The sequence below is a fragment of the Erpetoichthys calabaricus genome, chromosome 5, assembly GCF_900747795.2.
Source record: "Erpetoichthys calabaricus chromosome 5, fErpCal1.3, whole genome shotgun sequence".
NCBI lineage: Eukaryota > Metazoa > Chordata > Cladistia > Polypteriformes > Polypteridae > Erpetoichthys > Erpetoichthys calabaricus.
The window spans coordinates 196,156,725-196,228,813 of record NC_041398.2 but is presented as its reverse complement, the minus strand read 5'-3'; the positions used below and the strand labels follow the sequence as shown (position 1 = coordinate 196,228,813).

At 39.5% G+C, this 72,089-nt stretch overlaps 2 protein-coding genes across 8 annotated transcripts in view; one reads left to right on the top strand and one right to left on the bottom strand.

The window, feature by feature from the left end:
• LOC114652147 (uncharacterized) overlaps nt 1–1,326 on the top strand; it is a 381,858-nt gene extending 380,532 nt beyond the window's left edge. For all 4 annotated transcript variants that reach the window (XM_051927670.1, XM_051927672.1, XM_051927671.1 and 1 more), the window contains one exon: nt 1–1,326. This exon is cut by the window's left edge and continues 439 nt beyond it. The gene's annotated coding sequence lies outside the window, so the exon portion shown is untranslated.
• An 11,470-nt stretch (nt 1,327–12,796) lies between these two features.
• Nucleotides 12,797–51,378, bottom strand: LOC114652149 (beta-1,3-galactosyl-O-glycosyl-glycoprotein beta-1,6-N-acetylglucosaminyltransferase-like). 4 transcript variants are annotated; one of them, XM_028802376.2, is made up of 3 exons: nt 51,070–51,378; nt 25,479–25,590; nt 12,797–16,294 (listed from the first exon to the last, which is right to left on the bottom strand). In XM_028802376.2, the coding sequence occupies exon 3, from the start codon at nt 16,229–16,231 to the stop codon at nt 14,939–14,941; it is 1,293 nt and encodes a 430-aa protein (XP_028658209.2). In that variant the 5' UTR covers nt 16,232–16,294; nt 25,479–25,590; nt 51,070–51,378; the 3' UTR covers nt 12,797–14,938. The 4 variants fall into 4 exon arrangements, with proteins under 4 accessions (XP_028658209.2, XP_028658211.2, XP_028658214.2 ...); XM_028802378.2 differs by lacking the exon at nt 51,070–51,378 and adding an exon at nt 50,261–50,366; XM_028802381.2 differs by lacking the exon at nt 25,479–25,590.
• Between the last annotated feature and the right edge of the window lie 20,711 nt (nt 51,379–72,089).

The following is a 72,089-nucleotide window of genomic DNA, read 5'->3' as shown; positions in this document are numbered from 1 at the left end:
ACAGTATGTAAAGACGTGTAATTTATTTCGATTTGTTCACATTAGCAAGGGCAGATATTTTTTGTCTAAATCCCTTATTTGTACATTTGCCATTGATTCTAAATATTCTAGTCAGTTTGTGGTCATCTGGTATGCTAGAATTCAGCTAATTCTGAAAGTACAATGGCAGTAATTTTAATAAAGCAACACATTCTTCAACAATTATAAGTAAGCACACATAAAATCTTTTTTCATAAAGTGAACTGAGGAAAGAAAAAAACAAAAATGTCTATCACTCCATGACTATTTGTGTCAGGACATCGGATGTTAAAACCAAAATGCCGTGCTTCAGTTCTCATTAGGATTTTTCTTTGAATTTGAAAGAACATCGGAAATGCAGTCCATTTTTTTGTTTGTCTGTTTTTCTGTTAATAGCTGGATTTTCGATCCTGAATAAAAGGTTATTTCTGACCATATCAGAACTTAGTTAACTAAGCAAGTGTTACTTTCCTCCATTTCTGAACCAGCTTATCCTGGTCATGGATGTGGTCTAATTCAGCAGAATTCCGCTCTTTTTCAATTATATCTCGTTTCTTTGATTGTTGTTATTATTCTTACTTTATCATAGATAGAAAGCTTAAAGTTTTCCACATAAGCTGTAGGTCAGGGGTTTATATTGAAACATGTGGCAATTAATCTGTGGAAAGCAGATCAAAATGTGGATGTTTTTGTCAAAAGAAGCATAATATGTAGCATGAAAATTCCAGTATCCTCAATTATGAACTGGATTGATGCAAAAATCTGCCATGATGATGTAGCTCCAATTTGGCCTCTGCTGTTTAGCTTGCAGACTGTTATGTTGGAAAGCTTTAAAAATAAATCTAGCAATAAAACATTTATTTACAAAATGAAAAATTTGTTTGAAATATAATTTCCACTTTATATTGCAGGACAGTTTTCTCTCTTCATGTTTGATCTTCAGTAATTGTCAAGACAACACATACAGTACGTGTACTTGCTTGATGAGAGTTTATCAATGTATCGAGTTGTTGTACTCGTGTGTTTGTCATCTTCCTCAAATCCCAGCCTGTGTGCTTTCAAGTCCATTTACCAACCTTAGTGTTATGAGAGTGGAGAGGGGCATGTGTAAGTAAGGTTTTGTTCTGTAAACGTCCCTTGTTATGTTACTAAACAAGCAGCATTGACTTGGGCTGGTGGAGTCACACACAAAATTACTGATTTTAGGACAGGATGCTGCATTTGAAGTTCTGAAAATCTCTTTGCAAATGTGTTGTATAATATGCAAAACCCTAATGTTTAATGACACTATTAAAAACTTTTAGCACATGCGCTTGTTATGTGTTGTTTCATGTTTTGAACTTGCCCAGCTAGTTGTATATTGACTTTTCACACCTAGTTTTGAAGCACAGTCTACTTGGTCTCCGAGCAAAGTTCACATGTGCTTTCCCCTCTTCTGTGCTGGGTTAGGCCCTGGCTTCAGTATTTTACATTTTATGCACATATGAGTGCTGATCTTCATATCTTATTTTAAAAACGCAGAACATTAAAACAGCATACTACTTACTACTTTACTACTCATTTAGCTCTGGATTTAACTTCAAAATGAATCCGGATTGAAATACATAGGAAAAAAAGCAAAATTCTGCCCCCACCCAAGCGAAAAAGAAAAAGAAAGATCCAAGCTTCAAAAATCCGAGAAGCACAAATTATTTAAATGTGCCACAGTGCAGTGGTGGAGCTCTGATCGCTTCATCCCAGGAATCTTCTAAAAATGACACCTCAGACTATATTAAATTTCTTGAGAGCATTTTGCCTGAAGAAGGGGCCTGAGTTGCCTCGAAAGCTTGCATATTGTAATCTTTTTAGTTAGCCAATAAAAGGTGTCTTTTTTCTTGGCTTTTCTCTACATTCATAATGGCTAACATGGTACAACACCCTAGTACTTGAGAGCAATTCAAAGAAGTAAAAGACAAAGGAATGAACATGACAGTAGTGACACTTTTTTCAAATAAGGCCTGCAGCTCACAATAAAGACTTTTCATTTTGACAGACAGTTAACATGCTGCCTGACAGTCTTGTTAGCTCAATGAGTATTTTCCAGGTATGGTGAGTTCAGCTATAGTTTCAGCCCATCTTGTTACTTTTTCCATTCTGTCATACAATGACAAAACAAGTGACAGTGGGTGGAAGAGTCTTTCCTCTATCTGCAGCGTACTTCTGGCTGAGTGACCATTGGTGATCAATTCTCACACACACACAGTTGACTGCTACAACATAAGACAAAATCAAACCTGCTTGATTCTGTTGTGGTGAGGAACAGACCTCAATGACTGAGTTGCTCAGGACGTCACAGCACATAACAGCAGTCATGAGCACACACCACAACCCACTAACACCATGTAAATGAAGGCCGCTACTAAACATCACTTGTAAAGTCACATAATGCAGTGCCGGCTTTAGTGGAATACTGACTGAGAAAGACACAGCTTACAGTGTTTTGGAAATGTGTAAATTCAAAATAATTCCAAGATTAATCTGTCAAGTAGTCTGAGCAGTCTTTTGTGAAGTACATGCTTAATGATCCTGTCTGTCCTTTCTATAAATGTAAAGTTTCTTTAAAGCGATACCATCCTGGAAATAAAAAAAGAGAATTAAAGAGATCATGTTCACCTTCAAGATGACAGGTTCAATGATCACAAAGCGCAGTAGTTATAATAAAAGAGTTTTGTTTTTATAATCCAATTTTACTTTTTATCTTCTGTTTTTTCACTGGTGCTTTTTTTGGTATTACTGTGATGTCAAACACAGAATTTTAAAAGTTGTAGCTGACCCTTTCTACAGTCATATCAAGAAGTAAATGCACCCCATTCATTGTTTTTCCTTGTTAACATATGTGGACATAATGATCTTCATTTAAACTGAATCTTTAGATAAAGCTGAGATAACAAACATTATGCCACATTTACATTTCGTAGTCTTATTGTTGAATAATTTAAATAAACATAAATGCCAATTTCACCTGTGGAAGAACTAAGTAAACTCCTACACTTATCACTACCTGAAATACTTAAATTAGAATCCGGTGCACCAGATCAGGAGCAAATGACTAGAACATCATTAGAGAGGAACTTTGTTGAACCTGGCTTACTTACACCTCAGACATTTAGATTGGTTTGCTCTTTGTTGCTGAAGCGTATGTTGTGTTGTGTTGTGTGTGATGAGATCAAAAGAGCTCTCCGAGGCCATCAGAGATGTCTACAAGTCTCCAAACAACAATGGAAACCAACCTTTTACTGTCCAGAAGATCATCTACAATTAGAGAAGATTCCAAATAACTTCCAAATTGTCCAGGCCAGGCTGTCCCAGCAAGTTCGGCCCAAGAGCAGAACACAAGATGTTAATTTCATCACAAGCATTGCAGGTAAATCTTTACTACTGTTGATATCAAAGTGCCTCTTTAAGAAATATGTGACACTTAAAACTGGGTCTGACAAGATACCACCTCTGAAACTTCAATTCTAGGTAATGTATTGATGATCTGACTATAAGCAATTAAAATCATAGACTCCAAATTCTAGCAGGCAGAAGTTTAACCAGATGTTTGCAAGCCATTGTCAAGGTAATCTGTCTAGCACAAAGAACTCCACAGAATGTTGTGATTTCAAACACAAATCCAAGTCCTTCATTTCATTCCTTTAAGCAATATGCTTTGTTTTTGCTGACATTCTGAAATCAAAGGCTTGGATCTTTCACTAGCTGAGGGTTATAATAAACTTAATTTGCTAGTGGTGTTAAGAATTCTCAAATGAGACTTGGATATTTTGCTGATCATTCCTTTTAAATATCATTATATGTCACATTAGCTAAATATTGGGAACAGGCTTATTTTTTACTTCTCTCTTTTCTTTAATAACATCTCCAATCATCTCCAAGAATGAGATTGTACTATTTCAATTTTACCAATGCAGTGTTCAGATTGTACCTGATTAGGTATTTTCTGATCTGTAGCACAGGAATTTATTATAATAAAGGTAATCTGTTACATATAAACATCTTGTTCATGTTTCTGTTTCAGGCTGCACTTTGAACCTTCTTCTGTCTAAGCTTTACAAACTGCTAAATATGTGACAAATTAAGTCTTGTAAACTCTTCACCACCAAATAATCTTGCAAATAAGTCTTGAGTTCTACATTAAACTAATTTCCAGTCCCATCATGTCTCTAGGCTGATGTCGTTTTGAGTATGCAAACATTAGGAGCAGTCAGTTCCCTCAAACTAGTAGGAGAACAAGTAGTCAGTTTAGATGGCTCCCTAATCAGGGCATCTTTAGGGTACCGTGAGTGGTTTACTGAATTCTGGTCCTACTCTTTAATTTATATGTAGCTTTACTATTATAAATAAATCTAAGCACACCAAGAATAGGCTTAAGTACAGAGAGCTACCTAAAACGTAATAGTTCAATAGTTTCTGTAGCTACTATAGAACATCAGAAAATCTTTGACAAGAACTGTACATCAAGCCAAACAAAATTCGTCAATCCAATCTGCCTATCCTCTCCAAAATAACGTCAAGTCGAGTTGTAAAGGTCCTAAAAGTGTTGACTGTCCACCACACTAAGTATCCCATGTGTCTATAGGTCTCTCTAAAGTAACAAGTTTCAATCTGTGTCTTCATGTTTTTGTTGAAGAACTTGCACTGCTGACAGGTCTAAACGTAATGAACTGGTCCAGTCTTTATCCAATAAAAGAGGCCTGTCACCTTTGACCAACAGTAGATACACACTACATAATACACACTTGGTGTAATTCCATGCAAGTCTTTTGTATGCATTGTTGTACACTACTTGAGGTGACTTCAAAGATCAGGCACATTTCAACAGTTTGGCCAAACATGCAGTCTTCCAGGGATCGGCTCTGAGCCCTTTCTTATTTGCAATGGTAATGGACAGGTTGACAGACGAGATTAGACAGGAGCCCCCGTGGACTATGATATTTGCTGATGACATTGTGATCTGTAGTGATAGAAGGGAGAAGGTTGAAGAGACCCTGGAGAGGTGGCGATGTGCACTGGAGAGGAAAAGAATGAAGGTCAGTAGGAACAAGACCAAATACATGTGTGTAAATGAGAGGGAGGTCAGTGGAATGGTGAGGATGCAGGGAGCAGAGTTGGCGAAGGTGGATGAGTTTAAATACTTGGGATCAACAGTACAGAGTAATGGGGATTGTGGAAGAGAGGTGAAAAAGAGAGTGCAGGCAGGGTGGAATGGGTGGAGGAGAGTGTCAGGAGTAATAGAGTGAAAGGGAAGGTCTACAGGACAGTAGTGAGACCAGCTATGTTATATGGGTTGGAGACGGTGGCACTGACCAGAAAGCAGGAGACAGAGCTGGAGGTGGCAGAGTTAAAGATGCTAAGATTTGCATTGAGTGTGACGAGGATGGACAGGATTAGAAATGAGTACATTAGAGGGTCAGCTCAAGTTGGACGGCTGAGAGACAAAGTCGTCAGAGAGGCGAGATTTGCATTGGTTTGGACATGTGCAGAGGAGAGATGCTGGGTATATTGGGAGAAGGATGCTAAGGATAGAGCTGTCAGGGAAGAGGAAAAGAGGAAGCACTTCTTTTCTCTTTCCTTCCTTTCTTCCACCTCAACTCCTCCACTGACGAGCTTCATCCCTCATCCTCCCAACTTTGGGTTGTCTCTGAGAGGCTGCTGGCTCTTTTTTACCAGGTGGCTCATTAGGAATGTCTGAAATTCCTACCAGGTGTGGCTGTAGTACTGGGGTGTTGTACTGCGTTAGCCATTATGGATGTAGTGAGAAGTCAAGCAAAATGACACCTTTTATTGGCTAACTAAAAAAGATTACAATATGCAAGCTTTCCAGGCAACTCAGGCCCCTTCTTCAGGCAAAATATAATACACAAACTGGAGTTCCCTATGTTTATGTACACACCAGGACAGATACAACATTAGAAAACCTTTAAGTGAGAAGTCTTAAATGTAAAAAATTAATAGACTTTTCCAGGCTAAGATTTATTAAGCAAGACAGGAGAACAATGTCTAGTCAAGATCTTTGGATAAGATAACCGTCCACAAAGCCTTTTGAAGTTTCTGATGAGTTTTTCAAAACAATGTAGATCTGTAGACAGGTTGTCTGTCAGTCTGAAAGATGCAAACAATCCTCATATCTGGCCATAAAACTCTTGTCTCTATTCAAATCATGTTGTAATGTATTCAATTTTAGCACGAGTTTAACTTCCCATTCTTTTCTCTCTTGCTGTGTTTTGAAGTTGCCCATAAGCACTGTGACTTTAAAGTCCCTCTCACAGTGTCCATGGCTATTGAAGTGGGCCATTACAGGAACATCTGTGTTGCCGTGTTTAATGTGGAACCTGTGTAAATTCATTCTCTGGCGGAGTGTTTGCCCAGTTTCTCCCACATAGAGTGCGATGTCAGGACATTTCATACAGAGAATGAGGTAGAGCAAATTAGATGATCTGCAAGATCATTTATCTTTATGCGATGTTCTAGTCAGCAGTGTGGTATAAAAGCCCAGAGGAGGGCTCTACAGCTCCCCCTGGCAGCAACTACAGAACCTAACGGGGCAGTGCCAACAAATAGTAATTCCCATACAGCCCTGTGGGAATCTGAGGTACCGTTGCAACTTAGGGGGGCTGCCAAGTAGGAGTTCTAGGGAGATAGCCTGGGAAAGATGCCAACCATCCCTCACAAGTGATAAAGCATGTATTTGGAAAAACGTAAGTGTCAACAGAAAAACATCTTCTGATACTCCATATAGCCGACAAGAAATAAGATCTTGTATGAATACCAGGTCACAAATAGTATACACTAAGAACTACGGGCCTTAACTCGGAAGTTGAAAACATGCAAGGTAAAAAAAAAAACAAGTTTAACCCTTGGGCTACAGCTGAGTTGGTAGAAGTTTTAAGGACATAAGATGTCCCTGGACAGGACTGGTCAAAGGGCAGGAGGCCTGAACATGACACTATGATGTCCCGTGAGTCCAAGAGATGAATTAAGAAAGCACAAAACGGGCAAAATTTCAGAGCCTATAGAGAAGCCAAGGGAAGCCTAGGGTGTCTCACTCATTCCATCCTAGTAGAAACCATGCTGAATTAGAAACCAGTCAGATTATTAAGGAAAAGTGCCACCCAGTTTAGGCATATTGAATGCCTAGCGAGATGAGCTTCTATCCAATCAGGTTGTATTGGTAATTTGTTGCCTTCTTTTTAATCCGTGTCTGCTTCAAAGTTATTCTAAAATGCCTGAATAAAAGTGTAAAGCACCTCTTCTGCTTGTATTGGTGCTCGTATGATGTCACCTAAGGTCACAGATAACCTGTATTTAGTCACAGTACCTGTCAACCCTGATAGTGTGCAGAAGTGGAGCTACAGATTGCAGCAGCACCTTTGTGCCAGGCTGTGTAAAGACGAGGATAAACTCAACACTACGTGATGCGTGAGCTTGAGGACGCCACTGCTAGGCAAGCCGTGTACTGACTATACGTGCGCATGTGCTTGAAGTAAATCTGGAGCATTCCACCAGGTGGCAGTGTGAGAAATTATCATGGTGAGCAAACAACGTCTGGTTTCACTGTGTTGTAAGTTGAAGGAAGAAAGATATTAAAAATAAAAATCTTAGCATTCTGATGCTGTTACGAAGGAGCAAAAAAAAAGATGGCAACTGCGACACAGAAAAGACCTATAAATGAATCACGTTACAGTATTACGATGGGGAATATGCGACACTGGTGTTGCCTGTGCAAGAAATGGATGAAGAAAAACACCATGAAGACATTCACATGTCAGCATTTTAAGTTTGATGATTTGCTTCACCGCATTGAACCATTCATCAAACATCGTAGCACGCAGATTGATCCTGTTGGTGCAGCAAGCCTGCCATCACATGTTGATAATAAACGATGATATTTTTGCTGGTACTGCAACTTTTGTGTTAATTTCTGAAAATGTGCTCAGAGGACGGGTCAAAAAAAGATGCATGCGTGTCAGCTAACCTGTGTATTACCTTTTAGTCAAAATGTCTCTTGTGTTCATTGTAAAAATAAGTAGCACTCCTTAAGTGGCCGCTGATCTCTTATTCCTTCAGACTTTGCTATTGGATTTCATTCGATGCCCACCTCTTTTATCGAAGATGTACCTCTATATCTGTCCATCTATTTTCTTCATGCTCTTCGTTCAATGTAGACTCACAGGAATACAGTGAGGAACATAAGTATTTGAACACCGTGATTTTGCATGTTCTCCCACTCAGAAATCATGGAGGGGTCTGAAATTCACATTGTAGATGCATCCCCACTGTGAGAGACAGAATGGAAAAAAAAATTCAGGAAATCACATTGTATGACTTGTACAGAATTTATTTGTATTGCACTGCTGCACATAAGTATTTGAACACCTGGCAATCAGCAAGAATTCTGGCTCTCAAAGACCTGTTACTCTGTCTTTAAGAAGTCCACCTCTACTCCACTTAGTAATCTTAATTAGTAGCACCTTTCTGAGCTCTTTAAAGACACCTGTCCACCCCACAGTCAGTCAGACTCCAACTACTACCATGGGCAAGACACCAGAGACAAAATTGTGGACCTCCACAAGGCTGGAAAGGGCTACGGAGCAATTGCCAAGAAGCTTGGTGAAAACAGATCAACTGTTGGAGCAATTGTCAGAAAATGGAAGAGGCTAAAGACGACTGTCAGTCTCCCTCGGACTGGGGCTTCATGCAAGATCTCACCTCGTGGGGTATCACAGATGATAAGAAAGGTGAGGAATCAGCCCAGAACTACACAGGAGGAGCTGGTCAATGACATGAAGAAAGCTGGGACCACAGTTTCAAAGGTCACTGTCGGTAGAACACTATGCCGTCATGGTTTCAAATCACACATTGCACGGAAGGTTCCCCTGCTCAAGTCATCACATGTCCAGGCCCATCTGAAGTTTGCCAATGACCATCTGGATGATCCAGAGGAGGCATGGGGGAAAGTCATGTGGTCAGATGAGACCAAACTAGAACTTTTTGGTCTAAACTTCACTCGCCGTGTTTGGAGGAAAAAGAAGGAGGAGTTGCATCCCAAGAACACCATCCCTACTGTGAAGCATGGGGGTGGAAACATCATGCTTTGGGGGTGCTTTTCTGCGAAGGGGACAGGACGACTGCACTATATTAAGGAAAGGATGAATGGGGCCATGTATAGTCAGATTTTGAGCAACAACCTCCTTCCCTCAGTCAGAGCACTGAAAATGGGTCGTGGCTGGGTCTTCCAACATGACAATGACCCGAAGCACACAGCCAGGTTAACCAAGGAGTGGCTCCGTAAGAAGCATATCAAGGTTCTGGAGTGGCCTAGCTAGTCTCCAGACCTAAATCCAATCGAAAATCTTTGGAGGGAGCTGAAACTCAAGGCAAATTTCATGTTTTCCTGTGTAAACATTACTAAATAAAGAAACCTAACCTAACCTAACTCCGTGTTGCTCAGCGCCAGCCCCGGAACCTGACAGATCCAGAGGAGATCTGTGTGAAGGAGTGGGCCAAAATCCCTGTTGCAGTGTGTGCAAGCCTGGTCAAGAACTACGGGAAACGTTTGACCTCTGTATTTGCAAACTAAGGCTTCTGTACCAAATATTAACAGTGATTTTCTCAGGTGTTCAAATACTTATGTGCAGCAGTGCAATACAAATAAGTTCTGTACAAATCATACAATGGGATTTCCTGAATTTTTTTTCTCCCCCCATTCTGTCTCTCACAGTGGGGATGCACCTAAAATGTGAATTTCAGACCCCTCCATGATTTCTAAGTGGGAGAACTTGCAAAATCGCAGGGTGTTCAAATACTTATGTTCCTCATTGTATCACATCAAAAATATTTTGCCTAGCCTGTCATTGCAAATGTGCAAATCACAACGTTTACAAGTAAATGCCTGCTTTGAAAGATCTGAAATTGCTTGTCAAAAGTGGCACCAATCTAAGTGAAGCCATGCATTTCACTTGTCTAGCTTTTTTCTTATGAAATATAAAGCATATATATTTTGAAAGTCATTTCTGCAATCTAATATCGTGGTTAACGTCGATGAAATCCTGTCGTCTTTCTTTTCTTTTCCACTGATCCTGTTATCGTTGCTTCGGGCGATCCACACTGCTGTGCTTTTATTTACACTGCTATTTCCAGACAAGCTTAGCAACCTGATCTTGGGACACCACTACAGTCGCATCATGTAGCTCTATTGACGTTCAACAATAGTAATGAAAACCTTTGTTAACTAATAAAGCATATTGAATATAATAGTTCATCAAGAATTAGGTTTATATTCCTTCTATTTACTACACCCATAAAACTAACTCCATGGCACAAGTCACAATAAAAGATGTTTTGTGTTCTATTCTAAAAGATGAATTCAACTCGAGCAACAACAAGCAGAGGAGGGTCAAGTAAAGGGAACGTCATTCTCCCAAACTGAACTCTCTTTGGTGTAACACCAAAATGTAACTCTCCATGTGCAGAGAGCGACTCTGAAACTACTTCTTCAGAAACTGCCCAAACTCTGCTCCCTTCTGCATGTTGTTTCATTTTGTGCCCATAAGATTGAATTAAGAGGGTCTTTGTGGGAGAAGTGGAACCTCACCTTCTGATTCCTTTTATGCCGTTTCTCCAACATTTCCATTACTGTTCACTGCAACCCTCCCCAGTAATAGAAGATAGGAAGATGAGCTGAGATGATTGCGTTTCCATAGTACTGTTGAAGCGAGCGCCAACTCACCAACAAGTGAATATTGCCTGGAGAGCGTGACCTACAATTGTTTGAAGTGGAGGTGGTTTACCAGGTTATGAACTGACACAGGGCTCTGTCTTTACTTTGTCTGATTTATATTAATGACATTGATTACAGTGTAGTTAGTATATTTGTCAAATTGACAGATGACACTAAAACTGGCTGGATGGCAGACACTGAGGAGATAGCAAAAAGAATTCCAAAAGATCTGGACAACCTTCAGAACTTGGCAAACACCTGGAAAATGCAGTTTAATGTAAAGTGCAAAATGCCACACGTGGGCAACAGGAATGTCAATGAAAAATACAAAATGGTAGACACTATCAGTACAAGGAGCAAACTGAAAACAATTTAGGGGTTTATGTTGATGCAATGTTCTCATCAACTAAGCAATGCACAGCCGCATTTAACAAGACAAATAAAATGTTAGCTTATATCATAAAAACTGTCAAATGTAAGCCAAGGGATGACATCCTCAGACTATATAACGCATTAGTAAGACTGTATCTGGGGTATTATGGGTAATTCTGGTCACCACGGTACAAGAAAGACAGATCAGCACTTGAAGCTGTGCAGAGGTGAGCAGCCAAGTGCATTCCAGACCGTATGGATGTCCTACTCTGACAGACTCGGAGATTAAAACTTTGTCTTGAGTAGAGGAGACTGTGTGGGGAACTAATTTAGGTATTTAAAATCCTCAAAGGCATTGATAAAGTAGATCCAGCCACATTCTGTCAGCTTAGCAGTGAATCACGTACTTGAGGACATCAGTGAAAATGAAGGGGAAGTGCATTTAAAACTGAAGCCTGGAAGCGCTTCTTTACATAAAGAGTTGTGGAACAAACTAAATGAGACATGAACTGTAGTTGAAGCAGAACCCTTGATAGCCATTAAGAAGAATCTCGTTGAGATACTGGGGCAGCTTAGCTGTTAGCTAAACGGGATTGGCGGACTAAATGGTTTCCTGTTGTTCATCACATTTCACAGGTTTGTAGAGGATAAGGAGCCCCAGGAGCGTGGCCCATTAATCAGACAGATTATTGCTTTTTTGTCTAAAAGACTCCGAGATCGCTTAATTTGTTGACAATGAGTGAATAGTAATAATTATTATTAAATACAGCACTTGTCTCACAACTCAAAGCTCTTTTTCATAGCAAGTGGGGAGCCACTTCAACTACCACTAATGTGCAGCATCCATCTGATTGACACGATGGCAGCCATTATGTGCCAGTACACTCACCACACATTAGCTATTAGGTGGTGAAGTGGTCAGAAACGGCCAATTAGAGATGGGGGATGATTAGGGGGCCACAATGATGATGGCCAATTTAGCCAGGACATCGGGGTACACACTACCCTTCATGAAGGATGCCCACAGATCTTTTATAACCATAGAAAGGCAGGACCTCAATTATCTCATGTGAAGGACCACAGGTCAAGCACCCCCTGCTGGCCTCGCCTGTGCTTTTATACACCCTGTAACATGGCCAGGAACAGACTGCCATAGGCAGACTAAACACTGATGTGCGGGCCGGGTTTACACCGTTTACTTGTAACACAAACACCGCTGAGACACAGAAAAACAAAAACATACAAAATGGCCCCTCATAGCTATAATTAAGGCTGTGAGGCTTGGGCTCTCCATCCTCCTTTCTCAACAGTCAACATCTGACAACTGGCTCCCTGCTCTACTGGTCTTTGTAGCAGCAGCAATGGAACTGGAGGAGGTACTGGAGGTGCGGCGGCCCTTCAATGCTACTGGAGGAAAAGAGCCCCCTCTGGTCTTGTGCTGGAAGCCAGGAAGGTGGTCCCCAGGCATACGTGTGATCATGCCTAGGAAACAATCTGACTGGTCAACAGTTGCATTTTTTTTTTTAGCAAACAAAATGCAAGTTAAGGAGAGGAGCAAATTCTGACAGATTCCTCACTCACCGCCTCACATTGTTGGTCTTTAATTTAAATTGTTGCTGAAATGAAAAAAAAGGAAAACACAAAAGGAAGTCTGAACAAATCTTTTATTTTTGCTTAACATAATTGTATTACAGTTGCATGTTCAAAAACAGCTTTGCTTTTGAAGATTAGAAAGACAGAGAAGAAGAAACAAAGTAGTCCCCTGCCCTATTAATCTGATACAGTGCAAAACAAAATGTATACATTCATATAAAAATTGGAAAACTTTTGTATCACAAACTAAATTCACAATTTTTTTTTTTATTATTAAACATACCCCAAGAAATAAGGCATAAACTTGTCTTTGAGACATATGGTTCTTTCTAACACAATACTTTAAAGTTAAATAGAGTTCTAGAAATAAATAATTAAACCCTGAGTTGCCACACATCTCACTAAGTGCACTTGCAGGAGGCCCGGTGGTCCGATTCTTATTGCAGTGAGAGACTCGGCACCTCTGCAGTAGGTCTGGTCATGTAGCCCCCAAATCACACAACTCCTCGTTTACCTTGAAATGAATGTTGACTGCTTGATAAAACCTTAAAAATTCAAGGGAAACAAGAGTCCTACAAATTTTTTTGAATAATTTAAAACACAGGAGTTGGTGCCAAGGGTTACTTGCATAAGGTCATGTGGTTTTACATTTTGTTTGATTAAAGATGTGGAAAGAAAAATAAGAGGCACATTTCATTAATAAAGAGGAAGATAATTCTTGCCGGAGTGTATAACCGCCCTTTTCTCGTTAGTTGCTTACCACATCAGCCCTCGCAGCACACACGAGACCCACAGGCCGAGGGCCGCCTTGTTAAAAACGGGCCCTTTGTGCGAGGCTTCCCAACTTGGATCTCTGCTTCCTGTTTTTCAAATATTTACAAATCAATATTAACTTGTGCAGAACATTTATATCAATATTCACCAATCATGCACTTAAGGCTCTTTTTATTTTAAACCGTGAACACTTAACACGGCCACATTCGATACTTATTCTACAGAGACTACTTTCACAGGCTTTCCATTTTTAAACCATTGACGCACATTTCAATAACTATTCAATAATTGGACTTCACATTCCAAGATTCCTGCGCACCACTAAAAAAATAAAGTTACAACAAATCCTGCCGAACAGTAGTCATTAACTCCTAACGGAGCTCTGCACACTGTCTGCAGATGACGGGCTTAGTTTAGTCTCAAAAGAAGTGCAATTGTGAACATCGTCAGCACCCGTCGGACACAGCGGCTGAATGCACCGTCATGGAGATTTCCATCTGCTCTCCATGTACATACAACTACAACTTACTTGTCCCAACCACAATAAAACAAACTGTAGGTTATTAAATTTTACTGTAACATGTCAGAACAAACCAATTTGTACAAAAAGTAATAATAAACACTGATATGAAACTGTAGATTGCAAATTGAAATTCACATTTTTATAAAAATATAATTTTTCCATATTGCACTGAACTCTGTCCACTTATTTTTAGGGTCGCTAGATGGTCATCTATATCTAATATATAATCTCTCCAATATATTTGAGTTTTTTTCATATAAACTTCCATTACAGCATCTCACTTTACTTTGACATGGCTGCTTGTACTCGCTCTCAATGAAGTTCTTCTTGCACTTGTCAGGAGTGTTTATCTGCAGTCCCCCCTTAAACAGGTGAAGGCCTTGCATTTTCCATAATGGTTTACCTCTTTGGTTCACTTCATTTCCTCAAACTGATTTTATTGGTTATTTTTAAGAGCCCCGAGTTAGACGTATCCTTCAAATGTGGGATTACTCATTTTGCTTAGAAAATATTCAACAGATGAGAAACTGGACAACTGGACATGGGACAGCAGTGTCACACGACGCAACACCCACTTCCCGTTGTAAACTATGGCTCACTGCCAGGTGCTACCCTTGAGACAACGTGAAATGTGGAGATACACTCCAAAAAATGTACATCATTATCAAGTACTACCTCACCATTTCTAGATAAGCAGGAGTTTGGGTGGAATACACCTGGGAAAGGTTTCCCGATTTTCCATCACTTAATCATTTAATATATAAATTTAAAAGAAATAACTAGCATAAAAAATAGATTATTTCAGTTTTAATTCAAATTGATTAATCAAATATGCAACCCAATATCAATAACATTAAGTCAAATTGATGGCCAATAATTGAAGAAGATTTGTCAAATGCCTACAATGAACTTCGCTCTTTCATAAACAGCGCTTGGTGCCTTAAATGTTTATCTAAACAGTGGATAGCAAACGGGTCAACATCTACATCAAACTTATTAGCAAATAAATGCTGCTGCTTAAGTAACCATACCAAGTCCCCCGATCCAAACACACACACAGCACGCACATGCTGGCCTGTACAAGGAGGGTATGGAGCTCCTTTCCTAACGTCCCCCTCTAAGTAGCTCCATTTCACAAATCTGGAGAGCGAGTTCATGTCTGAGATGTCATATTTAGAATTGGATAGTAAAGAACCAGGGACATCGGGCAATCTTTGCAGTGTTGCCCAGAAGAATTCATCTGGACTGTACGTGTCTTTGGACCATTCTGAGAAGTTAAGGACTTTTTTATCTTCTAAAACATACTTAATAAAATCTCGGGAAACCACAATGTATGCCCCCCCAGAGAAGACTGGAGAGTCTATTGGTGGATCCGATTTCTTCGTACTACTCCTCCGGATTGAATTATCCTCAATATCATAATGCATTTTCCAGCGAACCTCTTTATTGGGTGGCATTTTCTCAGTTTCCATACTGTTTTTACCATTAAGTGCTTTCAGTGTTTTTACAATCTCCAGATTGGTTTTTATTGGAAAGTCCTGGCCGCACAGATTAATTAAGTATTTCCAGCTCGTCCTCCTTGCGTATAGATCTTTCATGCAGTTGAGATCAGCTTGGACTCTGTACCAGGTTGCATAAATGACATTTTCCAGTTTGCTGGCAACAAAAACATTGTCAAAGCAGTCCGCGATTGCACTTACGCCTTTCAAAAAAGACTCTGGTGACTTTTTGTCAACATGTATGCAGTAAAGGTTTTGAGGATTATATATAGATCTTAAGAGCCTTTCAAGCACATCAATCTTATGATGCACAACTAGCGAGTATGCAATGGGAAAGTCCTTTTCTTCTTCACTCAGAGGGAACATTACGTACTTGTGACGCTTAATGAATTCTTCACAGTTCTGTGAAACATTAGCATAATCTTCATTAGTAAGCCGGCGTCTCTTTTTATATTCGACAGTGACGGAGAGGATTTTCGCCTTTTCTAATTCTTCAGCATCCCTTCCAATTATTTTATTGCAGTTAATCTCTCTGTCCAGGTACTCGTCCGTAATCTCAAGTTTGTGCTCTTCAGCAGAATTGATCTTGTAGGGCAACACAACGTTGATGGACAATAATGCAGCAGCAACAACTACCACAACTGCGACAGTCAACAAGATTTTAAAACAAAAGAAGGTCTTTTTCAAAGACATTGTACAACTGACTCCTCTTTACAACTTAAGCTGCTCCTCTTCAAACAAGGTAGACTTTTTGTTCTGTGAAGAAAAGAAAGAATACAAAACTAAACAGATGTCCATTATATTGAACAAAGCAGCAAAAATAAAAGGAATCTATCCACATTTTTCTCTTCTCCTGGGTAATCCAAAGATATGCAAGTTAAGCAAACTGAAGACTCAAATAGTCCTGGGGGTGTGTGGGAGTGCAAACCGGATACCATCAGCACATACGCTGGCCTCTTTGACTCGAAACTGAACTTTGCTGGCTAAAAACAACAAAGTATAAATTTTGATTTTTAATTAAACACGCTAGTGGGTGGAGAGGTTGTGGCCTTTTAAAAATGTCAAACCTGCCATAGAATTGCATTTGCCATTACTTAAGGAAATTGAGATTTTAAAATGAGGAGGACTGAAGGGAGTGAAACAAAACCACCGCAGCCCGACTTCAGCTTCAGCTTACCTGCGGCTTTAAGCTCCAATGTGGTTTGACACTTTGGTATCGAGGAAAACTGTGGATCAGTGAAACCTATGTGTGGCCACCTTTAATCAAAACATACTGGCAGGGGACCACTATAGAATGTATATATCTATCAATCACATTTTAAGAAGGTAGCACCAAGACAGTTTCTTGCCATTACCACACTAAGGATGTTCATATTCTTTTTATCATATAAAAGGGAAGAAAAAATTTGGTCCGTTTCAACGTAATGCCCAGCTTTATAACTGAGGAATAAATAAAGGGGTCCCCAGCTTATCCGAGGATGGTTCTCGCTCTTATTTCTGGCTTTCCATTAACCCATAGGTCTGTTTTGTTGCAGCCTGCATACACATTACAGTGTTATGGATCCCAGCATAATTAAGCTCAGCCACATGCTGGGAATCCATATCAATACACAATCCATACCCAGCCACTAATCCTTTATTTATGTCCACTTGTGATGGTCTGGGTGGGCTCCACACTCCACTGTTGAGGCTCTTGAACCCAGAACTGCCGATTACGTACTTGAGGAAGAGCCAGGCAAATAAGGACACATACAGTCAAACAAACAAAGGGTTGGTGCAAAGTGCCTAGTGCTTCTCTTTAGAAACCGTCCGACAGTGCAGTACACATTCTTCAATACAATAAATAAATACTCCATAAAATGGATATGCAAGATGGAAGTTAATATTCAATAAGTAATCCAGGTTAAAATGCAGGCAGAATATTCTTCCTAACACACAAGCCCCATCACCTCTTTCTAAAATCTGGAGTCTCCTCAGCATATCTAATCATTACCTTGCAGCAAGAGGAGATGCCTGCTGACAGGTGCAGTCATACTTTAATCCCGGGTTCGGGGTCTCACTGCCAGTGCATTGGGCTCTGCAGGACACCACTCCAAACTCTGCTCACGTCCTCAGCCAATCCTTTAACACTGCACATTCGGGCCATTCCTACTGCACCGCGTAGCTCAATATGAGTGCCCCTTCCTCTGCCCCGTTCGAGTATAGGCCTCGCCACTCGCTTCTCCGGAGTATACACCCAACCACCCACCTCCTTCCCTTATGGCACAGGCTCTACGGATCCAGATTTTCTTATCCCTTAACCTCCATTCTCTCTTCTTTCTTTTTCATTCTCTGCCATACAGGCTCCCTTTATAGCCCTAACTGGGTGCAGCTGTTCTCCTCCACCCGCTCCAAGGTGTTAATGAAGCACTTGACTGCCCCACTCACATTGCCCTTTGATTACATGATCAGCCAAGCACCTCAATTAACTTCCAAGGGGCGTGTGCACCTGCATCCAACTCCGAGCATGCGTGCTCCTAGACTCCCAATTTAAAAATCGCGCTTCGCCACTGACCTCTTATTCATACTGTCAGAGGACATCCCCCTATTTGTATAATTTTATTGCAATATCCACAATAACACATAAATATGCAGCCTGCTGGAGAACCACATGCTCTATGTTCTGCATTACACGCAACTATTTTATTTCCAATCATATACAGTATATGCAAGCCTATCAACTTTAGTTTGTATGTTAAACTAACCACATTAACTTTCCAAACAAGTTATCGTTTCAAACTCTGGCCCGCCATTCACTTACAGAACACACTCAACCACCCATATTTGCTCATATATGAACATTTGATAATTGTCAAACTATGTCATGGAGTGTATGTGGGGAAAACCCAGACAATGTGGAGAAAGAAGATGCATCACCATCACCACCAACATTGGTACATGTGGCAAAGCACCACAAGCAGCCAGGAATCAGACTTGGGTCTTGGAGCAGTGAAGTGGCACAACTCAGCACTTGGTCAGCTTGTAGCCGTGAGGCTAAGGATCTGTGTTGGTATCCGATTGGGTGCCAGTTTGAATCCTGCTACTGCCAGAAGGGATCCTATTCTGTTGGAGCCTTGAGCAAGTCCTTAACTTGCAATTGCTCCAGGGTCACTGTACAATAGTTGACACTGCGCTCTGACCCCAAAGGGTACAGTATGTGATAACTACATTTCGATGTACCTGTACAATGACAGTAAAGCTGAATCACTGACACACATGCAACTGTATGGGCAACTGGTAATGTGCCATTTAGTTCCCATTTCAATTCTGTCATCCTAATATGAGCACCGTTTTTAGTGAGCTTCAGTACGCCTTACTGACTGAAGTATTAACTCAATTCCAAGTCATTAACATATCTTACAAAGCTGTTAATTTTTAATAGTCTTATTACATTTACTGTACAATGGAGTAAAAACTGATTATATTAGGTTTTCATAAACAATGACTGAGAAAACCTTCCTGTTTATGAATGGCAGCACAGAATTTAATTGACAAAAATAGAAAAATGGCAGCAGAGACCGACTATTAATTTAGAAGGGTTTCTCCAAAACCAACCGTAACTACATTAGCACATTAAATCCTTAGTTACCTACTAACAACAATAATGCATTTTACTTATTTGTAGGCGCCTTTCTAAACACTCAAGGACACCGAAAAATAGATAACACACATTATTAACAAAACAAATACAAAAATTAAAATCAGACAGAGCAATTGTAATCAAAGAGAAAAAGCAGTCTTAAACAAATGAATTTTAAGTATAGATTTGAAAAGTGAAAATGATTCAATATTTCTAAGCTCAGATGGTAGCGAGTTCCAAAGCTGGGGAGCAGAGCAACTGAATGCTGTGCTCCCCATAGTGGTAAGACGGACGAAGGGGACAGTCAAGTGGATGGAGGAAGAGGATCTAAGGGTATGGGAGGGAATGGCAACATGGAGGAGGTCAGACAGATATGGAGGGGCAATCGTGGATAGCCTTAACAGAAGAATTTTGAATTGAATTGAATGCGGAACTTAACTGGAAGCCAGTGAAGCTGCTGCAAAACGGGAGTGATATGGTGAATAGAGGGGGCTCTAGTAATGATGTGGGCAGCTGAATTCTGGACCAGTTAAAGCTTATAAAGAGATTTGCGAAAAAGACCACAGAAAAGGGAATTGCTATAATCCAGACGAGAAGTGACAAGGCTATGAACAAGGATAGCAGTGGTGTGGAGAGTGAGGGAGGGGCGAATACGATTAATGTTACACAAGTGGAAATATGCAGAGCGGGAGATGTTATTGATGTGGGACTGAAAGGATAAAGTACTGTCAAGGATGACACCCAGATTCTTTACCTGTGAGGAAAGGGAAACAGAGGAATTATCAATAACAAATGAAAAAATGATCAGTTTTGGATAATGTTGACTTTGTACCAATGAGGAGAATCTCAGTTTTGTCACTGTTTAATTTAAGAAAATTTGAAGAAAACAAGGAAAGGAAACCGTAGGTTTGCTAGTGAGATAAAGCTGGGTGTCATCAGCATAACAATGGAAGCTAATGTTATATTTATGAAAGATATTTCCAAGGGGAAGGAGGTAAATAATGAAAAGGAGGGTCCCCAGGACAGAGCCTTGGGGCACACCTGAAGTAACAGCGGTGGGTTGGGATGTGAAAGGTTTAAGCTGAACAAACTGAGTGCGGCCTGCGAGGTAGGATCTGAACCAATCTAGTGGAGTGTGGGTAATGCCAATTGAAGATAATCTATTGAGAAGAGTAGTGTGATAAATAGTGTCAAAGGCTGCACTCAGATCAAGGAGGATGAGAATAGTAATTAAACCAGAATCCGCTGCCATAAGGAGGTCGTTAGTAATTTTTATAAGTGCCGTTTCTGTACTGTGGAGGGGACGAAAGCCAGACTGGAACTGTTCATACAGATTATTTTGAGATAAATGAGAATGAGGTTGAATAGCCGCTATTTTTCAAGAATTTTGGAAATGAAGGGTAGATTAAAAATAGGACGAAAATTACTGAAATTAGTCGGATCGGCACCAGGTTTTTTCAGTATTGGGGTTATTGCAGCAGTTTTAAAAGATGAAGGAACAGTACCAGTAGTGAGAGAAGAGTGGATTATAGCAGAAATAAGAGGGACCAGAGAGGGGAGGCAGGCAGGCTTTGACCAGAACTGTAGGGAGGGGGTCCAGTTGACAGGTGGATGGCTTAGACTTACAGACAAGACCTGAGATTTCTGATAAAGTTGGAAGCTGAAAAGAGAAAAATGAGTGAATTGGTGGGTGAAAGTCAAATGAAGTACTGGAGGAATCTGTACTGAGAGAGACTGGTGAATCTTCTGGATTTTTTCATTAAAAAATGACAAAGGAATTACAAAAATCAGTCGAGTAAAGATGAGAAGGTAAACTTAAAGTACAGTCCTACCTATATGAAAAATGTGCCACTGCCATCATAAATCAGGTGGCATCAAAAACAGTTCATCACTATTATGAAAACAGTTAAATCACCCTGGTGAAAAAAAAAAAACAAATAAATCCAGCAAAAACTGAAAGACAAAATTTCAACCGCATTATTAATCTGCGCTTAAAACAAGGTAGACATCTTGATATGGGACAACATTTTTATTATCACTACTAGCAAGAGATACAATTGGGTGTGTTTGTTATTCAATGATCTTTTGGGGGGGGGGGGGGGGGGGGGGAGGAGACAAAAAACACAAAAAGGCTGTTGTGATGTGAAATTTTGCATACAAGTTGATAAATATTTTGTATGTTTTTATTTGTAACTTAGACAAAGCAATATAATATTAGTGTTACATTATTGATAACAGCAATGGGTTGATGGTTTAAGAACCCCTTCCCCCCCTTTTAGGAATAAGTCTCTTTGTAATTTTACGACAGGGTTGGGGGGGGGGGGGGGGGGGGAAGTGCCTCAAACAAGTTTGGCTAATATTTCTCTGCTAAAGTCTCCCAGTCAACCCCCAGAGGAAGGCCAGGCTGCCTAATTGCCAAGCTTTACCTTAACTTCACACCTGCCCTCCAAACCATGTGTTATTTTGTCCCCCCCATTGGCCTTTAAGTACCATGACACCCTATTGGCTGTAGGGGTTGGACAGAAAACTTATAAATTTGCTTGCTTTAGCTCACTCTCTCACCAAACTGATGAAAGACCATCTCACACACCATGAACTGAAAAGGACAACACAATGAAGAACACAGCTCGGCAGCCATATTGAGATAGGCATGCGGCCTGTTCTGAAGAAAGCTGAGCACCAATGATGCCTTAACTAGAGACATTTTAAGTAACTAACAAGTCTGTGTGCCGCCTGAAACTACACATCAGTATTTATCAGGTTGTATGGTTGCAAATATTCAAATGTACTTTTTGCATATTATTATTTATTAATATGATCAATAATACATTGTTTAAAGTGTAACTTAACTCCTGCTTGTCTTTTACTACACCTAATTGCCTGAGGTTATAAATGTAGAAGGGAAGGTGGGGAGATGTTATATGGTACAGTACCTTATATACAGTGGTAAGTCTGAGATTTGAGGCATTCTGACAAGATTGCTACATATTATTAATACAAAAGGGGAAAGTAGAGCAATATATTACTCTACCAAGACAAAGCAAGGCACAACATCAAAAAGACACATCATTCAACTGGACTAAAGTCAGAATGGTCAAATTTTTCTGGTACACGGCCATTCTACTGATGTTAAAGGCAGCCTGCCAAGTTAGTGAGTGCGTTTACATTCTCACACAAAACCGTAACAGGGTTAAAGGAGACACCACGTTTCTTAAAATACTCTGTGTATATGCACTTTTGGAATTCTTCTTTGGCAAAACACATCATTAAACTGCACAAAAGAGTTCAGCGTCATCATCAGCTGCCATGAATCTGAAAACAAGCATGGAGACCAAATTTCACAAGCACTGTAGGGAATGTTACTTGTAAAAGTAATTTAGTTACATTATTTCATCACTTGCACTGTTTGTAATGCATTACATTTTATAATAAGTAGCTATATATTACTTTATTGTGTGTTACTTTGTGCTACTTTTTTCTTCTTTGTGTATTAAGCTGCACAATTCCTAACTTCATACAGGGACGTTCATGAAACGGACCAGAAACAAAGCCAAATATGGTCATTTTCTTGAGGACAAATTTGTTGGTACCCCTCCATGAAAAATAAGGACCTACAATTGTCTCTGAAGTAACCTGAAACTGACAAAAGAAACTGGCACCTATCATTGTGTATTCTGCATTTAATAAAAATCAGACTTTGCTTTAGCGATTTGATTCAACAGGATGTTTCAAATAACACAAATGAAAATAGCATGAACAAAAATGATGAGACACTTAACCTAATATTTTGTTGCACAAGTTTTTAAAGACAATCACTGCAAACAAGTGATTCCTGGAGCTCTCAGTGAGACCTCTGCACCTGCCCACAGGTAGTTTAGCCAAAGCTTCCTGAACACACTGCTCCAGTTGTGTGAGGTTTGAAGGGTGCATTCTCCATGTCTGTACATTTTTTCTTTAATGTGGTACGAAGTAAATAACATCCATTCCTTTTTACTCTTAAGCACCAGAAGATCCGCAGAATGAACACTAGTCACTGCAAACTATCACTCCATTTCAATGTATCTGTAGCTGATAACTGGATGAAAACTAAACAGACACTTTAATAATATGCTTCTGTTACGGGATTGAATACAGCACACTCTTTTCTGCTTGGCTGTGCAATTGAGCCCTGCAAAGGTACGTTTGCCTCCTGTCTTACACCTAGTGCTGCCTGAATGATAACAAAGGTGTTTTCCAATAAAAGTACTGTGTCAGGTTACATATTACTTTTAAAAGGTAATTGCGTTAAAAGTAATGTGCATTATGGCTCTCAAAACTGTGCAGCTGAGCATAACCCTCAGCATAAATTTGGAAATTTCTGAAATACTGAAAACACATTATTTCGACCAGTAGAAGAAATAACGTGATACCTCAGGCATTTGCCTCAGGAAATTTCTTTCTAGATGCTTCCACCGTTTTATGCCCATTGCTGCTGAATGTGCGTGTGTGTGTGTGTGCGCAAAGCAAAGACTGGTGACACATAAAACTGTTTTAAAGAGTGAAGGGAAAGAATCAAGATATCAAGAAGTGCATTTGTAAAAGTAAATAGAAAGTTGATTGATGTGATGAGCTAGGATCCAGTGACCGTGTGTCCACCTCTGCCACTTGCGTAGGCTAACAGAGTGCAAAGGACATGGGCCAACTACAAAATTCTTAACTGCAACCGGGCTAAGGGTTTGCATGAGCACATAACTGGGTTACTTGAGGAAAAATCTGTGTGTTAATCCAATTTCTCTAACCAGAAGAGAGGTATACATGCCATTTTTGAAACTGGGTTTCTGTGAATAACCAAGTTATTAACGTGCATGTAAATGCACTCAAAGACTCAAAATTCATCATCCTTTTTGAATTCAGAACAAAGAATGAGGGTTTTAAAGAACTGCCTAGTCCACCATGCATGTTTAAAGAAATTTGTGACAAGTCTTAAGACAGTATAACCTTACAGATGTGGGTCTTAAAGAAGTTTAACAATTTCTCCATTTTGTAATGGTTAATCAACTCACAGTGGACAACTGAAAGTATCGATTTTTACAGGAATTTTGAACATGGTTTGCTTAAATGAAAATTAAGATGGATTTCTGTAATCTATTTCATTCCATCCACTCCATTTATTTAGAGGACTTTTGTTTCTTTCAGGACATACTATAAAAGTGGGGGAATTATCAGCCTTTGGCCTCACCGCACTATCCTCAAAAAGGTCTTTAGGAGTACCTGATAATACATGGTAACCATTCATTTCAGCTCTCCAGCTGCATGCCTTTTAGTAGTTCTTGATAAGGCTTATGACTCAGGACTAAGTTTCATGTCTTAGTCTTGTAAGCTCAGGGATTTATTTTTATTTGCTCAATAAATATTGGATCAGTAACCAAATGTAAAAAAAAAAAAAAAAAAAAAAACACAACTTTGACCCACATGTGAAGGTGTGGGTTGGCTCAAAGATCTCACTCTTGTTTGGGAGCCTCTTGAACACACCACCAATATTTCAACAAAGATGAGCAAACATACATGGCAAGGGGTCGGTGTGAAAAAGTGAACAGTGCCTTTATTAATACTCCAAAAACAAGAGTGTCTCCAAATTAAAGTGTAGTGCAATCTTCAATCAAAAAAGAAATAATCCCTTAAACGTCCGTGATCATGGAGGTTAAAAAAAAATCCAATAAATAAATTCTTTAAAATCAATGTTAAAAACCCTAGGCAGGAAGCTGTCCTTTAAAATCCATGCCCCAGTGCATCCCTTTTATCCTGGTCTCACCTCCCCATATCCTGTCTGGACATTGCAGGAGGAGGAGACCTTCAACTGACAGTTACAGCCATCCAGCTTCTGCAGGTCCAGGTCCTTGCCGTCCCATGGCTCTCAACAGTGTTCCCCATCCAAACCTCCCCTAATCACGGCTCGGGTCCCTCCAGTCATCCATAACCCTAACAGGGTTCCTCATCGAAGCCTCCACAACTCCCGCTGCCTTCCCGGACTTATTTGCAGAGTCCCAACCAACAGGTTACTCCAGCTCCGTGTTTGCACAGCTGAAATAGCATTCTCCAGCCCATGAGCATCAGCTGCTCACTCCCCTCAAAGGGCTCTCCTCCCAGATGTCTGCTTTTTCTCTCTCTCTCTCTCATACTCCTGCCTTTCTTTTCCATCCTCTCTTTAAACCTAAGCCGCCTTCTCTTTTTCTGAATGCCCTTTCTTGGAGTGGGATTGTTTTATTTAAAAATTTACCTGACACCACAGACCATCTTTCACACCACAACTAAAACATTACCAAAAAAACAATCCCCACTTACCAAAACACAAGATGGACTTGCTTTTGTCAATTATTAGTTAGTGGCAATGGGGTTAACACTACACACACCCTTCACTGCTGGGTCAGGTCTTCAATTTTCTCATACTGGAACACTGTCAAGAAAGTGCAAATAGCCTTTTACAACTTAAAGAACATTTTTTCTGACTTCCTAACCAGAAAAAAAAGCTCAGCGCATAACAACAGACAATAAGATTTATGTTGGAACTGCAGTCCCACACCATTAGCTGATTTCAAATTCAAAACAGTAAAAGTCAAGGGGCTCTGAGGCACTATGTAATATGTGCATAGAAAAAGAGGCAATATAAAGCAAACAAATATAATAAACATGCATACAAATTTCTAAGCACAAACTAATATTTCATTTTTACTTATGCATATGCATGCAACAAAGACTTCACAAGTCTCCCACACCAAGGGCACACTACTAAATTTGACAGTGTTCAGTCAAGAGATAAAAATAAATATACATCACCAACAACAACTTTGATATTTTTGTTAAAATAGCAAAACCATTGCCTGAAGATGTTAGTGTATAGGACAATGACACACCAAAAAAAAAAAAAAAAATACTGAGCACTAATCCTCAACAGGACATTGATAAAAATTCTCATTAAGATCAAATGAGATGAAAGAAACAAATCACCTTTTACTTAATAACAGCAACTGAGGTGACAGCAGCATCTCTGTATACCACCCTATCCTGGAAATGACGATGACAAAAGTCAACAATATCCACACAGCTATATGATGATCAAACCAAAAACACTGCAGGATGGGTTATCCCTTGGATCACTCAAAGCAGAAGGGGAGCAGATGTCAAACAAACACAAATCGCCCAAGTATTACTAAACTTTAATTTGAGGTGGATGCGTAGGTGAGCCATTTTGACTATCAGATCAAGTTCCAGAAGCACAATTTCTTAACACTTCAATCTACAACCACACAGTTTCCCTACACCATATGAGCATTTCTCCAATTCACTTTCAAACTCCAACATATGTTGTGCAGCAGATCCACTTGATATATTACTTCAGAAGCAATCTCTTTTAGATCAAAAATGGTCTTACAAAATGGCTAGGACCATCTTACCAGAGCTTTCTCCTGTCTCCAGAAATTTACCAGACAGCCCTCACAGCATCCTAACTAACTGTTCCCTTAACCACCTGCAGGAACACAGGTTGAAAAACCTTTGCTTTCATTTTTCCAGATTCAGCTCCCTCTTTCTCTCTCACACTCTGCTGCCACTAGTACAAGCACTTTCAGAACACCATTTCTAACAGGTGCCACCAAAGACTGGTAAGGCATACTGTCTATCCATATTAGTAGTTGAAAGGTCTCTTCATTTACCAAAGACAGCTTCTGTTTTTAAAGGAGTCCCATTAGATTGTTCCCTGTAACATTCTGCTTTGATGCGGGGACGTCACATATGGACCCCACTTAACCTATAATATTCTCAATTTAACCTCTACCAATTTACCTGTTAGTCAGATGTCAGGCTGCAATATCTTTCACCGACACTGATCATACTTGCACCAAACTAGCACTGACTGCATGCGTCATTCATTATTAGCTTACTCAGAGTGCACAGCCCTTAAGCAGGGTAGTGAATACAACTTTTTAATCACTCTACATCTTAAATATAACAGTTCTTAAGTCCTAAAGCTGAAGCAGCTCATCGAAGGCTAGACAATTAGTATATCTAGTGCTCAAGTGAGCTGAGCAGTCTTTCCAGCACAGCCTCTGGCTGTAATGTCTGAGGAGGAACCAATATTGTCAATTTGCCCTGGTATTTATGTCTTTTTTGACATTTCTTTCCAACATGTATGGGCCAATGAGGTATTGAAGAGTAGGTTCAATACCCTTCCCATGGTGGTCTCTGACCCCTCCAAAAAAAATCATGTCACGGTCCTGCCTCTCTTCTCACTTCTTCCAATAGTCATGTTTTACCCAGTGCAACAGTTTCACAGGACATACCTTGTGCCTTAACATCTTCAGTCCGTTTCTAACCAGTCATGCAGCAAGAAAAGCAGCTCAGCACTTCTTCTATTTGAATAAATTACTTGACAAAGTACAATTAACCCTAAACTATCTTTTTCTTGCACACACTTTTATTACTATTGGGTCTATTCAATACATGAATAAGAAATAGAAAACACAGCACATAATTATTCATATTCCATCTCCATATCACATGTACTGAAAATTCTGTTTTAACCACAATAACCCACCCCGTACCAGGCTGGCACCTGTCAGAAAGTAATTAAAATGGTGTGGCCAAACCTGCAAATTAAAATCACATGCCAAAAATACAAGCATATGGTAACTTCAGCAACATATGTAGCCAAAGCATATTTTCATAATAATCAGGATGACTGAAGTTTCCAAATGTTAAAAGAAAATGAAAAATAGAAAACAAGGTCAATGGCACCATCATCTGCTACAAATCCACATATCTATACCATTCTGAAAAAATGACGTGCAATCTAAACAGGTTTTAGAGATTTTCTCAGAAGCTGATCACTTTCTTTAGCAATAAAGCTTTCATGCAATCACAAGTTAAAACCTCACAAAAGTTCAACATTTGTATTTATTTGAATTGCAAAGTCAGCTACAGGCTTGCTTTAGCATCGTGACAAGCTCACAAATGAAAATTTACATTTGTCAACTCAAGGACTTGATCCGACCATACAATTGAATTCCTACTTATGAATGCAAAGGAAAAAAAAAAAAAAAAAAAAGTCAGCTGATAATCATTTATGTAATAATATACAACTAATCCAATTTTCCTCAAGTCCATAGATTATGCTTCTGGATTAATAACAGTAATCAGCAAGTCACATTACAGATAAGCACAATTTTGATATTATAGGTGTTTAGGGACACCTTGCACATCCCAGAAGTAAAACTATCCATTAAAATAGGTTCACACACCTGCCTACATCTTGAAAACCAGTCTGTTACCAGAACAAATAATTGCAAAAATATAGAAAAATAGCAGCAAAAAAGGCTCTCCCAACCATAGTGCCTGGTTACAACCACTTCCGCATTTCAAATGCTGGCATGACCTTTACTTGAGGATATAACCGAGTGTGTTTCTGGTAGTTAAGCAGAACTTCGTTTTCAGCTGCAACATTTCAGTGGTCCTGGAAGTCACTTGTAATACGCATTTTCCAGTATCACAGATTTCTAAAATGTTGTATTTTAACAACAATAGACTTGGGTTATGTACAAAATATGTATATAATCATTTCAGAATGCTAGGCAGTTCCATAATTTACACTTAATTTTATGTTGACATATGCAGCAAGCTGCTCAAAATGTTTTAGCTGTCTGTAGTAGCCACTGTATTGTTCTATGCTGTGATCTCCTGGGGAAGCAACTTGTGTTCAAGTCACACAATGCCTGGACGAACTTATCAAACTTATAAAGCCAACTCCATCACAGAGGTGATCTTGGATACGTGGAAAGCTGCTGTGGAAAGAGAATGGTAGTAAAAATTGGATGAGATTGTGAAGAAAAAAAAAAAAAAAAATCCTCTCCAGCTCTTCCAGAAGGGGCTCTATGGGAGCACTTTTAGCCGCAATCTTTTTCCACCATGGGCTGCTAAAAAGCGCCTCTGGGGCGCTTTTCTACCTGCTGCTATCGGGAAAATTGATTCTTCTGTCGTCACAAACTAAATGCCTATACAGTATTCCAAGTTAATTTTGATATTTCTGCACAATATACCTTCATTTATCTAGATACATTTTTCTACCTATCGATTGAATGAATTGATTTATCCTTTGAGAATGTATTGGTTTTTTTATGTTTCTACTGCTGTATACATTTAAATTTTTGCTTTGGATTAATAACATATCTAATCTAAAACTTTAGGCTGTACAATTTATCACCATTAGAATATGGTGACATTTGAAGACATTTGAATTAATAAGCTGGGAAATGAGAAGATGAATGAGGAAAAGAAAAAAGCAAGTCAACCACCTTTTTCTAGTGAACACTGCCCTGGAGTATTTTACAAGAACAGAGAGACATTAGCATTTAAGTAAATATCCCGTCAGCACTTCAACTGTATGAAAGTAGTCCAAATTATTCATTAGGCATCTTTTCTCAAGAAGTTTACTGAAAATTTTGCGGTTTAAGAGCTAATTCATTAGCCACTAATTCACACCGCATTTTCCAAAAAGGCAAAATTCATAAGATTCTTAGATATGACTGATGAAGGTAAAGGCTTAAGCTATGCATGTGTTTTTATTATATAAAAAGAGCTGAAAACAAGTCCACTAGGAGAGACAGAGATGGCTACAGGAATTTCAGAATCATCCAGTCCCCCGTACACATTACAAAGGATTTTTATTTTCCACAAAAAATGACCAAATATCCAAACAAAATCTGGTAGATGCAGGAAAAATATGGCTTTGCAAATCCCTCAAAACTCTGCATCTGAGATGAGGCTCTAAAGAGTGTCAAAGTTTTGCAAAGAAAATGTAGGACAGTTGACAAACATCAAACTAGCAAAACAAATGGTTACAAAAGCAGAAAGAGAAAAAAAAGTTAAGTTATAGCGAGGGGGGAAAAAAAAAAAAAAAAAAACCTTTAAAACAAACAATTGTCTCTGGGGACATTTAACTTACAAATGCGGATTGAATTTTACATTTAAAACACTAAGTCTTAACAGTTTTTCATATCTAAAAATAAGGACTAAAAATAATGTAATTGCAAGATACAGTTCAATGAAGAGAGTTGAGTTGATCAGCCCCCTTATGAAATTAGGTCTCTGCAGATCTGTAGTCACATTTAACAATAAGAACAACTCATACCTTCCTTTTTGTGCCTGTAATTTTCATATTGCAAAATTCCAGTCCATTTACCAGCAGCCTGCTTTGGTAGATTTAGACCTTTGAACATTTTACAGAATTTTCAATTATTACTTTCACTTAAGTACATTATGAAATAAGAATTTTACTCAGTTGCCAAGTACGACAGATTGGCAACATGCAAAAAAGTGAGACAACAATGCATAACGGCCAATTCAAAAAACCAACGGTAAAATTTGCAGGGAGCTGTAAGACACGTCCATATTCTTTAATGGTCCCGAAATGCAAAAATAAAGTGGAGGGTGAGATTTTCATACACAATGCTTGAAGTGGAGCCAGATTACTGGAAGTAGTCTATTTATGGTGATATAATGACATTCGAACAACAATATTTAGATACTCACTGGTACACTAAACAAAGGTGCCCGTATAGTGAAACTTAAATTGCTGTGATATGTTGAAAGTCAACCAAAGAGCAGGGTTCCTTCATGAAAATTAATGAAGAGGTGCCATAGTCTGATGGACAAGAATCATTGGAATAGATGCACTGTTGTATTACTTTAACTTCAAAGCTTCCCAAATCAGAGACATGAAACCGTGGTCAACCCTAAGAATACTTACTCATTTGCTAATATTTTCTATATGTAATTCATAAGATGAGAAATAAAAAGGTTGCTAAATACATACTTTACTGAATATGAACACACCTTTGTGTTAGGTTAATTAGCAACACACAATTGTAGTGTGAATGACCAGGCTCTGTGATGGACTAGCATCTTGTCCACTTTTGCCCCACCTTACACACAGAGCAACAGGAATAAGCTCTGCTCAAAGTAACGATGATCTGTATTATGTTGATTCAATAATAGATGCATTTTTGGGAAAGAGATTGAAATTTTGGGAGACAATGATACATGTGCATGATATAGTATCATCAGCACCCTTTATTTCAAAATGGCCTCCACATTAAACATTTCTTTTCTTTTGAAATAACCAAGTTAGGAATAGTGATGAAGGGCGATTTACTGTTATTTACTGTATATCATGCATCATACCACAGAAGTTCAAAGGAATTCAAATTTATTATACCGAGTATTATACAGAGTATACAAAATTTATCACCATTTACAAAACAGTCTACAATAAACAACGGATTCATTAAATTTAAAAGGATCTTGTTAAAGATATAGGAAATCTAACTACATAGGTTTAACAGACATCTCTTTCAGCAGGAGCTTAGCCAAAAACAAAAAAAAAAAAAAAAAAAAGCATGCATGATGCAAGAGGAAACAAAATGCTGAAAGTTAACAGGGAAATTTAACTATAACTAGACTTGTAGAGTTGTTTAAACATGACCAACCCTAAACCACAAAGGCTTCCAAGTATAGAATTTCTGACATTGCCAGACAACATTCAACTTTCAATCCATCAAGACATTAATTACATGTCCTTGCCACACCCCGCCATACAGAGCTTCCTCTGCAATAGCAGATATGCTGCTTCAATCTTAAGCAGAGTTGCAGCCCCGACACCCTCTAATGACCCCAGTTTCACTCCAAAAGTAACTATTTTTAAAGTCACTTTAACACCATTAACTGATAGATATGGTAGATAAACGCCTCCTTTTTGTTGGAGTAGTGGCTGCTGACCTTACTTAGAACGTGCGTCACATTCAGGCTGGCTGTTTTTATTATCCTCTTTGAAACAGCAAGATCAAATCTCACTACTTGACATCGATTCAACCTTTAACCATTATGGACAGAAGGAATTTTGCAGTTGGGAAACTGTACGAGCTAACCAAAGCAAGTCAGTACAACATTAAAATTTACAATGAAAGTGTTTTCCAAATTTGCATCTACTAACCAAACTGACACAAGTGCATACAAAACAAAGCGCGACACAACATTAGCCAGGTTTCCATCCAAGGAGTTTTTGCGAAAAAATATTTAGCGCTTCAAGTTTTTTTACCGATATAGCTGATGGAAATGCTAATTATCGATAAAATGTTGTACATGTCGACATAATATTTTTCCGTTTAACTTTAGCGCATAAATTCCATATCGATACTTCAGATGTCGCAAAAACTACATTGGAAACAGTTTTTGTCGGAAAAAAGTGCTTTAACGCAAATAAATGTGTCACATTATTTTCATCACGTGCAATGAAAACGAGAATGGCGGAGCGGTTCACATGGTCTGATGAAGAGAGTTTTTTTTTTTTTTGATTAAACGTCGTTATTTTGTATCAATTCAAATTTCAGTTTTAATTAAAAACCTTAAGGGAAGCAGGTTAATTCAGTTGTTATCGCACTGTGAAGGGATGTTGAAAGGTAGGCTCACCTGTACAGATCCGATGCTGCAAACACAGCTGCATCATGGGCACTTCCAGGAGTGCCAACGCAAATGTCTCGTATCATGCACCTGTCATCAACAAGGGCCTGGAGAACAATAGATGGCCACCCTTTGCGATTAATGTAATCGCGGTAGCCTTCAGTCGGGGGAAGAATAGGCACATGCGTGCCATCCAGCGCACCGTAAATCTGTGGCACAAGATGCACCAAGGAATTGCGGTATGCAATTTCATTGGCCTCCGCTACAGTCGGAAGTCTGATATAACGCCGCATTAATTTTTCTTTAATAGCGGTGCACACAGCATATACACAGATGGATGGTAGTTTTACTAACCCCGAAAGTTTCTCCAACTACTCTATACTCGGCGCAGGTTGCCAGCTTGTAAAGGGCGATGGCAATCCGCTTTTGGGTTGGAACCGGTGGTCGGTGGCAACCTGTGATGGGCGCAACATCAGGACTGATGAATCCACATAACATCTCAAACATCGGCCGTGTCATTATAAAATGTTGCAGCCAGAGATTTTCTGTTAAGTGTCTCTCCACCACCTCCTCCCAGAAGGTCTTATTCCGTCGTCTCTCCCATACCCGTGGGTTTCGTCGCACTGGGGTACTTTCTTCGAGCTCTAGGGCTATCAGACAAGCAACTGCTTCATTCTGCTGTCGTCTTCGGATATTATGTACAATTCCAATTATTTGTGAAACTGAAATAACAGTAAGCTGGTCTGAATAATCTCTCCATTTCTTTGTTTCTTTGTTTAGTGGAGCGGTGTAACGTGGAAAACAAAAGGTAGATAATTTGCGACATACACAAAATTATGTATGGAAACGGCTCAAGGGCAGATTTTTTTCGCGATACAACAAAAGTTATGCGACAGTTCGTTTTGGGGGGGGGGATGACGTCATCACGCACACCATTTTATCGATAAAAAGCCAGTTGGATGGAAACAGGCTGGAGACAGCAAATTTCGCACATTTTTTTTACGTATATTCTGTTTGTCGATAACAAAACGTCACAAAAAACTGGATGGAAACTTACTGATTGTCAAACCTGCTTTATCCAGTTGAGAAGACAGGAAAGAATAGTCATCGTTTATGAAGGCAACATTCAGCATAAGGGTTCCAGTCTGTTACAGTACAATCATAAACACAACCAAATTTACCAAACATGACTAACTTTTCCTCTTGACTCAAAAGAGGTGTATGGTGAATGTGCACACTTCCCACAGACCTCAAATGGCTTTGTGATTTAAACCCGGGGTGCTGAATCTATGAGGTAGTAATGCTCACTGTACTACCCTAATAATAGTGTGACACACTGAAGATTCTTCCCCACCCGCCAAAATCTATTACAAAAAGAGATAGGTCCGTAAGTATTTGGACAATGACAATTTTCATAATTTTGGCTCTGTACATCACCACAAAGGATTTGAAATAAAGCATTTAAGATGCGAGTGAAATGTACACGTTCAGCTTTAAGGGATTTACCAAAAATATCGTATGAGCCATGTAGGAATGACAGATATTTTTTTATATGTGGCCCCTCTATTTTCAGGGGCTCAAAAGTATTTGGACAAACTAACAATTATAAATATAATGATCATTTTCAATATTTGGTTGAAAATCCTTTACAGTCAATGACTGCCTGAAGTCTGGATAGTTATTGACAGACTGTATAAAAGCTATGGGGCACCATGGCTGTTCAGGCGCATAACTTTCAGCCTTAGATTATTTTGGGTACTACGATTTTCTACCCAAATCCCAAACATATGCCTGTTACAATAATTAGCAATTAACTGAATAAGTGTGTGTGCGCCCAAAAGGTATCTTGCGTTAGACTGGCACCCACTCCAGAGTCATTTTTTGCCTTACCATTAATACTGGCAAGATCAATTTTGGCTCCCCAAGAACCCCAAATTGGATAAACAAGCTAAAAAAATGGAAGGCTGCACCCTACTATCTCTCATGTTAATACAATAAGACTCAAGCTAGTAGCTTTGATTTTAGAGTTAATCAATAGGTTAAATTTTAACACTTTACATTGGTCAATTTTGTATAGAATATATTCAGTGGCAGCTTTAGCAGGTACCTAATACCATTTAGCATGTTAAACCTGATAGTGAACTGTGTTTACTCCAGTAGGTTTCTTTTGGTGTAGCAAATTAGCTGGTGATTGAGATCTGGAAACTGTGAAAGTCATTGCATTAATTGGGTTTCACTGTCATATTTTGAGAACCACTCCAGACTATTAATGGCATGTTACATTATCGTGATGAAACAAAAAGATTAGCTGATAAGCATGCTGGTGCAAAGAAGGGATGTGCCCAATCAGCAATGATCTTCAGATAATCTGTGGCACTTAATTAAATATTGCTAAAATAAAAACATGAATCACAAACAACTATATAATTGATCAGACCAGGCAACACTGTTCCAATATTCCCGTATTTGTGTTTTTTAAATTACCTGCTATCCCCCAAAAGCCCCCTTTTTTAAACTAAGCCATCCATAATGTAAATCAACTTGTTCATTCCAATATGGTTCTTTTGGTGCTACTGCCAATCTCCTCTCTTAGCAGACTGACTATAGACTTGTAATACATTGTGCCAACCTCTTTCACTGAAGATCCATTCGAAGTTTAAAAGGTCAACTTATTTTTATGACACCCAAGACTTTGGCATTTCAGAAAACCATAGCACGACCACTTTTTCTAATCAACACAACATTATACTTGGTACCCACTGCCATGCAGTAATCCTTTCAGACCTGCTTAATTCAAATCAGGGTAGCAGGAGCCTATCCTGGTACCACTGGGCACAAGACAGGAAGAATGGATGGAAGGGTGCTGGGGCCCACTTATGTATACCGTATACATACAAACATACAGGACTGCCATTTCTAAATCAACAAAATAGTACAACTAGTATCCACTTCTGTGCAGTAACCCTAACATTTCCAAACCTGCTGAATGCAATCCCAGTCAGCAGGAGCCTATCCTGGTAGCACTGGACACAAGGCAGGACATGGCACTAGGGCCCACTTATATTATATATATATATATATATATATATATATACACACACACACATACATATACAAACACACAGGGCCAATTCTCAATTGACAGAGACACATCATTGGGATTTAGGAAGAAAAGACAACAAAGTGTACCATGCAGCAATTTGAGACATTTATATCTTTAGTATTTCTCATTTTTACTTGATGTGAATGGGACAGCTGCACAGTCTGTTGAGAGACATAGTCTACTCCAGGTTTAGAGTACAATTGTTCCACCAAAATCAGTTACAAACAGATAAACCAACTATGGGGCAGCATGGTTGCACAGAGGTTAACTTTCTGCTTCATAAATTGTTAGGCACTGCAGTTTTCCGACCACTTCACAAATATCAATTCAGAGAGTTGCTAATTAAACTGCATTCATTTCATCAGGACATTTTTAATTACATTTCCTTGCTACACCCACCATACAGAACGTTCTGTAAAGTAGCAGATATGCAGCTTAAGCAGTGTTTTAGTTCCAACACTCTCTTCAGTGCCCCCAGTTTCCCTCCAAATGTTACTATTTTTAGAGTCACTTTAACATCATTGATAGATACATACACTAGATCAGGGGTAGGCAACGTCGGTCCTGGAGTGCCACAGTATGTGCAGGTTTTTGTTCCAACCCAGTTCCTTAACGAGAACTCAATTATTGCTGATGAAGCACATATTGCTTAAGTGACATTTTAATGCTTCATTTTAGTGGTCTCGCTTGTTAAGGTTCTCCAACCTTAATTGCTTATTTCAATCTTAAACTGCTGCATTCAGTGTTTTAATTGCTCCTTATTAGCAATAAGATGTAAAAGACAAAGCAGCCAGCAGTTCTCCAGCTAGCTTTTTTCCAATTACATCTGTGTGTGTTCATCATGCACGGTTTGATTTAATAAAACACTTAATAGAAAAATGTGACAGACTGAAAATGATCTGTTTTAGGCTTCAAATCATTTGGATGATATCCTTGGAAAGGAAAAAAATCTACGATATAAAAGCCTTACATTGCACAGACTAACAAGCCATAAAATTAAATAAGGTCTGAGATTGGCAATGATTGGTTTCTAATTAAGCAATTGGGTTGGAATGAAAACCTGTAGCCACTGCGGCTCACCAGGACCGACATTGCCTACCCCTGTTTTACATCTTATTGCTAATAAGGAGCAATTAAAACACTGAATGCAGCAGTTTAAGATTGAAATAAGCAATTAAGGTTGGAGAACCTTAACAAGCGAGACCACTAAAATGAAGCATTAAAATGTCACTTAAGCAATATGTGCTTCATCAGCAATAATTGAGTTCTCGTTAAGGAACTGGGTTGGAACAAAAACCTGCACATACTGTGGCACTCCAGGACCGACGTTGCCTACCCCTGCTTTAGATAAACAGCTTTTTATTGAAGAAGTGGTAGGTGGCCTTGCTGAGACCTCAGATTCAAGCTGGCTGCTTTTGTTACATACTTAAAACCAAGTCACAGAAATTCATTTTGTACAGGTAATCAAATATTACTGTTTTGACGTCAATTCGCCTTTCAGCCATTACTGACAGTAGACATTTTCCAGTATGGCCTTTGGAGGAGATTGCGTGTTAAACAAAGCAAGCCAGAACATCTCTGAATTTACAATGTGGGTCTTTTATTTTCCAAATTTGCATCTACTAGACCATATGGACACAAGTGCATACATAACAAAGTGGCATTTTTAAACCTGCTTAAATCACTTTGGGAGTGGAGGAAAAAGGGTCATTCATAGACTATTAAGGCAGCATTGTCCACAGGGCACACTCGCGAATATACTCAGATTAACCAAAAATAGCCAAATTATCCTCCCTCATCAAAATAGAGATAGGATGAATGTGCGCACTTCACAGGCAGCAACTGGCCATGTGATTTGAACCAAGGATGCTGGATCGAGGAGGTCACAATGCTCATTACCATGCTACTGCGCTGCCCCAAACAACATTTTAGAGTGATATATTGAGGAATCTTCAACACCCATTAAAATAAGTTACACACATACCAACTATGACTGCGCAGCAGCTCCTTTTCTGCCTCATATTCTTTTGAGTACTATAGTTTTCCACCCACATACCAAACGTATGCATGTTGAGTTAATTAGCAGCTCTAAATGAACCCAGAGTGAATGTGCGACTCCCGAGTCCGAGTGTATCCTGTGTTTGACGGACACCACTCCAGGGTTGCCTGCTGCCTTATGATTAACACTGTCAAGATCGGTTCTGCCTCATGTTGGTTTTAAAATGTCACATTTTCAGTTTTGTATAGTATATGCTCAGGGACAGCTTTATAAGGTACATTAACTTAACAGCAAATTGGCCCTCATTTACAGTCTAAAAAGCCTGAACTTTGGCATGGACAAATTGAAAGGAACAGTGAACTGTGTTTACTCCCAACGTGTTCCTTTAGATGTAGCAAATTTGCTGGTGATCAATCTCAATTTTAGATGCAATTTGTTTTACATCATCTCAAAGTCTTGACTAGACCGAGATCTAATAACTGGAAAAGTCACTGCATTAAGGGGATTGAATAATAATAGCATGCAATGTTAACCTGATGGGAGAAGGAAAAAAAAAAAAAAAAAAAAAAAAGCCAAGAAGGGATGTGCTCAATTTGCAACAATCTTCATTGGCATTTAAAAACTTTGCTCAACTGAAAGTGTGACTCACAAACAACACAATTAATCACACCAGACAACATCATTCCAATTTGTGGTTTTCATCTCCTACTTTAAAAAAAAAAATAAAATAAACACACCTGACAGAAGCTGTTTTGCCGGCTGCTTTACCATATACGTCACCCATGACAAGGCACACCAAATTGTGTATTTCGATATGGTTCTTTTGGCAACACTGCCACTCTCAGCAGACCAACTGTAGACTTGTAATGCAGTGTGCCAGCCTCTTTCATTGAAGGTCCATTTCCAAAACAGAAGACCATCACAGGAAGTTTGAGATGTGATGCATTTTTAAACACCCAAGACGGTAGGATTTATGAAAACCATAGCAGGGCTGACATTTCTAATCAACAAAATTGCATATCTAGTATCCTCTTCTGTGCAGTGGACCTAACATTTTCAGACCTGCTGAATTCAATCCCAGGCATCAGGAGCCTATACTGGTAGCACTGGACACAAGGCAGGAACCAGGGAGGACAGGGCACTAAGGACCACTTATGTATATACATACACAAACACAGGGCCAATTCACAATTGCCAATGAACATAAAACGCACATCTTTAGGAGGTGGGAAGAAAGGAGACTAAAACAAGTACCAGGCAGCAATGTGAGCCACTTACATTTTTAGTATTTCTAAGTTGTACTTTCTGTGAATTGGACAGCCATACAGTCTCTTGAGATCAACCTGTCCATTTCAAATACCAATGTCTGCACACTGAATGTGGTTAGTGATAGGACAGTCAGTTATATTGGTGGACTCAAGCAGATAAGTGATGAGAGGACAACTTCTTCTGGGTACCATAGTGCCTTATGATCTTTTATTAGTAAATTCTACTCCGTCTTAACAAATAGATTATAACCATCTCAGGCAGCAAAGCAGTCTAGCATTACTCCCTCATATGCAATCAAGCACGTGAATAAAATGAAAGGCTGTCTAATAGCATAAGCAGAAGCAAATTATTTACAGTGGCTACAATCGGTAATGACCTGCTGCATTGATAGACACCAGCATTTATACATTTTCTTCAGTCAAATTATATCTCCTCTATTTAAAATTCTTTATAGTAAGTGGTGCAATGTAGAGTGGAGAAGACCTAGAGCAAGTACTGCTCTGTTTCTGACGGACACTTATACCATAATGTTAAGGCTGCATATATTTAGGGTCAGTCTAAAAATATCAAACAAGTGCGAGGATAAGTGTTTCACTAAGGAGGGTGACAAGGAAATGAAGCTACTATACCCTATAAGAAATAAGACACTGCAAGAGTGCATCATTAAAACAAGAGCGCCGATATCTGAACTAAGACCATCCCTAACTTGGAATGCAGTATTGCCACTAATGGGCATATGCTGGGAAACATACCAAGAAATAGAATTGGACTTACATTGAAGAAGGAAATAAAAAATAAAGCAATTAAGGAGAACAGTTTATACCAAATATTTAAAAATGTACAAAAACAGAAGATATACAAATCCAGACACTAAACTTAGGTTTCTATTAAGGCAGCTGTCAGTCCTGAGTACCCTTTGATAAAATTACACAAGGTACTAAAAATGGCTTGTTCATCCAATCCTGTACTTGTAGGAATAAATGAGTCACAATCTGATACATCCTGGGCTGACAGTCTCTCACCATGGTACTTGGGGCATGAGGGGAGTTGGGTTTTGACTTTATCTACTTAAAAAACTGTACAACAGGGAGAGATCCTATAGTTCCACATTGCACCCCAGCCAGGCCAAAATCTTAATGGCTTGTACCTCAAGACACCAGAGAAGTTGGCATTGCTGCTTGAACATGCAGAATCTGAGGAAGGGGACATCAAGCAGAACAGGCACTGTAATATCATAATCAGTACTTTTGGGGGAAGGGTGAGCTTATTTTATTCAGTTTTGAAACTTTTTTTTTTTTGAAACCCTATTATTTTAAATTTATTCTTGTAACTTTTTTCATTGATATCCTGTAAAACATTTTAACCTACATCCAATGTATGAAAATGTGGTCTAAAAATAAAATGTTGTTGGATAGAATACTTAATCTTATATGCCATAGGCTTCAATAATAAAACTACCATATCCAAAATACTTTAGAATTTTCAAACATGTCACAATGAGGTTGGATTCCTGGTCAACCACAACCTATACTGTATATTTGCCTGGCCTTAGGTGGGGCCATACCCCATATACAATGGTGTTCTGTAATGTACTGCCTTCAGAAAGGATTAACTTCCTGCAGCCCTGAAATTACAGTAAAGGAATTACTGAAAAACAATGAATGGATGGGTGAATTCATTGCAAGAAAATCTCATTCATTTTTTTGGTTCTCTACCTACCAACCAGTACATGACATGGAGTATTTAACTATGAAGACATTCTCTCAACCAAACCTGCTTTGTTACTATACAGAAAAAATGCAAGGCAGGAAAACACACTGCATTACCACTCAATAGCACCGAAAAATAAACAGTTACTGGCAAAGACTACAAAGAAACACATGAAGACATAAAACCAAAAAGGGAAACTGTTCAACCACTATTTAGGCATTGGTCAAAGTAAAGCTTGCCTGTAAAACTGCATTTTTAATTAAAATACACTTTGTAGAAGATAGCCGCCATATTTTAGAATTTTACGGGGTTATAAGCATGATTGTCATGAACAGAAATTTGACAGGTTTCTCCATCACAGCAGATGTTAATGAATACTATTACTACTACTATACTATTTACTATATTTAAATAAAAATGTGCATCAAGAAGCCAAGAGTGAAAGTACTCGACACTTCAGTGGCATAAAACAAAGTTACTACTGGGTTTTCCCCAACGTTACACTATTTGCAATGAACATTATTAGCTCGGGGCTAAGATCTACAAGAAAAATGTTTCAAGGCTAAAATTCATATTAAAAAACAAAAAAAAAAATCATCCACAGCAGAGGACATAATAGTGCTAGAAAAAGTCCAGAAAATGACTAGGCTAATTCCATGGCTACAGGGAATGAATTATGAGGAAAGATTACAAGAGCCGAGCCTTTTCAGTTTAAGCAAAAGAAGATTAAGAGGCGACATGACTGAAGCATTTAAAATTCTGAAGGGAATTAGTACAGTGGACTGAGACTGTTACTTTAAAAAGTTCAACAAGAACATCGGGACACAGTTGTTAATGGTAGATTTTGCACAAACGTTAGAAAGTTTTTCTTCACACACAGAGTAAGTTATCAAGTAGGGTGGTAGACTGTAGGATATTAGGGATGTTGGTGTGTTTTAATAAAGATAAAACATCCTCTGTCTATGGCATTGGCGTAAGGTCTATAAGAATAACATTCTGAACTTGTTAAAGGATAAATACAAAATGGAATTACAATCAAACATTTTAAATAACTGACAGCCAACAAAGAACATTGTGTGCATAAGAATGACTTTTAACAGTTTCAAAGGACTGTGTCAATGGTGGAAAAAAAGAATAGATGTATACTGGCTGGGCATCACAAATCCCATTCCGATTTCTTTCTTAACCTGGTGTTGGATGGATTGTAAACGTTATTCTTGGGACGGTCGAGTCCAAAGGAACAACAGAGGCTTTATTACGTTAGTGGACAGTGTAGCTCCCTTCAAATAACATGCAATCTGATCCTAATTTGTGTAGACAGTCTCTTTCTGAAATATTGTATAATACCTTGCTGTGATGACACTAATCAGGTTAACATATAGTTCAGCAATAAAAATTCAGGATTTGACAAACTATCCGCAGACCACCACAACTCCATTTGCCTCAGAAAGTGAAAACCCTTTGAGATTTCACAATGATTTGATAACAGGTGGAGTTAGAAGAAGTCAATGCTCAGGAACTGAAAATGACTAATATCTTATGAGTATATTATTGCTGACCTTGAAGAGGTTCTCTGTCTCTCACTTCTAACTTCATAGCTAAAGCCTAAATCCTGAACACACTCAGGACAAGTTTAAATCTGCTTCTCTCCTGGTTGTCATAATTTTCATTATTAGTAAATTTGACCATGATAGGTGTTACCTTATTTTGCTGTACAGTTATGGGGACAAGACAGTATAAAAAGATGCACCCATCTTACCACACATGGGTTGCCTGTAAGGATATCCAGTTTCATAGTAAGTTACACTGACCCAGATCTCAGATGGTTCAAATTTCATCCCGTCAATCTGAAGGGAATCAATTTCTAATGAGAGCAGCGTAGTCAATAATTAACACCCAAAAATGTTTCAATGGCAACACAGAGGGCAAAACATTTTGGACATTCATCATCTCATGAATCCGATACAAAAGCTCAAGTGTGTCAAAGGAATCTGGAATTAAAGAGGGAACGCAAGACATTTAAGGCTTCCCTATGACTTCACTACCCCACAAGTGATTGCGACTGGGCCATAGTCAATGATAGCATCTTGTTTTTACAGGGCAATCGCACTGCAGCTGTCCTCTTAAATCACACGATTATAACAGACTTGAACAACAAGAGGGTTGAAAAGAAGTAATCAGCTAATCTGAGGAGGTTATACTGTAAGCGTGCAGGCGGACACTGGCATTTTCAAAGTTTAGGTGTGTCAATACCCAAGTAATAAATACCAGTTAAACTAAACTCCTAATCTCTTGAAATGTAGTTAAACAGATGCATTCCCACGTGCACTTTTTACAATTTCACAAGGATGGAACGCCAAATACCACGTTAGGTCTTACTGGAAGAGCCTTTTGCTAAATTTGACGTTTTTAAATGTAAACAATTGTCTAAGTTTATTTAAAAAAAAAAAAAAAAGTTTGATAAAAGTGGGTTTTAACTGGTTTAAGTCTAACGGTTGTAATCTCAATCTAAAGAAAATTATGTTCTTTATTGAATAAGAATTATTCTTAATTTGTAATATTAATACACTCAGCAACAATTCACCTAGAACCCTTCCCCCTAGGCCCCAAAGAAAGATTCTTGTGGAGACAATAAGCCATGATCCTTTTTTTTTTTATATATATATATATTATATATAAAAACTTTGGTGACAAATCTTTTTCAGAATCATAAGGGATTTTCCTGAACATTTCATTTAAAACACAAGCAAACTTGCTCGGATCTTAAAGAATGCATCCAGCTATTCTGCCAATTCTTGGATCTCTTTTTTTTTTTTTTTTTTTCCCTCCATTACAGGGCTGCGGGAAGTTGCTTCTTTTCCTAGTAGCACAGCGGTCAAAGAAATGCTAACCCTACAAGAGGAACCCATTGATTATGATTAGCACTCATTGACAGACTCACACAGGTGTGGTCAAGTTAGCTTTGGTATATGGGAAGAAGCTACAGCAGCTTCAGAAAGATCTTTGGCGGAGTGTTGGCTCTGAGGCTAGGGATCTGCACTGGCAATCGGAAGGTTGATGGTTCGAATCCCGTAAATGCCAATAGGGACTCTGCTCTGTTGGGCCCTTGAGCAAGGCCCTTAACCTGTAATTGCTGAGCGCTTTGAGTAGAGAGATAATGCAAAAGAGTTAATTAAAAAGAATTAAATCTTACAGAGGCAGAGAGCAAATAGCAATTGAAAGGTGATTCAAACCCAGCTTCTGAACCTATGCGACAGCACAAACTTCCACCCTGCCATACTTCCCCTGGAAAATGCAATTATTGAAAAGTTTAATTATCAACCTTATCTACTACAAGTACAAACAATCTTACAATGTTAAGAGTAATAATGTCCTTATAACACCCTAAGCTAAATTAAATGGCACTAGACCAAAACGTCAGGGGTTAGAAAGGTGGAAACTCATTATCATGTTGAAGAGATGTGCAATGTGCAGTTACACATGGGATAGTTAGGGTCACTGACCAGGTAGACACAGGAATATAGCCTTTGTTTTGTTTTTCATTGGAAAGTATTTAATAAATGTCTTGACTCTTGCATACTGCATATTATTCATGATTCAAGGCAAATCACTTTCTACCTTTGGAATTGTATGGCAAACAAGAAAAGACTCTGGATAGCCATATGTTACAGGCATGTTCAGATGTGTGGTCCGCAGTGAAGTTATGAGCACAAGAATGGAGGTGTCCATTCCCGTCTACAGGAAAGCAGCTGTTGTGCTTCAAGAGTAGATCCAAACTCTTTAAATACAGCAAGTACAGAGTAATCACCTAGGGACAGGAGATCATGAAACATTCACATTTGTGTCAGTTACAATCGCTAGTTACGGAATGTGCAGTGTTTAGGCAAGAAATTTACGTCCATTCTTGAGACTGTAGAAAAGTTAATCATGCATTCATTTCCCCTCCCAATCCCCCATACAGCACAATACCCTTTAATCTTTCAGTGAATGCAAGTAGAAAATGTGTATTAACAGATGTCTGAACTAACCGTTAACATAAACCTCTGCCCAAATTAGCAATTTAATGCTCTTCTTGCATTCAGCCAAAAAGAGCTCTGCAGCAAAATTAGCAAATGTGTCGCAATTTTGTTCATAACATGCTTATAATTATGCTGTTACTATTTGCAAACCCAAAGTGTACACATTTTACTTGCAAATAAATATAATCTGGAAATACTTTTTGAATAGTATTTATTGCAAGCAAAAAAAAGAAAAAAGGTAGAGATCAGTAAACAAAATAAATATTGTCTCCACTCATCAAATGTGAATATATAATTGTTGATACAAATTATTAGTATTTAGTTTAATATAAACAGACTAAACCATAGTGTATTGATTTGTGCTTCTTGCAGACAACAGACCATACAGCTATGCGTTCAATTCAAGAATGTCTTATCCAGGGTGTAATGCAGTGGTCCCCAACCTTTTTGACAGCAAGGACCACTTTATTAGATGCAAATTTTTCCATGGACCGGTTGGGGCGGGGGGGCAGTTTTATACACAATTTACATAACATTTCTATTATTGAGTAGTTCGCATACGTTTGTAACCCGATATTTTTCTTCTTTTTTTGCATATAACAAAGACATATGCTTTGCATTTGCCATTCTAACAGATTGCACATCACAAATATTAACACTGCTATTTTTTTTTCATGTCTGCCGTTTCTATAGGAGGTTGACAATGAGTTAAATTCCAATGGATGTTTTTCAAATGTTGGCAAGCAATAAGCAAAAGGTATCACTGAAAACCACAGAAAACAAAAACAGCAAAACAGTACGAGGAAAGTTCGAAGATAGAAACATTGTGTAAAAAAAAAAAAAAAAAAAATCTGTTTGGGGATCGTTGTGCAAATGTGCACAACTGAGCTGCGACCACAGATCTAACTGCTCTGTGGATGATTCGTTCAAGCATTTCAAGGTCACTTCGAAGTACATTCAGCAGATGCTTTCATTGCAACGTAGTAACGCGATTTCTATAGACTCGTGGCATATGGGGAAACTGTCGGGACCATAAAAATACTTTGTTATAATACTCACTCACCTTGGTCTCTCTCCGCGTCGCTGCAAAGCCCCGCCTGCCAAGCGTTCTGAAAAGTACTGTACGTTGCCGGCAGTTCTCTCGCGGCCCTGCTGTTGGGGACCCCTGGACTGTAGCGGAACCAAGTGTCAGAGTTTGCTTGTTGCTTTTTGTAATGTTTTAACAGAATTGTGGAAAGAGTAGAAAACTAACCTTTTATTTATAACAGACAAGACTATTGAATTATAATAACCATGTATTTTATCTGAGAACAAACCAGATACACAGCTGACCCCAATTCATATGTCAATTAAGATTATTGGAAGATACTGAACCTTCTCAGTCAACATGCAACAACACAAAAAGTTTGACTGAACAATAAGAGTAGGAATAAGGCTATATCTATATCTGTCTATATATCTATATTGTGGCGGACGGTCGGGGCCCTAATTACAAAAGTACCAGGGGAGAGAGTACTTCCAGGACAATTTCTCCCCTGGACCGAAACTACTTTAAACATCATTTTGATATCTATTCACTGAAAATCTAGAATTTTGCATACCAGTTTCGATTACGATGAACCTAAACACTGGAAAACTGTACTTTATAAACGGTTTATTGAAGAATGGCATGGCAGGGGTTTGAAAATCCTCCACAAATACAAAATTGTTTGAAGCTTCCAGTTTTTACAAATCATACAATTAAAATGCGTATATATTGTCTGGAGGAAAGCTTTGAGGGACAGGGAGGGGTGCAGAGGAACACCCAAGTTTATACTTCTCTGCCCCAGGCATGCGGGGGAGAGATTAGGAGGCAATGTTTAATCTGCAGCCCGATTATCTCCACTAACAGGAGGAGAACTTGAGTCTAGGTCAAAAATCTTACCTTATAAAGCAAAAAACTGAAAAAAAAAAAACTTTACATGGAATATGAAATACAATATGCAAAGCTCTTTTCAATATAAAAAACATAAAAAGCAGCTAGCACTTATGGGACCCTGACACAGCTGCCTTACTTCTAGATGTACTCAGAGAATCAACCACCACTGACCGTTTAAAATCCAGCCTTAGAGTTATACATTTATGACTTGGATGTCCAAAAAACAAACATTTTTCATAAATTATGTAGGAATAAAATATAGAGAAAACATCACATATAATTTTAGACTCCCACCTTTGTCAACACTCAAACAGTTCTCTAATGGCACTACAAAATACCTTACTGGGTTCTATGGTTCATCATAAAGCATGCCTTGACAAAGCATGCAAATGAAGTTGGTTCTTTGTGCTTCAAAAAACTTCCTAATGTAGAGGGAAAAAAAATGAAATTATTGTATTGCAGGCTACTTAGCAGGACACCAACAAGTTAAGAAAACCTGTACTCAGCTTGTGTTACTGTACATATGCAGCATGAGTCTTTTTAAAATTGTTATTTACTGAATGAAGCCTGTTACAGATCTAAATAAAGGTTCTGTCTGTCAGCTTTGTGGGGACGGTTCTATCGAGAACCAAAACCAGTTCCCATATGGCATCACTCTGAAGAACATCTCTGGTAACCTTGCCTTTTAGAACCAGAGCCCTTCCTGGGTGTTAGACAAAGAGCAGCCCTGGATGGAAAATCTGCACCAATGTAGCTTTCTGTGAGAGTTGAACCAAGAACAGCAATAAAATACTGTTCCTCATTTTCTGTATTTTTTGGAAATATAAAGCACATCTTTGGAATAAAAGCAACTTTCATAGAGATGTGGAATTATGTATTTAATAAAAAAATTGGTAATTCAAAGCAATTTTATACAAAAAACAGTTGAACTCAAAAAACAGTCTGCCCCTAGCTGTAATTTTGGATGCTAATTCATTATACTGCTTTTGCCTGACACAAGCATAGGTTCAGTTTAGAGTTTTCAAGAGCCTCCTGGCTAATGTATTTTTGTCCTGTTCTTCAAACTCAAACACATTTAAAATCATCTAATTAAAAAATAATATATAAAAACTATACCCAAAAATCAATCCATTCAACTTAGAACACCTTTATTCCTTTTGCAGGGTCACATACAGGTAATGCATATCCAAGCCGCAATAGCCACAAAGCAGGAAGGCAGGAGTTTTACATTGGGCCAAGAGTTACAAAGTCAATCTAACGTACTACTCTTCGAGATGTCCAAAAAAAAAAAACCCACAGGGAAAACATGAAAACTCAACATTTAAATTGCTGGGGCTGGTGAGGTACCAGTAGCAATAGATCACTGCAAAACCACTTCACCCTCAACCCAATTTCTGTGAAAAATGTAGAATTACAATGCATACAATTAATGACTACAGGAAAACCACACAGAGCTGCTAAACCCACAAGATAGCCAATATCTTGTACTCTGTATTCTCACGGTGCATAAAACTGAACTCAGGCAGCAAATTTACTCTCATTAAACAAATCTAACAGCATGTGTTTAAACGGACACAAAACATGAATCCACCGATGAAAAATAAGTATCTGCAAACTTGACGCAGGAAGCAACACAAAGTTGTAAGGCTATTTGATGCTTCACATGCCACTGAAAATTCACCATTTTCATATACTGGACATGGATAAAAAAAAAAATACATAAGTGGAACAGGAATTAATACATTAAGGATGTGAATTGGTTAAAAATCTTTTCAAGATGTACTCCTTCAGGAAGAACAAGACTGTAGTGCAAATTAACCAAAAGTGCCAGGTTACACTGGAAACAATCCACACTTTTGTATTGTGCAACTGATCCCACATTCTATTAAAATCAGCTATCCTATCAGGTTTACTTTTCCTATTCTTTTTAGCTAGGGGTGTTTTGTTTATAAAAACTGCTCGATTCTGCTATAATGTTCAATTCTGGGTTACAGGAACTGGAAACTACCCAAGCAACTTCGGAGGGGGCGCACGCGCATACATAGGGAACCAAATTAGTCACATAAAAAAAAAAAATCACATACGTAACTCAACACGCCTTTCACTGGAATGTGAAGGGAATAAGAAACCCTGCAAATCCACATAGCGTCGTATATTAATGCTATAATTGCGGGTCAACAACAATAAAGCACGGCAAAACAAGAAAATTACCGAAATTCACATGTGGGTACCTAACAAAGAAATTGCGAGATGTTTTTTGTATTTGGGCTTACAGAATTGGTAAAAAGGTATAAAATCTTAAATGAAACCCGGATAATGAACGTGGGGCAAAAGGTGTACAACAGATGCAGTATCAGGTACCCTCACTTTCACAGACCACCCGTTTCCTCTCCCTAGTTCAATACTATCCGCACAGAATACAAGTTTATACCCATCCACGAATAATCCTCATGTACCCAGACCAGTTCTGTACTACGTTTAATTGTGACGAGCAGATTAGTAAAATTTTAATCTGCGGCGCCGTGTAATATTAAATACGATAGTTTAACGTTGAAATTCAGTCTCGTCCCTGTGCATATTTTACACGTATTATCTGATGCTGTAAAAATGTATGCACAGTATAAGTCGTCTAGAATTTTGGTTCGATGTCAAAACCCTTAATACTGCACGTGAAATAATCCGTCGACCCGTGTGGCTAGAACACGCACTACGACACGTCAATCTATAACGTTTTATTAACACAGAAGACATACAAAAATGGCTATTGAACACTGACAAGAATTTTGCCTGTTTTTTTTTTTTTGCATTCATTTACCTCTTCATAATCATTAAACGCACCGACAATTACCAACTATCTTTTACTCTATTAAAAAATAAAGATGTGAAATATGAATGATAGAAATCGATTGTCAATAAGTGCTATGCACTTTTTAGTGTGCACTTTGCTTAAAAAATGTTTTTTCTGCGCTTTAGAAAAACATTTAAATACATTCACGTTGTTAATAGTATGTTGCTTAAACACACTGGATATTTTGACTTTGGACACAGCGTCAATTATTACACGGAAAGGGAATGCTCGACGTCTCGGAAATGTTATCCCGGGGTGGTGAGGCATAGCAAGAAAGAAACCGAAAATATTCCTCATCCCCGCCGAACTAAAACAAAAATTAATAAAATGTGAATACTTGGGGAAAATGGGTCTACAAACTCTGAACTTAAGGTTCGTGGGGGTAAAGTCAGGTACGCCAGGGTCCCTAATCTTAAAAATTTAGAGTAGGTGCCTAATCTTAAAATAGTGTATGGGCGTCTCATTTTAAAAACAAGTGGCGTCCGCTTTAATTCGGGAAATGGCAAGGCCTTACACTCGACCTTTAAACATCCTATATCAAAAGGAAAAGCACACTTATTGTGTTTCTAAGTCATTATATTAAGGGAAAGGAGCCTAAACGAGAATGTGCGCAACTTTCGTGACTTTTTCCATTTCTTTAATTTAATCTGTAACCAAAATACAAGTCTGATTGCGTTTTAAACAAAAATATTAAAATAACAAACACTCCAAACATATTACAAAACGAGCATCCCCTTTTTTTCTTAACCCACCTTTTGTATTTACGGTTCACGGCGAATTGTAGCCTGCTTCGCTACCCCCGGACGTTAAGTCAAAAACCGGCCCTGATCAGAAAATCAGTTCACCGCAGGCCATACACGAGACTTATTAAGAGTCACCAATCATCAGAGACTACAAACTTGCGAACATGAGGGGTAACCGGAAATGCCAAGGGACCAGCGTTGAGCCCGAGAACTGAAACAAGCTCTCCAGGGCTGATGGATAACAACGGTAAACGTGGTGATAATGGGTGCACTGCTGTGTATACATCCCTATTAACCAAAGTCCACGTTTCCATTTTATTTATTCATATTGGTTAACATTACCAGTTTGATATTGAAGTCATTTGGCCTCAGGCATATCCAGTAAGCTAATTAGAGATGTTAACTGATGAAACTGATTAAGTTTCGTATACCGAGACAATGCAGCGGCAGGTTAAGACGCGAGGAGCGCCACTCATTGAAGACTGCCTTCAGCCTGTGTTCAATTAGCGCAATTGAAGGCATTTAATATCTGTTAACTGTTTTTAAAAAGCAATGTTATAACATAACACTGACATATATTTTAGGATTTTACCTGAACTGCATATTGTATGCCTGTGCTCAAGACCATATTTTTTTTTTATAAAAAGAATCAGCCCTGTCTTGTACCTGTTGCTGCTTGAGTCGTATTGCAGTTAGCTATTGTTAGCAATCAGTGTTAAAATTATATAACATGGAATAATTACCAACATTTGTCATTAAATGAAGGATTTTTAACAAAAGTTTAGTTAACATATATAAAAAAACAACTTAATACTTACACATGTCGTTCGGACACATCTCATGTAACGCTATACAGACGGGTTATAAATATAAGAGATTTCTTCAGTAGCACGCAAAGGGGCTCGCTTAACAGAAAGTAGTCAGTTGGCTTGACACCGAATAACGTAGTCACGGACAGCAGGCTGTTACAGTTAGAGAGCGGCAGTGAAACTTTGACAAATCTACACTGTAAATACAAGAGTAAAGGGCGGCACAATGTCGTTTGTTTATCAGTTGCGCAGCGCCATCACTTGATATACCGTCGAACGCCCCCTTCCGGATCTTCTATTCCAGATTACCATCATTTCGGTCTCGCTGCTGTAGGGATGCGTCTCGGCGCACTGTCCCTGAAGGCGCCGTGTAGGAGTTGATTCCTTCTTAACGGTTACGTGCACGACATGCTGAAGCACAAGATAAACTGAAACGTATACAATGCACTCGAAATGTTTTTTTCTTTCAAACACTTTAAGCTAATATATAACATAACTGTAATGTACTTAAACTTACTTCATTCGCCAGCTATATGCAATAAAGTAACAGTGGGGAAGTTATGGAGGTGGTGAATTTGCGTGTACAGTTCTGTTACGTTTTTAACATCTAACCGTGCGGAGGTGTGCTCAAGTACATCTTATTGGCACGGCCGTGATGTTATCCTGGAGGACTCCGCACATGCGAAGTGTCACACAGAATACGCTCCTCCTCATTTTACAGATAAATTCAGTGAAATATGAGGATTTACAACACAATTAATATTCTGCCATTCCACTCTCAAACCTTTTTACTACAATTCATGTTCGCGTTGTGTTTTGCCTGTATCGCATACTCTTAAAAATAAAGATATCTGAGGTTCTTCAGAGGGAGGCCATATAGGAACCATTTTCGGTTCCCGAAAGACCAATCCACATGAAGGTTCCATAAATAACCTCAGTTTATTAAGACCTATAACAGTCTCTATACGGTAAATAACTGAATAGCTGGTAACAGATTTGTGAAATACCTTTGGGTTGCTGATTTTTAAAAGGACTGGCTGCATACGTACAGCAACACAGGCTAAATTCAGATTTCTTTGTCTGTTATTGTCCTGCAAGATTGCATACCAAACATTAAATATTTCATTTTTTACATATTACGATGTTTTTTAAAGCACAAAGCTTTTGTCAAGCAATATTTCAATGAGGAACCACGCAACCCAGTAAAGAACCACAAAGTGTTATTAAAGAACCAACATTTTTTAAGCATGCAGTATCGGGCTGAAGGCTGGAATTGATCTATTATTTTATCAAAACTGCTTTTTAAATTTTAAATAGACTTCATATGGTGGGTTGGCACCCTGCCCAGGATTGGTTCCCTGCCTTGTGCCCTGTGTTAGCTGGGATTGGCTCCAGCAGACCCCCGTGACCCTGTGTTCGGATTCAGCGGGTTGAAAAATGGATGGATGGATGGTCGATAAACATTTCTATATACAGTCACTGCATTCACGCCATTCATTTTTTTCAGTTTAAAGCGAGGGTCATTTAAAAATTTGTGTAACATCTGCCAATGTATTCATTTCAATTTAAACTGTATGAATCCTTAAAACGTTCTCAACAAGTATAGTTGTTTTCGGTTTCCAGAAGCTCTTGTTTCATTCTATTTCTAAACCTGTTTTTCCAGTCCAAGATTACGGGAAAAGAAAACTAGAGAGTTTATATCAATACGCCCTTAACTTAAGATACACCGAGCCCCGCTCGGTCAGCAGAGGTCAGTTTGTTTGGCCATCCTATGGTCTCAAATCAGCTTGTCACTAAATTGCGGATTAAACTTTCGAAGTCTTAAAAGCTCCACATTAGCGTGAAATCAAGCCAGACTTTAAGCTCTGCGAGTCAACGCTTCACTCTAATGAATACACTTAATACATGCACCACTAGAATACTGTTATTGGAACACTGAACTAAGCAAGTTGTCTGTCTGAAAAATAACATCTGCTCTTTTGAGATAAGTGCGAAGTGTGCTGCGGCAGGACACTAGCTCTGTAGCAAGAGATCCGTGCTCGGGAGGGATACATTTGAAGCGGTTATTTACTTTTCATTTAACGTCGGGGCTATAGCATTAATGCACAGCAACGTGGGGGATGCCGATTTATTTATTTGAAAATTGTTTCAATGGGTCGACATTTCACCAGAATTTCATCTCTCACTTCGCGGGAAAGTGCACAGTCAGTATTAGAAGTGCAGCCTACCGAAGCCACGATTTGTCTGCTTTTTCCACTATTCAAAAACGCCATCTACACGACAAAGTCTATTGCAACTTCCTAACCCGCTTATTCAGGGCAGAGTGCCGGGGCACCTGGAGCCAGTTTTAGCGATCGTTCTGCGCAAGGCCGTAATAACACCTGAATAGGGTGCCAGTCCACATCAAGCCAGTAGTATCTCCTACTCTCAAAACCGGCATGTCTTTGGACTGTAGGAGGATGCCAAACCACAAGGAGGAAACCAATGCAAACACGGGAGGTGTAATGCAAAGCTGGACGAGATTGTTATGAAGATAACGGCGTGCAGTTCAGTCCCCTCTCTATGATTTAGCGCAGACCTACTAAGGCCACATTGTGTTTGAACTGTTAGTGGTTCGTGCACGGTTTTTGTGCACCTGGCGCCGTTTAGTCTTTTCAGGTATATAGATTTTACATACCATGTACGAAACGGCATAGGAGTTGTCAACTATGGAAATGTTTATTATAGAAAAAAATACAGGGTTTCAATTAACAAAACATTGTTTAATATGTTATCATAATTAAAGTCAGAAATTGAAAATCAATCCATCCATCCATCCATTTTCCATTCCGCTGAATCCGAACACAGGGTCACGGGGGTTTGCTGGAGCCAATCCCAGCCACCCAGCCAACACAAGGCGCAAGGCAGGGAACCAATCCCGGGAAGGGCACCAACCAACCTCAGACATTGAAAATGCCTGGAGAATACAAAAACATGAATATACGTCCAAGATAATTGTGTCACAGGCAGAGTGAAACCGGATGAGTGTATTTGTTTAAATGGCTTAACTTCTTAACGTCTTCATGTAGAGTGGCTGCTATTTTATTACGTAAAAGTTTTCTTTGTTGATGAGATAAACATGTTAATTTATTGGTAACGGAATGTAATGTAGTATAAAGTGCGCTTGATGGTTGAAGATAAAACTGAACATATTTTAAAAACTGAAATCTTTTATAACTTTTTTTAATTGTTTACTGTCAGCTTTCATTGAAAGAGCACCGTGCTCAAACGAAAATACAGTACACTTAATCAGGGCCGGATTTTCCTATAGGCTAACTAGGCTTCAGCCTAGGGCCTCAAGATCAAGAGGGGCCTACATTCAAATTGTTAGCAAAATTTTATTATCTCTCATGTAATTTACAAACTTAAAAATGGAAGGTGAAAGGGCCTCATAAGTGGAATAGCCTAGGGCCTCTTTTCATATAAATCCGGCCCTGCACTTAATACACCTGCACACCTACAGCTGTTTAGGGGCAAAAGCAGAACAAGTTAAAATACTAATAAGAACACAATTTATTTATACTAGCCAACCCGCGGCGTAGCATGCGCCGCATAATTATTTATTGATCGGTGAACACTTCCTGAAAGACACAGTTGTCCAAATGGGGTGGGTTTGAGGATACGACTGTGAGTGAATGAAAAGATGGAACTCTCGAGAGAGCAACATACAATTGTCCGTGACTGAAAACTGGTTTTGGCAGATACAGGCATATCTTTTTGAAAGTTTCGCCCTGTGCCTTATTAACTGTCATTGCAAAGGCCAAACTAACAGGAAATTGTCTGCGTGTAAAAGTAAAAGGCAAATTTGAATCTGATGGGGTCAGGGATATCCGGGGAATAAGGACAGTTTGTGAGGTAGCAGCTGCGATATTCTTACACTCCAGCACATTGCGGTGAATGCTGGTAACAGAAAGTCTAGTGCCATTACAGAGACCTTTTGCTGGCAGGAGGTTTCTGAGAAGTGTCAGAGGGGGACACTTTTACATTTTTTTTTGTGCACTGGGTGGTTCCATTAGGAACCCACTGTTGGGACTGGGGGGTGAGAAGTTAAAAGGCTGTCTGTACTTATTAATGGTATTTGCTGTCTTGCAAGGGAGTCACTGCTTTGAAGTCTGCCTTAGAAGAATGTCTGTATTTACCTGGCTTGGAAATATTGGTTTCTAATCAGCATATCTGTACTTATTAATGTTTGGTAACCATACATTTTGTTAACTTGTGTTTTTATTAATTGTTAAACCCAGGCAATTTAGATGTGCCATTGATTAAACTGTTTGTCCAGGACTGACAACAGCAGGGGCTGAAGTAAATATAAACTCCTGGCCAGCCGAAGGCAGGAGGGAGAACCCACAGGAAACGCTGCCAAGACACTCGGACAGGGCACAGGGGCTCGCAGGCAGACAAGGGTACGACACGACGTGAGGCACAAGGACGGAAACATTTACTTCCAGGGAGGAAGAGACAGCTCCACAAGGAGACGGCAGTTGTGGGTCCAGCGAAAGAGGGAAGCCGCATGAAAGGACCAAGCGAAGCTGACAGATGAGGAATGAGGCGTGCCTAGGTCCCAGCAACACAAGGAGCCCAGAGTGGAAGAAAAAGTAACAACGAAGAGACGCTGACAGGGAGTCAACAATTTGACACAACTTCTGCTGGGGAACAGAGTGCATCCATGAACAATTAAATGTTGGGGTAACACAGTGCCCAAACTGGACTCTGCACCACTAAAGGTTGTATCCTACAATTCTTGTTTTTACGGACTTTTAGAGTGTGGACTGTGTATTTTCCTTTTAAAAAAAGGAAATTAATTCCTGATATGTTTAGGTTCTGTTATGTTCATTTATCTTTTTAGTGTACCTTATATTGTCTTGTACAATAGAACTTACTGTTGTTTTTTCTAAATTACTGTTTTGTCTTTCATTGTGTGTTTACTCACCGCCCAATTTAAAGAAACCTGTGGGCTATTACTGGTAAATTTCAGGAGTTCTCAGTCTCTTAATAAAATTGGGTGGCGTAGTCGGATATTTTAATGGTGTCTAAGTTAGATTAACTATAAGTGTGACCAGACACCTGTGACATAATTTTGGCAGTAGTTGGCAGGATTGGGCTTGTGAGTAACAAACTTGGAAGTACTAGGCATTTTTTTAAAATCATTTTTATTTAGTTATTGACTTTGTGGGGTAGTTTTATTGTGTTTTTTTTTTTTATTATCATCATGATGATGCCTATTTTTGCCGGTGCACCTTGGATTGCCAAGATTAGTGGGGAAAAAGGTGATTTGAGATATGTTGAGTGGAAAGAACAGATGCAGGGGTTATTAGAAGCTGCTGAATATGGGGAGTCTCAAAAGGTCAGTATTGTGATGGGAGCATTGACTGGGGATGCCAAACTGGAAGTCAGTGTGTTGAGTGTGGAAGAAAGAGATAGGGTTACAAAGATTTTTCTTGTTCTAGATGGATTATATGGTGACCAAGCCCCGTTAGCTACTCTGATGTCCCAATTTTACAGTTGTGCACAAAGGACTAACAAGCCTTTCAGGGCTTTTGTCCTTAGATTGAGAGAACTTCATTGCAGGTTACAACAGCGTAGCCAAGCCCAAGCCCCCTCTGATATACAGCTGCGAGATCAGCTCTTGTTGGGCCTCCATGACAGTGGACTGCGACAAGCACTACGGACATTTGTGTGCCACAATCCAGATAAAACTTTTGGGGAAGTGCATCAAGAGGCTCTGCTGCTGGAAGGGGAATATAATTATACGGGACACAGGGAAGCAACTTGTGGAGCTATTGGTGAGTTCTCCGCAACTAATTCTCATTCACAGGCAGACTGGAGACTAGCATTCAAGGCCGAGATTCTGGGTGACCTGAAAACACAGATGAAGGAATGGACTCAGGAGCTGCTGAAGGAACTGAGGCCAGCAGTTCCACAGGTTGATGCTGCCCAGCCATTAGCACACTCTCAGCCAGATAGGAGGCCTCGCACTAACAGCCGTTATGCCTGGGATTCACAAGGTAGGCCCATTTGTAATCAGTGCAGACAAGCAGGTCATTTGGCACGGAACTGTCCATCCTCTAGTGGGCGCCCTACTTTTGAACTTGTGAACCCTGCAGCTGTGGGCCAGATAGCAGGGTTGGACAGTGAAACCCGAAAGGCCATATCCCCTCTTATTGGTGAGTGTCCCATGGTACAGGTCACCATTGAAGGGAAAACCTTAAATGGACTGTTAGACACTGGATCCCAGGTTACCCTGATGCAAGAGAGCTTTTTCAAGCAGCATTTTGCAGATAACATAGAAGTTGGGCAGGCCCCGTTTCTTCTAACCCTGAAAGCTGCCAATGGGTTGGATATCCCCTATACAGGGTATGCCACCATGGATTTTGAGGTGGCTACTGGGAAGTTACCAGCCAGAGGGGTTGTAATTGTGAGAGACGAGGTCCAGACAAGCCCATTGCTGATTGGAATGAATGTAATCTCTGCTTGTTGGCATGCTGTTTTTCAGGCTCCAGAGTCACCAGTGGTACTGTCTCAAGCAGCCCCCAATACGCAGGAAGCAGGGTCTAACAGCTCTGCTGTGTGTCGACATGCCAAGGCACACCGGAAAAATGATGGATTCAGCAGATACAAACAACCAGCCTTCTGCCATAGTGTGAGGGTCCCTGCCAGAGGGGGCACGAGGGAAGAATGGGTGAAGGGACGTCTGCAGAATCTACCCAATACAAGTCAAACTGCTAAGGGGAGGATGGATAAGGCAGTACAACATAATACAGCTTGGCATAAGAAAGCTCAGGCTATTACATTGCTTCCTGGAGAAAGAGTATGGCTGAGGAATAGAGGTAGACAAGGAGAAGGGAAGCTGACAGGTTGGGGGAACCAAGAACCCTATGTGGTGCTGGGCCAGGTAGGGGATTCTGGGGTGGTGTATAAAGTGAGACCAGAAGGGGGAGGTACAGAGAAAAATGTGCACCGTAATGCTTTAAAGCCTTGTTGTTTGTCTCCACTAAGTGCTTCAGCTACCCCAACGGCCAAACCATCTCCACCTGGACTTCCCATATATGGGGTTTGGACAATGGGAAACCCAGCCTCGAGAGAAAATAGTGATGTCCCAGAGAGGGGAGCTCTGGAGTTGCGCCGATCGAGGAGGGAAAATTTGGGGAGACCCCCAGCCCGTTATAGAGAATAAGAAGATTAAACTGATTGTCCGGGACTGACAATGGTTAAGTCTGGGGGGATGTCAGAGGGGGGCACTTTTACATTTTTTTTTGTGCACTGGGTGGTTCCATTAGGCACCCACTGTTGGGACTGGGGGGTGAGAAGTTACAAGGCTGTCTGTACTTATTAATGGTATTTGCTGTCCTGCAAGGGAGTCACTGCTTTGAAGTTTGGCCTTAGAAGAATGTCTGTATTTACCTGGCTTGGAAATATTGGTTCCTAATCAGCATATCTGTACTTATTAATGTTTGGTAACCATACATTTTGTTAACTTGTGTTTTTATTAATTGTTAAACCCAGGCAATTTAGATGTGCCATTGATTAAACTGTTTGTCCAGGACTGACAACAGCAGGGGCTGAAGTAAATATAAACTCCTGGCCAGCCGAAGGCAGGAGACAGAACCCACAGGAAACGCTGCCAAGACACTCGGACAGGGCACAGGGGCTCGCAGGCAGACAAGGGTACCTGGCTGGCACGACGTGAGGCACAAGGATGGCAACATTTACTTCCAGGGAGGAAGAGACAGCTTCACAAGGAGACGCCAGTTGTGGGTCCAGCGAAAGAGGGAAGCCGCATGAAAGGACCAAGCGAAGCTGACAGATGAGGAATGAGGCGTGCCTAGGTCCCAGCCACACTTGGAGCCCAGAGTGGAAGAAAAAGGAACAACGAAGAGACGCTGACAAGGAGTCAACAATTTGACACAACTTCTGCCGGGGAACAGAGTGCATCCATGGACAGTTGAACAATTAAGTGTTGGGGTAACACAGTGCCCAAACTGGACTCTGCACCACTAAAGGTTGTATCCTACAATTCTTGTTTTTACGGACTTTTAGAGTGTGGACTGTGTATTTTCCTTTTAAAAAAAGGAAATTAATTCCTGATATGTTTAGGTTCTGTTATGTTAATTTATCTTTTTAATGTACCTTATATTGTCTTGTACAATAGAACTTACTGTTGTTTTTTCTAAATTACTGTTGTGTCTTTCATTGTGTGTTTACTCACCGCCCAATTTAAAGAAACCTGTGTGCTATTACTGGTAAATTTCAGGAGTTCCCAGTCTCTTAATAAAACTGGGTGGCATAGTCGGATATTTTAATGGTGTCTAAGTTAGATTACCTATAAGTGTGACCAGACACCTGTGACAGAAGCATGATGACTGAACCAATTTTAATTTTGAGTTTATGCGGAGGCATGCCAGTGGGAGTAAGACTATTAAGAAATTCTTCGGGGAATGAAAGTTGATCTGCAGGATCGTCTGTGACGATGGAGTCAATGCTGGTGAAAGTCACTTCGTCGGTAGGGTTAAGTTTCAGCACTTGTTCATTAAGGTGTAGCGAGTCTTTGTTGGTGACGCTTAATATAGCTCGCGTGCTGAGTTGTTCCAGAGTGACAGTTGAGAAGTCGATGTCGCCATATAGTTGTTGAACGGGATCAGAAATAAAAGGAAAACAATGTGAAGGCAATGTCACAGGTGTTCTGTTTTTCCCGTCACCAACATTGAGGAGCCATTTTGCGAAATGTTGTTCATCAGGAAGAGCTCTCATATTTGTCGCCAGTGTGGAGGAGGGTTAGAGTTGGCGGGCGGGGCTCTGTCATTCATATCCCATGGTCGGGCGACTTGGTGGATTATATATAGAAAAGCAGCCAGAACCGAAAAGTCAACGTGGCTCAGAGGTGCATGTGGACTGTAGCAGAGACGAACGTGACTGAGGCGGTGTTTGGTGAGGTGTTGCATGCGGGCACATGAGCAGGCAGTGTGTATGCCTCAAGAGCGAGGGTGGACGCGGGAGGAGGGTTAGAGTTGGTGGGTGGGGCTCTGTCGTGCGTATCCCATGGTCTTAGAGTTGGCAGATAGAGGCATGTCTTTTTGAAAGTTTGGCCCTGTGCCTTATTAATTGTCATTGCAAAGGCTAATCTAACAGGAAATTGTCTGCATGTAAAAGTAAAAGGCAGTTTGAATCTGATGGGGTCAGGGAAATCCGGGGAATAAGGAAAGTTTGCGAGGTAGCAGCTGTGATAGTTTTACACTCCAGTACATTGCGGTGAATGCTGGTAACAGGCGGGTGGGCGGGCAGGCGGGCAAGCCAACAAAAACACTATGCTCTTAGTATGGTATGAATCAGGTTTTTGTAGACAAAGATTTTCCCTGTTCCTGCAGGAGCATCTAAGAAGAAGCATGTTTGCCGCGGATGGGAATTGCTGTATGCAGCGTGTAAAACAGTTTGCGAGGATGGACGCGGTAGTGCGTATCCCATGACACGGGAGGAGGGTTAGAGTTGGCGGGCGGGGCTCTGTCATACGTATCCCATGGTCTTTGTCTTGCATGCCATGGTCGGCTGCTTAGTGAATTATATATATAGACTAGCCATGTGCGCTCAACTACGTTGCGCGTGTTAAAGTTGTCTGTGAAGGGCTCCCTGTTTAAAGGCGGCTGCCAGTTGTGAACTGGGCCCTTCGTTGCACAGCATTATGATTTTTTATAAGGGAAACAAAATTACAAAACAAAACCCTTGGACATTGATTCGATAGGAACGGCCTACTCGGAATCACTGTCCGAATAGTAATTATGTGGTGGTGGAGGAGCATTTCTGCTTCTCTCCGTTCACAGTCCGTCTCGTTTTCACGACGCTGTCATTTCCTCTCACGATCTCTTCTCAACCTTTCTCCAATCTCGCAGGTTGCTTTGTGGCAATCCAAAGAGTAAGGCAATATACACTGAGCAATGGTTATAAAAGGGGGACACATAGGTATCCAGGCTCTTTAAAGCATAAATAGGGATCACTTCATTGACATGTGAGCAAGCCAGGGTACAACTGTGAGACGCGCAGCACTCGCCGGTAACAACATAACAATAATAATTTCCGGAACGTGCTGTTACGTTGTCATTCATTTTACCCACTGTCTTTCTTTCATTCCTATGTTACGTAGGCACGTACCTTTTATCTTTGGCAATCTCATTCTCTAACCAGGCCTCAGGAGCTAACCAGAGTAACACTATCTACCACCCCTTTCGTTATTCCGGCACATTGTTGACATCCGTGAGTAACAACAACGTACTAAACTGGAAGGTGGTCTATGCATGTGTGGAATTCGCGGACAAACAAAGATCAAGATCCAGATGAAGATTATATATAATAAGATTAGTTAATTTAAAGCACAACAATATGTTTAGTTTGAATGTCTGTGTTTTGAGGTGTGACTGGAGTACTACAGCCTTCAGTAGTATAAGCTTGGAGGAGATTCTTAATGTAATGCCTATGTTTTAGCTGTCTCTCTACTGCCATCTAGTGCTTCTTCTTCTAATTCATTCGCGGACAAACAAAGATCAAGATCCAAATGAAGATTATATATAGAGATAGCACCCTTCCTACGGCCAAAATTCAGAAAGAACAACAGGACCTATATAACATTGGCTACAAATAATCCATCCATTCATTATCCAACCCGCTATATCCTAATGTCACGGGGGTCTGCTGGAGCCAATCCCAGCCAACACAGACCGCAAGGCAGGAAACAAACCCCGGGCAGGGTGCCAGCCCACCGCAGGGTGCACATACACACACACCAGGGACACACTAGGGACAATTTAGAATTGCCAATGCACCTAACCCGCATGTCTTTGGGCTGTGGGAGGAACCCAGAGCACCCAGAGGAAACCCACGCAGACACAAGGAGAACATGCAGGGAGGACCCAGGAAGCAAACCCGGGTCTCCTTACTGCGAGGCAGCAGCGCTACCACTACGCCACTGTGCCGCCCGCTACAAATAATATCTTCACTAAATAAAGATAAATACAGGATATACAAAACATTCAAATAGAATAAAAGACAAAAATGCAGACTAAAATACAACATAAAATACTACAAAAAAATCTTGAACAAATAATATAAATTGTGATAAAAATGCAAACCCTGAGTACCTGGACAGATAGAGGGGGTAAACTGAAAGAAGGGGCAGAATGGCAGGTCTGTTTAATGTCTTCTTAAACAAATGAGTTAAAAACAAATGAATGGAGTCAGCTGATGTCATTAATTTTGGGAGGTCATTCCACAGTCAGGGTGCTATGTACAGCTGAAGGCCCTGCTGTCACCCACAGAGTGCAGGTTAGTGTGGGGCACAGAATCAGAGGACCTTAGTGGGCAGGTTAATAACAGAATTTGATATTCATTCCTGTAAGACAAAGGGGCCAGTGATGGTGCAGCAGGATGGCTGTGATGTGCTCGCTGTTGCCAGTCTGTGTCAGGACTCTTGCAGTTGAGTTTTGAATCAGATGGAGCTGTGATATAAGATTAGAAGTGGCACCTGCCAGCAGCGAGTTACAATAATCAATGTGGGATGTGATAAAAGTAGACACAAGATTCTCAGCATTAGAACAGGAGAGGAATGAGCAAACATAAGAAAGTTTCTTAATATTGTTTACATGGGTGAATTAAGAAAAGGAGGAATCAAAGTGACACCAAGATTCTTTGCAGTTAAAGAAGGTCTGATGAGATCATCACCAAGAATGGTTGAAGAGGAGCTTGTTTTCTTAAGTTGCACTTTAGTGCCACTTTGCAAGAGTTCAGTTATGTTGCAATTTAATTTTAAAGAGTTTGCTCTGTTCAGGTTTTAATTTTAATTTAATTTCACTGAGGCAAGTTATGGGCTGAGAATGCTGTGATGAAGTGTCACTCTTAACACTGAAATAGATCTAAGCATCATTTGCATGATAACCCAGTCCAAAGCTATGAATAACATGCTCAAGAGGAAGCATAGAGATACAGAAGAGCAGAGGATGTTATTTCATTAATAAAGGGAAGTCAGATGGAGGAACTCCTGTGAGAAATTAAGGCATGAGGGTTGCCCTGGACATGACATAAGCTGCATGGCCACAACGCCACATGTGATAACTTTTGCACAAACTGGGACAGTAGCTCCTCAAGAGGAAGGTAACAATGCTTAGCACAATAAGGAAAAATATGTCAGAGCTCCCATCTCAACTGCTGGCCACACAGAATAGGACAGTGAGGACATTAAAGTTTGTCTAAACAAATGACACATCCTTGGTGCACAATGTGACCTGCCCAGGGATAGAAGATTCCATGGCCAGAAATGATAATGGATTATAATACTACAAAAAGAGGAGTGAAGAATTTAGGCAAAATAGTACGGTGGATGCTGGCCACAGGCAATTCTTTCAACATATTGAACATCTCAGAAAAAAAATGCTTTTGTCATCTCGACAACCTTGAACTGAGACTGGAGCAGGGAGAGGGAGACAGAGCCTTCTTGAGGAGCAGGGTAAACCATTGGTGACACCTCGCATTCTACTGGGACAACATGTGCCAGAGATCCCAGCATCTACAGCCATTGTGTAGATTCAACAGTCCAATCCACAGGGGAACCAATGACGGCACCTGTAGTATGTATGCATAGTGAGTGTGTTTGTGTGTTTCACTGTGCTATTTTAGCCTGCTGAACTGTACAGTTATTACAGTATTGTGTAGAAAATGAAAATATTCAGTTCTGCTTGATAAACAAATAGAATGTGATCTGAGGGTAAAGAGTAAACAGGTTATTTACATTGCTTGTTAAAATAAAGTAACCATCTGATTTTTAAAAAGTCCCTCAATAGTACGTACGTAGCAACAATGTAATCATAAGTTGAGATTCAATACAATTATTTTTCATGCTTCTCAAAGAGAAATTAAAATACAAGGTTTGTAAACTACTGCATTTGTGAAGGACTGAAGTGTGGGTCTATCCAAAACTATCATTGAGTGTATTTCAGTGATTTGTGTAGTGACTTATAAAACCACAATATTACATTAAAATATACTGCTCAAAAAAATGAAAGGAACACTTGTTAATCCAAGTATAGCATCAAGTCAATGACACTTGTGGGGTATTGGTCTGGTCAGTGAAGTAGTAGAGGGGCTTGTTCATTAGTGTCAGCTGCCTTGGTGCACTAGAAGGGCAACAATGAGACGACCCCCAAAACAGGAAAGAATGGTTAAACAGGTGGAGGAAGGCCACTAACATTTTTCCCTCCATCTTTTCTGACTGTTTTTTCACTAGTTTTGCATTTGGCTACGGTCAGTGTCACTACTGGTAGCATGAGGAGATGCCTGGCCCCAGCAGAGGTTGGTGGCACAGGTAGTCCAACTTCTCCAGGATGGCACTTGAATTCGTGCCATTGCCGAAGGTTTGCTGTGTCTTCCAGCACAGTCTCAAGGGCATTGAGGAGATTCCAAGAGACAAGCAGTTACTCTAGGAGAGCTGGACAGGGCTGTAGAAGGTCCTTAACCCATCAGCAGGACCGGAGGAACAGGATGAGCACTGCCAGAGCCTACAAAATTACCTCGAGCAGGCAGGCCACTGGTGTGAATGTCCCTGACCAAACAATCAGAAACAGACTTTATGAGGGGGGCCTGAGGGCCCAACATCCTCTAGTGGACACTGTGGAGCTCACATGGCATTTGCCATAGAATATCAGAATTGGCAGTTCCACCACTGGCGCCCTGTGCTTTTCACAGATGAGAGCAGGTTCACCCTGAGCACATGTGACAGACGTGAAAGGGTCTGGAGAAGCCGTGGAGAACGTTATGCTGCCTGTAACATCATTCCACATGACTGGTTTGGTGGTGGTGATGGTCTGAGGAGGCATATCTATGGAGGGATGCATAGACCTCTACAGGCTAGACAATGGCACCTTGACTGCTATTAAGTATCAGGATGAAATCCTTGGACCCAATGTCAGACACTATGTTGCTTATATCATGCCCAGGGCAACCCTCATGCCTTAATTTATAATATAATAATAAGTTATCTTAATTTTATAATAATATAATCTTATATCACAGCTTCAGCTGATTGAAAACTCAACTGCAAGAGTCCTGACACGAACCAACAACAGTGAGCACATCACAGCCATCCTGCTGAACCTTCATGGCTCCCTGTGTCTTACAGAATTGAATATCAAATTCTGTTATTAACCTGCCCACTAAGGTCCTCTGATTCTGTGCCCCACACTAACCTGCACTCTGTGGGTGACAGCAGGGCCTTCAGCTGTATATAGCGCCCTGACTGTGGAATGACCTCCCAAAATTAATGACATCAGCTGATTCCTTTCATTTGTTTTTAACTCATTTGTTTAGGAAGACATTAAACAGACCTGCCATTCTGCCCCTTCTTTCAGTTTTCCCCCTCTATCTGTCCAGGTACTCAGGGTTTGCATTTTTATCACAATTTATGTTATTTGTTCAAGACTTTTTTGTAGTATTATATGTTGTATTTTAGTCTGAATTATTGTCTTTTATTCTATTTGAATGTTTTGTGTATCCTGTATTTATCTTTATTTAGTGAAGATATTATTTGTAGCCAGTGTTATATAGGTCCTGTTGTTCTTTCTGAATTTTGGGCATAGGAAGGTTGCTATATAAATAAATTGTATTCTTATTGGTATTTTCATTTTTTTTTCTTTTGATGGCCCATCATTTATAAAAATAAGTGACAAAAACTAGAGCAGTTCTATATAAGGCAATTAGGCTAATATATAGCATAATTCAGTGTAGAATATGTATTGCCGTTTTCTTCACATACATGTTTAAAAATATTAGATTGGCTTAAATGTTCATTCTAAATTGGTTTGGAACAATATTGCACACATGCATAGCACATTTTAAAAAACGTAATCACTTTTATTATTAACGTTTTACTAAACTCTAACGTGATGTAAACATAATTGTATTGTATACTTCGTTTCATGAATGTAAACAAAAAACTGTTTTAAATTAACGCAGATCTTGATGATTTTAATTTTGTCGACATGTTAAATAGTTCCCACAGACCCGAACACAACGTAAATGTTAATAGTGTATTTCACAGAAACGATCCGTATTGTTTAGTTTGATGTATGACACAACGTGATGGCAGAAACCCTATGAACTTCACAACGATGCGTATTATTTGGTTTGATGTACTGTTTTTCCTTCTCATTTTTATCGCTTAATTTCTAAACTGGTCCTTCACCCGACGTTACTTTCCGGGCTTTGCCGAGACCTGCCGAAACCTTCCAAAAGTAATTTTACGAAGTCAGTCCTGAAACGACAGAGACGTCACGTCTGGGTCTGAAAGTGCGGGTCTACAACCATAGACATATAGGGTGGTCCAGATCTAATTATGCAATTTTCATGTAGATTACTAGACGCCGCATGACCAGCAGCATCGTACGTCAACGTCGCCGCCATATTGCGAGTGGCACTGCTGTGGAGTAAAGTAATTGATGAAGATGCCTTACGCATGCTGTTTGGGATTGTACAAACCGCTGTACACTACAAAGCAGATCCCGGGGGATTACATTTAATAGGTAAAGCTGAACAATTGTTTTGGTTATATTTGGCCATTGGAAAATCCTGTTTTATAATCTTAACTTTAGCTACGCCAGGCTAAATAGCAAAGCTATGCATTAATGTGTTCAAGTGAGCCTCCAAACAACGTTTTGGCTAAACGTATTTAGTCACTAACTATGTAGATTATTGTTAGCTGTTAACATTTCTCAAACTTTGAAGGTTTCCCAAAGAAATCCACCTCAGGAAGCAGTGGGAGGTAGCCCTTAGACGGGATTTTGAGAAAGGTGTCCTGTGATGTGTGTTGTGGTAGTTTGGTAATAGATGCTGTGCCGGTATAATTTGATCAAAGCTACCACTTGCTCACGTTAAAAAAATAAAGGAGGTTTGATGATTCTTTCTGAGGGTACAGTCAAGGTGGTCAAAGTAGCTGAGTGTTTTATCCGACAGTCGACATTAGGACACGTTGTCAGTGTATCTTTGTTTGTTCTGGCTGAGATTGGTTCAGATGATGTGTTTTTTCTCAAGGAGCACATTGAGGAGACACAGTTTGAAATTGACAACCATCATTTTATGCTCATGTCTTTGTGGAAAACAGACACAACTAAACTAAGGCCGCACCATATTGCCAGACTGAATACTCTCAAAGCACAGAGGGGCAACACACGGAAAAAGCTATGCAAGGCAGTCCTGTTTCATGGATTTTAGATCCTATCTTGTATATATTTAAGTAATCACATTGTGTGTGTGTGCGCTTGTGTGTGTGTGAGAGAGAGAGATTGAGAGAGGAATGAGTGAAATGTTTTCAGAAATTATTAAGCAAATTTGTATACAATAAAATTGTTTATTTTTGTCATTGAGTGTATCATTTCACTATTAAAAGAAAGACAAACAAAGATAACTGGCAGTAACAGTGTAAAATTCACAATTGGTATGCCAGTTTGAAAAGATAAGTTTTAAGGGTAGTTTTAAAATGTGTTATTGAATGGAGCTGATGTATATGAGAGGGAAGAGAATTCCAGAGTTGAGGAGCACTATGAGAGACGCTCGAGCTCCCATAGAACAGAGTTTGATGTGCGGTACAGAAAGTAGAGCTGCAGATGAGAATCTGAGTGAGCGAGAGAGTGTAAGTCTGTTGGAGATCAGTGAGGTTGTGGAGAGCTTTAAATGTTAAGAGCAGTATTTTGTATTGTATTCTGTAGTTAACAGGGAGCCAGTGAAGTTGAGAGAGAATAGGTGTAATATGTTCAGTGGATTTAGAACAGGTTAATATCCTGGCAGCAGAATTTTGAAGAAGTTGTAAGCGATGGATATGTTTTTGTGGGATGGCAGATAGAATAGCATTACAGTAATCTATATGTGAGGTTACTAGGGCATTAACCAATACTTCAGTACTGTGTTGCATAAGAACAGGACAAAGTCTAGAAATGTTTCAGAGATGGATGAAGGCAGTTCGAGAAATGTTACTTATATGGGAGGAATTATTTAATAATAATAATAATTATTATTACTATTTAATAATTGCCATTATTAGTGTATAAATGGATCTAAATAATTGAATTTAAATGATTCGCCAAAATCTGTTGTATGTAAAAGATACTGTTTTAAACGTTATTGTTTTTTCATCAGAAAACCCGGTTTCCACGTCTACCTGTATTAGTTCAAATGGCACTTTTGCCAATCGCAATATGGCGGAAGCGCTGACGTATCCTGTCAACTGGGCAACACAGTGAATGCGGCGTCTATCTATATATGTCTATGTCTACAACTGTGGTGATGTATGTTGCTGTGGCTCTGCAAGTGGATATTATTGTCAGCGACCTGTGATGTTCTGAGGCCTTTAGGATGACATCCACTTTTCAGCAGCCACTCCCATGTTTCGCTGGTGAAGCCTATATTACATGCCCCTCATGTTGATTTCAGTTCCTTAATCTGCCAATATCTGGAAGAAGATGAAGATTTCAGTTAATTTTATTTAGTGCCCTCAAACCACTGGGCTCGGTAGTTTTGAGGCATGTGCATTCATTATTTATTAAACTTTTTAACTATCGAGGTCTCTCAGTTAAGCATTCGGATGCAAAACCACAGAATGGCTGTCTTTTGTTTTTAATGATATATGTGTGTGTTTTAAAAAGTCAAGGTAACCTTTTTGTTTGGAAAAATAAAATGAATCAATTTTCTAGGTAAAAGAACCTATCACATTAAAATTGCATACTCAGTCCAATTAGTAAATTATTTAATTGTACAGTTATACAAGAAAGAAAAGTAACACTTTGTCAAGTTTCTCACATAAATACATAGTGGTTCCAGGCCTCATACTGTCTAAAGTGCTTGGATCTGTTGGAGGTCTAAAACTATCTTGACTGCAGCTGAATACTCCTTCCTTATCCGGCTGCGCTATATCAAAATGGACACTGAACTACATGGGAAATCGGTATCTTCATTAAAGGGTTTGCTGGAAAGCTACAATGTGAAGCAATACCGACAGTTAGTTTGACTATCATGGATATTCAATCTCTCACAGTTCCATTGCTCACAGATTCACATTCACTCAATGGACCATAATGCTTACGTGAAAAGTAGTTAAATAGAGTTTGGTGAAGTTATTGTACAAACTACCAATACCAGCTAAAATGTTATAACATACGTAGGCTATTCCAAACAAGACCCAGTCTACAGCATTCGTTTCTTTTATTGTCATACCTGCTTAGCCAGTTTTGGGAGGGCTGGAGTTGCCAGCATTTGACCGCAAAACTGGAATCAAAGCCATTATAGGGCACACATACATTTTTACTCTGGGCCAATTCAGAATTGTTATTTAACCTATAATGAATATCTCCCTGATATGGGAGAAGATCCCTCAAACACACAGGGTGAATATGCAAACTCCACTCTTGCCTACAGTATGCAGTGTTTCAAATGCATCTTTATTGCATATCTTAAAAGTTCTTTCCAATTGCATGTGAAGTGAGTTCTGACCAATTGATTAGGTTCAATATTTGTGTTGCATTTTCACAAGTACTCTTTTGATGCTTGCCACTTACTGAAACAAATACATTTTTTTTCATTTTTTATAGGAAATCCACATGCATTCATTGTAAAATATACATCCACCATCTACAGTAACCTGTTTATTTCAATTATATAATAGTTGAAGAGGGACAAGGCCTGTTCTAACATCATCATTACAAGGCAGAACCGATGTAAGGAGGGGGTACCAGTCTTTTGCATTTCCATGCATAGTCATACAGGTTAAGTTCAGAATCACTAGTCCAATAAACAGGCACAATGTGGGAGGAAAAGTGGAGAACTCAGAAGAAAACCTATGGCGATATTGGGAAAATATGCAGATTACATATAGACAGTGACCAGGATGGGTTTTGCTTGTCACTGTGCCACTCTCTAACCACCAGGTCAGCTACAACAACAACAACAACATTTATTTAAATAGCACATTTTCATACAAAAAGTAGCTCAAAGTGCTTTACATAATGAAGAAAAGAAAAATAAAAGACAAAGTAAGCTAGAAGACAATGATATTATTAATATATGCATAACTGTTTTTTCTTATCAACCTTATCAGGACTTTCTCTGTAACGTACTGAAATGTGACCTCTTTTGTTTTTTTAAACACAGAAAGCATAGCCTTGAACTGGAACAGGTATTCAGAAGTGATGAATGCTGTCTTGACCCCTCTGCTCTTGAAAAATTTAGACCCATCTCTAACCTGCCTTTCTTAAGTAAAATTCTGGAGAAGGCAGTCGTTATGCAGTTAAATGACCACCTCAATAAACATGCTATTCTTGATAAATTTCAGTCAGGTTTTAGAACAAATCACAGCACAGAAACTGCACTCGTTAAAGTAGTAAATGACTTGCAGGTAAATGCAGACAGAGGCCATTTATCTGTTCTCATCCTTGTAGACTTGAGTGCCGCATTTGACACCATTGATCACAATATTCTCAGAAATTGCCTTAGTTAATGGGTCGGCCTCTCTGGCAGTGTCTTAAATTGGTTTGAATCCTACCAGGTAGGGAGAACATTCTTTGTTAGTTGTGATAATTACAACTCAAAGACACATGATATCCTATATGGTGTTCCACAAGGCTCTATTCTGAGTCCGCTGCTTTTCTCAATCTACATGCTTCCGTTAGGTCAGATTATCTCAGGGCACAATGTGAGCTACCACAGCTATGCCGATGACACACAACTGTACTTATCAATAGCACCTGATGACCCCAATTCTCTTGATTCAGTAACACAATGTCTTACTTGTATTTCTGAATGGATGAATAGTAATTTTCTAAAGCTAAATAAAGAGAAAACTGAAATTTTAATGATTGGCAATAATGGATACAATGAGGCTATTATAAACAAACTGGATGCATTAGGATTAAAAGTCAAGACGGAGGTAAAAAGCTTAGGGGTAACTGTTGACTGTAATCTGAATTTTAAATCGCATATTCATCAGACCACTAGGACCATTTTTTTACTTAAGAAACATAGCAAAAGTTAGACATCTTATATCATTGAAAGATGCTGAGAAATTAGTTCACACGTTTGTTTTCAGTCGACTAGATTACTGTAACACACTCCTCTCAGGACTACCCAAAAAACACACAAATCATTTGCAACTAGTGCAGAATGCAGCTGCTAGAATCCTAACTAGGAAAAGAAAATCCAAGCACATTTCTCCAGTTTTGATGTCACTACACTGGTTACCTGTGTCATTCAGGATTGACTTTAAAATTCTGCTTAATGGTTTATAAAGCCTTAAATAATCTCGCTCCATCTTATATATCGGAATGTCTGACATCTTATATTCCAAATCGTAACCTTAGATCTTCAAATGAGTGTCTCCTTAGAATTCCAAGAGCAAAACTTAAAAGAAGTGGTGAGGCGGCCTTCTGCTGTTATGCACCTAAAATCTGGAATAGCCTGCCAATAGGAATTCGCCAAGCTAATACAGTGGAGCACTTTAAAAAACTGCTAAAAACACATTATTTTAACATGGCCTTTTCATAACTTCACTTTATTTTAATCCTAATACTCTGTATATCCAATTCATTATAATAACTATTCAAGGTGGCTCTAAAATCCGTACTAACCCCTACTCTCTCTTCTGTTTCTTTTTCCGGTTTCTTTGTGGTGGCAGCTTGCGCCACCACCATCTACTGAAAGCACCATGATGTTCCAACATTGATGGATTAAAATCCAGAAGTCTGCATGACCATCATCATCAAGTCCTTCCGTGAGAACCTTAAATACAAAGAGGACTATTTCATTTTTGTTAGGTAGAATGCCCAGAGGGGACTGGGCGGTCTCGTGGCCTGGAACCCCTGCAGATTTTATTACTTTCTCTAGCCGTCTGGAGTTTTTTTTTGTTTTTTTCTGTCCTCCCTGGCCATCGGACCTTACTCTTATTCTATGTTAACTAATGTTGTCTTTTTTTAATTTCT

Bases quoted from the DNA above. Each gene is read 5' to 3' on its own strand.
- LOC114652149 (XM_028802376.2), bottom strand. From the start codon at position 16,231: ATGTCTTTGAAAAAGACCTTCTTTTGTTTTAAAATCTTGTTGACTGTC.